Consider the following 72,089-nt stretch of genomic DNA (forward strand, 5'->3'; position numbering starts at 1 on the left):
TAAATACATCGTATTCTTTAATTCTTGTAAATCATGAAAATTGAAATTACATTATTTTCAGGACAAATGACCAAACTAAAATAAACAACAGAAATGTTTACCAGATTACAACAATGAAAAAATTGATACCTGAATGTCTTGTTTCATTATCTATATAAACCGTGGGAGCCAACCACAGTTCCAAACTACACATAAACCGTGGCTGGCAGGCAGGTTTTACTTAAAAGAAAAGCTTAACGTAAACGGTAGTAAGTAGCCACGGTTTATACTTTATGAATGAAAGATAGAAACTGCTGGAAATAGCCACGGTTTATGAAAAAAGAAATGCATGAAACGTGGCTGGTAGCAACGGTTTATGAAGGACCTCCAATGGGCATAAACCCTTGTAACCTAGCACGGTTTATGTAGATGAAAAATCTATATATAGGTAAGTGAGATTCAAGCTAGTGAAGAGATCATTATCACGATGTCAAGTGAGGAAGAGAGTGTTTTTGTCTTAGTGCATTGCTCTGGGAAAATAAAAAAAAAAAGCAAAAAATATGATGTGAAGTTCACTGACAGAGAACCGTTGAGTGTATTTGTTAGTTCATCAAGCACTTTGTCGGATGTGAAGAACAGCATGCAGAAGTTTGGGTATTTGGGAGCAAGTTGGTGAAAAAGATTTTCTACAAGATTTCCATCGCTGTAGTCTCAATATTCTACACCGCTAATAACCCTAGTAGGCTGCAAAAAGATGGATAACGAAATCTCAACACACAACAATACTAACAACTTCCACTAATATCAATAATAATAATAACCATAACAAAAACAGCGAAAATAACACTAACAATAATACTAATACCTCAAACTAAAAAATTAATTCTAACAATAACAAAAATTAGAAATTTAATAAATATAAAAAACTCACGTTGATGATAAGAGGAAAAATTTTCATAATAACTGTTAAAATAATAATATAACATCTAGCATTAATAATAACAACATTAAATATAAAATAATAATAAAAAGGTCATTTAACCAACCTCTTGGTCGATAAATCCAGCCACATGCGCGACGCCATTTAACCGGTACATGCGAGCTTCTTCTTCCATCGGTTCGCCACTCAACTAGTTCAAAATCTCAAACAAACTACTAAACCAAAAAACTATCTTTCTCTCTCACCCACCAACCTTCTCCAAATTTTTTGCAACCTCACAAATGATCCGTCCTCACCAGCCACGGCTTCCCTATTTATACCTACACACTCATAAACCGTGGCTGTCTCTAGTGTTTTATGCACAAACCACTTCTTTTATAAACCGTGGCTGCCTCTTACGATTTATGTTTTGCTCTCTTCACAAGTAAACCGTGGCTGCCTCCCACGGTTTACATTCAAATGTTCTTTAACATAAAATCTGGCTAGCAGGTACGATTTATGTTCATTTAGAAATCGTGCTAAACTCCCACAGTTTCTATATAAAATAAAACAAGACATAAAGATATGAACTTTCCAATTGTTGTAATCTGGTAAAGGTTTCTCCCAATTGTTTTAAAATGGTAAATTACCCTTATTTTCATGCAATTCACTATATACGGATCCATATGCAAATTAATTTCTGTTAAAAACTTTGACTCTTTTTATTTGAAACCCATATTCATGCACTAGCACCAGACCAAATTCATTGCAAATAATATGATGGATTGGATTGCATGGCAAATCGGTTTTTGAGGGGTTTTTTCTTTGGAATTCTTTTATTGTTGTCAAATACGATATTTTTTATTTTAATTGTCACAAATTATCTTAATGAGATCAAAATTTATTTTTTACGTGAGAACAAAAGAGCATCTCTCCCAATGGAAGAAAACTTAAAACAAAATCGTATTTCATAATCTCATAATCTGACTTACATATTCTATGAAATCTCTTTATCTCATTATATAGTTCTAATTTTTAAGTAGATAACAAACTTATTAAACAATACACTAAATGTTTATTGCTTTACTACATTAAAAATAGTCATTAAACATTTAAAGGAATTAAAGCTCACTTAAAAAAACTAAATTGTTGACTGGGATAAAAAGCTTTTAAACAATTTATTAAATCTCATTAGTATTAAAAATACAATGAATAGTCCACTGGTGATTATAATGACTTAAAAATTCTCAAATACTAAAAATAAAAAAAGTATATGGAACCAAAAGGTTACCAGTCAAAAATTAAACAAAACCACATTAATTTATATTAATAATTAATTAATTTTAAATTTTTTAAATTCAAAATTTAAAAAATTTAGCATTGATTAAATAAACCTAATTAAAACCTATAAAAACATTTTTCTGCTCTCTCACATTAACCTACCTACCTCTAACAATCACACACACAGACTCCTCTTTTTCACCGTCAGTCCCTCTCCCCCTTCCCACCGCGACCCACTCCTCTTCTATCACCGACATCTGGCTCGTCGGATTCACCACCGTTGATAAGAACCGCTTCCCTTTCGTGAACCAGATGTGTTATCGGAGTCGCCGTTGCAATTGGAGTTAAACTTGAGCTCGATCCCTAAGGCGGCGGCGATTTCGAGGACGGGAAGACAGCCTGAGAAGCCGTGGAGGCGGTGGCGAGGGAGGAGGAACGTGCACCTCCCGTTTGTTATTTTTTTTTTTGTTAATTTTCAATTTCTTTTTCAATGTTTTTCTCTGTTTTTTTTTTTTTTGCTTTTTCGAAGGGAATAGTAATACTGCATCAGAAAAAAGAAGCCTATTATTCCATACAAGATCCATAGAACTAGCTTTTATTATTATTAAGCGGCAGCAACTGCCCCTGTGGTATGAAAGGAGTAATCTCGTGCCTTGTTTGGGTAGCCAGATTTTGTTTGCTCCTTATTCCTCAAAGCTTTCTTGGAAGAAGAAATGTTCCTTTTCTTTTCTTTCGCTTCATCTCAATTACGGAAATATAAAAAAATATTCATTTAATATAAAAAAACATCCTAATACTTAACAAAAGAAATATCCAGTTATTTTTTAGCAAAAATAATTAAATATCTATAAAATTTAAAAAAAATTATGAACTTCTTAAAAAAATAGAGACATTCACATTTGTAATACAAAAAAATTCGAAAAATATATAAAAGAACATCCATTTAGTATGAAAAAGAAACATTCTGATACTTAGCAGAAGAAACATCCATATATATTAATTCGTAGAGATTTTGGATTCACCTAAAGGTATTTGGCTAGTTTTTGGCTAATACCCTTTTGGTTCCTAGCATTGTTGCTAAAAATAACATAAAAATATAATCAAAAGTATTTTAAAATATGCACTAAATAAGTTATATGAATTTAACGAAAATAACCCAAATTATTTTAAATTTTACGTTTCTTATGCTCATATTAAAATTTAGGTGTATTTTTATCGTTAACAAATTTAAAAAATATTTTTAATATAAGAGAAGTTTTGGTATGTTTTTTAAATTTGTTATTGCAAAGTTTTTGGATTCGTACACCTTTAATAAAAATTAAGTTGAATTTTGTTAATCTTAAATTAAATTTAATTAGTAACTATAATCTTGATTTTATTATTTACCCAAGACGCATTAATTTTATATACAGTCTTGCTGTCGATAAAAATACATGAAAAAATCTAAAAAAATCTGATAAATATACTCATATACATGTTATATCAATTAACTATTGTTTCGTCCTGGATGAGTCGAGGTATATGACTTCTTTGGTGGCTGCTTTGGGTGGACAGTTCAGCAAGTCTTCGAACTTCTGCTTGTAGCTCGACCATTTGGGCCATAAACTCTGCCTGAATGAGCTGGTGAACTCCGTTATCGGTCATGTTGGAAGGTTGAGAAATTCTGTGTAAAAGAGGAAAATAAATTGCAATATAGAAGAAATAGTGGGGTTAGAGTGACTCTCGGGCCCCACGGTGGGCGCCAAATGTTCCGTCTTGGGTGAGTCGAGGTATATGACTCTTTTGGTGGCTGCTTAGTTTCTGGACAGAGCTATACGTCGTCCAGGGAGCAGCGTCAGAAGTGAACCTCGGCACTGTGAAACTCGGCGGCGGGAGCACCTGCAAAAAGCACTCCGACACTCAAGTAAGAATAGGAATTATGAGAGAGTAAGAGAAATAAGCTAGAGCGAGTTATGTAACCTGTTTTCTCCGGGGCTATTTGGTTTGGTTTTATAGATGAGTGAGGTACCCTCTTTTGTTTGTCTGTTACGATATTATTGCTTTGGGTAGTGGGTTTCGTTGTTGTAGATAATGACTAGGAGATACTGTTTTGACTTGTGAACAGTTTAGTTAGTGATCTAATCTCTGATTGTTTACTTTTGGATCTTAAGGTCGGTTTTCGGTTCTTATCTTACTTCTGAGTATAATGGGGTACACATCAACTATTATATTTAAATAAAATTTAAACCAATTAATAATACATAAAGGTAATTATTCGAAACTGAAATCATACACCCTTATTCCAAATTCAAATATAAAAAAATAAAATAAATATAAAAATGTCATCAAAACTGAGACTATAACTACAAATAAATAATAAGGTCTAAACTACTAGTGATAGTCTAAGATGAAGCCATGGTCATCATCAATCCTTGTTGATCCATCATCTCCCTACTATGGTGCTGGTGGTGGCGGCATCTGTGACTGAGAATTAGATGAATGATGAGGTAGAGATGGACGAGGTATGGGTGGCACACCGTTGGACAAAATCATCACCAATATCTGCCATATGAAGAAGTACATGTTAGGAATAGTGCTCTTCCACCGGTTGAGATCTGTTGATTTTCCTCCTGTACCTCTAATGAGTACACATCCACTTCTCCTGCTATTGCTAGTAGCGTGCCTCCACTTCTGCGTATCTTATCCTATGTTGTTGTAGTTTTCTGTTGAGCAGAATAACCTACTCCTCAATGTCCACAAATACATTGGCAATGGACTCAATATGGGAGAAACATGCAGTAGCGGTGGTGGAGATACATCTAACATCGTATACTTTCTCCTGCTTGTGTCCTCCTGCAGTCTGCATAAGCAACTTTCTCGATGGGCGGCGACTCTGGTCCCTGAGTGATTTGGGTCACAAGCTCCTCATGAGTGTTGTCCATGGTCTTCTCAAATAAGTGTTGATTTCATATCGAAAAAGGTTTAGCACTATTTAAATATAAACAATAATATTGAATACCTAAATAGGGTTTAACTAATTTTCAACCGTCTTCTCAGAACGCCTATCAACCCATCAAGAACAATCATCCTTTTTCGTGTGTGTCCTTTTGAATAATTCACTCCGAGTGAGTTTTGCGATCTAGCTCGTCCTCTTGACTATAAAATTAAAGTCATTATGTATCATTTTTATGAGTAATAAAGTAAACTAATATTACACAATTAATTTATACAGAACGTCTTTTTTACCGCCGCCTGGCAGGTAGTGTATCCCCTGGTGTGCGTAAATCTCCAATAGTCAATGACTCGCACCCTAGCCCGACTCACCCCGACAATCCTTTGTGGCTAAGTACTTCTTGAGTTAGGTAAGGATATCGTTCGGGATCTATATACTGTAGGGGTACTCTTGTTATTGTTTTGCAAATCTACACAAATTTATGTTTTGAACTTTTAAAATAAACTCCTTAATTACCTTAAATATAAATTTATTAATAGGAGTACTATGGGACTAATAAGTTTTGTGATTTTTAGCTATCAATTAGTCATTATTAATATTTTTAATAGTGTGAGATTTCATCAAATGATGTGGGATTACTCACTTTTTTTATTGGTTAAGTGCTGGTCAGAATTTAATAAAGTTGCTAGCTCCTAGACTTTTCTGTCAGATTTTGATAAAAGTATTGGCCCTTAAACTTTCTCTTTTTAGATTATATTTATCTATAAACTGTCTGTGGGTAATAGTAAGCATTTAATTAATGATTTTTGAAATAATTTATTACACGTTAAAGTTTATCGATACATTTTCATCAATAATTTATTATAAAATTATGTTAATAAAAATTCTTTCTTGAATAGGTGGGAGGCCAACAGGCAACAGCTGCGGATATCATGGGGATGATGGGTTGCTTTATTATGGACATAGTAGATACTCTATTTAACTCTTAAAATCTTTTGATATTACGATTTTAAATGAGTCAATCAATTTTATGAAATTTTTATTAAATCTAATAATTTTACGATTTAAATTTTATTAAAATTTTTCATTTTATGTACTTAATTTACTTATTTAGTTTTACTTAAAATCTCAATTCTTTTTTTTTTACTTTGATCATGGATGTGACAAAGGAGAAACTTTCGGCCCAATCTATACATCTATGGATATCAGATGGTGCTGGAATTAACTATGTTGCAAGAGTTCTTCACATAATTTCTGCAAGCACTAGCTTTCTCTTTCTCCTTTTCTCATTCTATTTCTATTACACAACAAGATTTTATGTTTTATGTAGGTAAAAATGGGAAGTTGTTGGAACAGTTTGCAAGGATACGAAGAGTCCACGCTTTTCTATCATTATTGTTCATAGCCAAAATGAAGAGTATGTTCTATCACTACATAAATTCTAAAATATGAGGAAGTCATATTTAGAGATTTAGTTATTACCGATGGTATCTTCAATTTGAAAATAGAATATTTTATTAATTTAAATATTTTTGTTATGATAAAAATTTAATTAAAAAATTTAAAATAATTTAGAGACCAAATTAAAAAAATAAATAAATATTTAATAAAATTATAAAAGTTAATAAAATAACTTAATCTATATTAAATTAACAGTGGTATTCTAAATTTCTAATAGATTTACTTGCAAACACAGCAATAGAAAAGGAACATAGAGGGAAGAATTTAGTAAATTAATGCTAACATAAAAAGAGCCATGATAGAATTAATTAAAGGGCATCCTTGTAAATTTATTTGCAAACACAAGAGAATTGAGGTAATATAAGAATTTTGAGGTAGGGATATAATGATACAGGCGCAAAATTTGGGTTCACCCATGAAAATGCGCATTGCATAAACGACCCTACCTTGATAGGAAAATGGATTTTCTCAATTCTTTTTAACAATTAAGAAAATAAAGTATGATCTCGTATAATTTTATTATTAATTTTATAAGTAAAACTAAAAATAAATATAAGAGAAAAAATAATAAATAATTAAAGATCACACTTTACACTTTTAATTTCTTTTAACAATTGAGAGGATCCATTCTCCTTGATAGTCACCACCAATGAAAAATAAAATTGAGACACCTTAGCGTGCCATAAATACAAATTCTTTCCATAATTTTAAAAAAAATGTTGGCAAATATTAAATACTAAATACAAGAAACACAGAAAAACTAGCATCCAAATCCCAATAGACTTATTTTGAGTTTTCTTTTTCTTTTTTTTTTGTAAAAAAAATTTAACATAATAAATAGAGCATAGCACAAAATATAAGAAATAAAAAACAAAATATTCAATCAAGACGAACTTAGACACAAACAAGTAAAAAGATAGATTATATAAAAAAATAAGAATATTCAACCCGACACCGCATTTATTGATCATAAGAGCCAACTCCTTGCCATTTTTCACTAGTCACAAAGAATCTATGCAGTACCTCTTCCACCTCTGTTTGCGTATTCGGAAAGACATTTTTATTTCTACTTAAACAAATATTCTAGATCACTACATAGAATTCAGTCATTCACCTCTTAAGAGCCCTCTTTTTCAATCGAAAGTTGCAACCCTACGTTGAAAGTGTTCTTTTATAGCTCTAGCATAACCTTCGACCTACCAATAAATGCACAACAGTGTCAAGCTCCTTACCACAAAGAACTTGAGTATTATTTCCACTTTCAATCATACTCAATATGCTCAATTGATCTTTAATATTAACTCAATCTACAAGAACAAACTAGACAAACAATTCAATTCACGGAGGTACTAGCCCCTTCCAACTACTGTTAGTATAACTAGATTTTGTCACTATGCTAGACAATATTTATTTTATCCTGTAACACCTGTCCAAAAAGGGTGGTCGTGACCCTAGTGTGCATAAATCCCCTGGTAGTAGATGTTCGACTATCCTGTACCCTAGTCCGAGTCATCCAATAATTCTCTATGGACCAATACTCCTTGAATTAAGTAAGGATATATTGTCTGATATCTAGTTTGTTGTAGTACCCTTGTTGCAAATGTCCAAAATTATCTCCTGAAGAAGCTTGGTGTAATGACTTAGTTATTAGCAAAACGAATTTTCCAGAAGATTAGTAAAAGAAGCATCTCTGGTATATTATTAAGCACCTTGATATTCAATATCATTATGTCATCACTAAGCAAGAACCTCTTTTGAGATAAGTTTGACGACATAGTCACGAAGAACCTAGTTTTGAGCTGTATCAGTTGAGTTTTGATTCTGGTTTCCGTAATTAGTCTTAGTTTGATGAGTCGGACTCGATTCATGAGAGAAGAGTGATAAACCCCAATTTTGTGGTTTATCTTGTGTTAAATTCAAAAGATTTTATCAACCTATCTCGCATTTATTCAATGAAATAGCATGGTTTTATGAATTTTTCCTAATTTGTGCTTAAAAATGAAAACATGCTTTTTAGGCCTTAAAATGGATCATTTTAATTAACTTTAATTCCATTCATTGCCTTGATATGTTTGTTAAGTAATTTCAGATTTAGAAGGCAAAAATTGGATTGAAAAAACGAAGAAAAAGCATACAAAAATGGAGAATTCATGAAGAAATGGGATTTTGGTGATCTGCCCAGTGACGCGTGTACATGGTTCACGCGTGCGCGTGGGAAGAAAATCTACCAGTGACACGTACGCATGACAAGGAGAGTTGCCAGTGACGCGTACGCGTGACAAGCAGCACATGACCAACTTAAAGGCATTGGTGATTTTATACCCATTAATGCTAGCCTACTACTAAGTCAATTAGTAGCTAGGTTGGGACTTATGGGTTGATGTTGGTCAAGCCTATTTGACGTACTTCAAGCATAGAAGTAGACTTGATGGGTTGGTCCCTCATAATTATCAATATATGGTTTGTAGACAAGGATGGTGATCTCAATTTCCATGCCTTAGCCAAGAGTTCTTTTCATTCCCTTTATTACTTAAATGTCATTTACTTTCTTGTTATTTACTTTTCTTGTCAATTACCAAATCAAACCCCCCTTTGTTCCTTCATAACCAATAATTGAGCACTTCATTGCAAATCCTTGTGAGACGACCTGATATTTAAATACTTCGGTTTATTTTTATTGGGGTTTGTATTTGTGACAACCAAATTAAAACTTTGATGGAGAATTATTAGTTGGTTTGGAACTATGCTTACAACGAAGTAATTCTTTTCTATAAGAGAAATTCTAGACTGATAATAATTCTCACACCAAGATTTTGGGGCCGTTGCCGGAGAATTGCAATGGTGTTATATTATTGGCTATTGTATATATGTGAATATTGTGAATATGTTTGCCTTTTTTCCTTTGTTAGTTGTTGCTAGTTTTAGGAGTTTACTTCTATTATTTTTGTTAGCTTTTGTTTTTATTTGCCACTATGAATTCTCATCCTTTTTGCTATGAGTGTGATTACAACTATGTTGTAAGCAATGGGAATTGCAATGACAACATGCATCAAGGATGGAACAATCAAAGATGGGAGGAGTCTCAAGGAATTGATCAACCTTCTTGGCAACAACCTTCCCAAATGTACTGTGAGCAAGAGCCATTCTATGATGCATACCAAGACAATGGATATGGTGGACCTCCTTGTGATTACCAACAACTCCCACCATATGCCTATGAACCCCCTCCTCAATATAGCCCTCAACCACCATACTCACAAGTCCCATACCACTATTCACCTCCATATGATCCTAACCCATATCCACCATACCAATCACCATATGAACCATACCTAGAGCCACCACCATTCCAACACCAATACTCCCAAGAACCACCATTTTCTTATACACCACCTCAAGACTTTCACCAATTTGAACCACCTTCCAACTATGACACTCTTCCTCCAAACAATGAACACTCTCTTCTACCACCACCTTCATTGGACAAATCTCTCCAACCCTTATGCAAGAACAACAAGAACTTCTAACTCGTTGCCAAAGGCAAGGAGAAGTGGTGGCTAGCTTAACCAAAGTAATGAGCCAATTGGCCTCATTGTGCACAACTATCTAGACACCCTTATTGTTAAATACGGGAGATTAATTGAGGAGCACAATGAGAAAGAGAATTTGGAGCTTCAAGGAAAAGAAGAGGAGTTGAGGCAAGAAGTGCAACAAGAAGAGGAAGAAGAGATTGTTGAACAAGAGGAAGGAGTGGTTGAAGATTTAGGAGATGTTGAGTACAAAGAGGAATCTCAAGTTGAAGAGCCTTCTTCTATGGAGTTTGAAAGTGATGTCAAGGAGGATAGTGCACAACCTCCAAGGCATAATGTGATTGAAGAAATAGAAGAAATGGGGCAAGCACCATGTTCCCTTATCTATGATGATTTCACATCAACATGGGATCCTTTTGAGTTTGATGAATCTTTCCCCATTGAACTTGGAATTGATGTTAAGGTAGATTTCACTCAACTTCCAAGATATGATTTGAGTGAAGGGGAAGAGTTAGAGGATATTGGTGAAGAAGAATGTGAACTTAAGGAAGCTTGGCAAGAGGTAGAGCTTGAAGAACTTTGTCAAGCAGTGGAATCCCCTAGAAGAGGATGGACGGTAGTTGAATTCACCTTGTCAAGATCATTGGAAACTCCTCCACCTAAGTTACCATCTAATCCTTCATTTGAGTGGGTAAAACTCATAACTCTTAGCTTTATTATCCCACTCGAATTTAGCTTACTTGAAACGGATGACCAACTTAGGGTGCTTTGTGAAATGAAGCGTAAGAGGAGAATGTTTAGTGGTTGGCGGTGTAAATCTAGGCTCATTATAGTTGAAGCTTCAAGGAGTAGATGCAAGAGTTGGACTGGCGCTCAATTGAAGGGGTCTAGAAGGAGAATTTGGTGCTCCAATGAGAATTCTATGTGCCTACCACTCGGATGAAACAATGATGACCAATTAGAAGACGAGTGTGAAAATAAGATATGGGATTCTGGATCACAACATGGATGCAAATTTTGGGAGCTCATATCTTGTGAAAAACTTCACACAAACTTGGTGAAGTCGGTTGGAAATTCTGACAACCGTTTGAGGAGCAAGCATCCTTGAAAGTTCAAGGATGAGTACAAGCATAAACCAACTTGACAAGGAGCCTCCTAATTGTCCAACTTAAGGACAATAAATAAAAGTGCTAGGTGGACGACACCCCACCATGGTAAAATCTTTCCACTCTCTTGTATATGTAATCAATGAATGAATTGAGTTACCATTGTTAGGTAGTTTTCTTATTTTCTATATCTTTGTACATCTTGCTTTGATTGCTAGGTTGTTTATTAGATTCATGTTTTAATTATAATAGTTGTTTTGAATTGCATTTTACTTGAAGTGCAAGTTTTATTTGTTTTGTCTTTGAAAATTTTTCAAAAACTAAAATATTTTCGTTACATTTGAATTTTGGTTGCTTTAGAATGTTTATAGGTTAGGAGAGTGACCTGTTTTTTGTTTTATACTTCCATCAATCCCTGTGGAATCGACCTCACTCCGGTGAGTTATTACTACTTCATGTGACTCGATATAATTTCCGGTGAGTTAAGTGGAATCTTTTTTCCTCAAAATGCACAGAGGTCAGATCCTAACAGTATCTACTACGCTTTTTTTTCCTCTAAATCAGACTTTGTCAAAACTCTCAGACTTCAGCTAGAATATACCTGAAATCACCATAAAACACAACTCATAGTAGAATCCAAAAATATAAATTTTACACTAAAACCTATGAAAATATAATAAAACTTAAACAAAACATGCTAAAAACTATATAAAAATGATGTCAAAAAGTGTATAAAATATCTGCTCATCAGCATGTCGTACCTTAACAATGAAAAGATAAAAACATGTAACATAAGTGTAAAATCTAAAACCTTACCTAAAAAAATCTAATTAAATTGAAAAAAAATAATACCTTGGTACTATTAGTCTTGTAAATAGTGTCAACCGTCACAAAATCACCGAAATATTTTCATGTAGCTTTACACTAAGCATTGGCCCCAAACATATTTTCTGAGTCTGTGGTTTTCGTCCACATCTATCTCAGAAAAAGTTCGGGTTTAGCTCCTTCATTCGTGAGAAGTGCTTAAGCAACACTTTTAGATTCATCTCATTCCCGACGATGCATAACACTACTAGAAAATAACAGATTATACACAGATTTTTCTGACAGAATTTTATTGTCAAAAGTACCGACAAATTACTAACGAATTTTATGTCGATAAAAAAATTAAAAATTTTCTCAAAACTTACCGAAGTCTATCGATAAAATTAAAATTTTAATTTCAAATTTTTCACTAATGGAAAATCCATTTGTGATCACTTAATACATCTGTCCAAAATTTGAATTAGAACTAACAATTTTGGCACCAACACAATCTGAGAAACGTATTCACACAATCACTATTCAGTAGTCACTCTCTTTCACTATTCTTCCATTCTAAGGTTTAAGCGCGCCCTCTCTCTCTCTCCATTGAAAATGTGACATCCTCCACTGCTGCAGCAGTTGCCGCTCGCGTCACATGAGCTCTCTCTGTCACTGCTCAGTCGGACGAGATCCTTTTATTGTCGTTCTCATCGCATCTGCTCCCTTCGTTACCATCGTTACACGAGCTCTCTCCGTCATCACTCTTGTCTTATGAGCTCTCTCCATCATCGCTCTCATTGCTAAAAGGGAGCCGCATGCGTACGACGCAGCAGCAAGAAAGATCCACGGCGCCAAGGCTAAGACCAATTTTTCAATGGCGACGAAGCTTCTGAACAACAGCAACAACTTTGTTCACATTAACAACAACAGTAATACGTGTAGTCCGAGCCAGAGTAGCACGCTTGATTCATCTTTGCCGCCGCCACCATCGATGTAGTCCCAGCCGTAGCGGACTTTGAAACCATTTTTTCCGCCTTTACTTCTGTCGTCATGGCGTTCCCTGAAGCGCATCCTATTATGTTTTTCGAAATGTCGTGTGGCGGATCATAGAATGTGAGTCGCCAGCAAGAGGTGTCTCATAGGCAGTGCAGTGACTTTGATTCTTCCTCTGTGGTGGACTACGAGAGCATTTGCCATAAAAATCTTGTGTTTACCTACCTTAGATTAGCCAAAAGCATGTTTATGTTAATTTGGACCATGATGACAAATGTTACTATTTTATTGGATAGTCAATTACCAACCACCTATAGCCACTCTTAACCTAGTCACCATGTGGGCAACTGAAGTTAACTAGTTTACTGCTAGAGCCGTCATAACGAGCTGTAATTTGCGAATTAACTTGGATCGCTTGTAAAAATAGACGAATTGAAGCTATAAAATTACAATTTAAAAGTGAGTCAATTTTGCCTGGCTTCGAGTGAGTGGGCACGAGTTAACTTGTCTGACTCTTTTTTTGTTATATCCTTTTTATCTTTTTAAGTATATAAAATTTCTTTTAATATATAAAATCTCTTTCTTGTTAACTAGTTTTTAAAATTTTGGATAATTTACTATAAAAATATATAAATGTATGATAACTTTTTATTTGTATGAGTATCAAGTAAACAAGATTACTAAAATTATAAAATACTTTTTTTTAAATGTCAAATAAGTCAATTTGTCTTGTTAATTCAAATGAGTTAAGTTGGGTTGACATTTTTTTTAGGAAAAATATAGGTAACTAACAATATTTTTGAACAATGTGTGAATAATGTAAATTAATAAAGTTAAAAAGATAAATTTAAATTAGTAGCATTAAAATAGAGTGAAGTGAATACGGATGTTACCTCCTATAATTCCAAATTAGAACCATGTAAATTATTTTGATTGTCTTTTGTAACCAACATATTAATTTCAAAGAATTCTTTTAATGTAGTTCATATTGACATCTAGGGATCACTTGTTTTCCCATCTGTGGCACCACAAATACTTTCTCACTGTGGTGGAAGACAAATCTAGATTTACATGGATTTTTTACATGAAAAATAAATCAGAAGCTGGTGCACTACTAAAGAATTTTGTTGCCTTTGTCAAAACGGAATTTGGCATGATAGTTAAAAATATTATAATGGAAAATGGTCCAAAATTTATCTTAATAGAATTTTATACCTCACATGGCATCATACATTAAAATTACTGTGTTGAGACTCCCAACAAAATAGTGTTGTTGAGAAGAAACATCAACACATTCTAGCAGTGACAAAGGACCTTTTTCTTTCAATTTAGTCTTCTAAAGTGATTTTGGTATTTAGTTACTTTCCATATAATTCATCTTATTAATTATTTTTCATTAGAATTTCTCAAAAATAAATCCGCATATACAATACTCTTTAATACGCTCCCTGAAATTTTAAATTTGAAGGTCAAGCTGCTTGGCATGTGCAAGTACGCTAACTATCAACAGATCAAAATTAGCTCCAAAAGTTAGAAAATCAGTATTTTTAGACTTCAGGAAGGGTGTTAAAGGCTTCATACCTTCATATATCAAAACTAGACAAATTTATTTGTCTTGAAATGTTCAATTTTATGAGGATCACTTTTTTTTTTTTTTTGGGAATCAAAACATGCATATATCACATAATTCACCTAACAGCATCAATGATCATAGGCATGATCCCTTTGCATATAACTTGCACTCATCTCATACCGCAACACTAGAGATCACTCATCCCACTTCACACATTGAACCTCAATACCTTTTGCCTCGCACTCCTGATAGAGAATATCTTTAACACCAAGTTCTGGCTCACTAAACCTATCATCCACCCAACCCTCTAATCGATCCAAACTTTTAGGCAATCTTAAACCCACAAACACCCATCCAACACTTACACAACATGCACTAGAACTAATTACACTTAGGAGGTCTCATCAGACTAAGAAATTGGCAGCTCATTTGAAAGACTATCAGTGTTTCAATTTTACAACCAATAAAGCATGCTCGATCACATCACCAAAGAGGTATCCCATTTGAAAGACTATTAGTGTTAATACTACATTTTTACATGGAGATCTCGAAGAAAATGTACAAAGGTTGAATGTTGCACCGCGGTAAGTGCGTAGGTTGGTGAAGTCTATCTATGGCCTGAAGCAATCTAGTAGGTAATGGAACAACAAGCTCAAAGTTTTTGTCTATATTGATAATCTCGTTTTGGCTGGAGATGATCTTTCAGAGATTAACTTGATCAAACGGATATTAGATGAACATCTCAAAATAGGATATTGACAACTTCAAATTTTTCTTGGGGATGGAAGCTAAGTTGCAAGATTACTTATGGGAATTGCCATTTACCCGCGCAAGTATGTGCTCGACATGCTTGATAGTGCTGGCTTCTCTGATTGCAGGCCTAGCTCTATCTCCATAGATTATTCAGTCAAGTTGAGCAGAGACACTGGTGATCCTTTACCTGATGGCAATGAATTTCAAAAACTTGTTGGGAAGCTATTATACCTCTCCTACACTAGGCCTGATATTAGTTTTGTCGTTGGAAACTTCTACACATCTTCATGTTACTCACATGGCCAAAGGACTTCTCTTTTCCAATAACTCATCAGTGGTTTTTTTATTTAGATTGGGCAGCACGTATCTCCTGATAGCAGAAGATCCATCTCTGCTTATTTTTTTACTTGGGCCCTGCAATTGTTTCATAGAAAAGTAACAAGCAGGTCACTATGTATCGTGCGCTCGCGGTCGCCACATGAGAGGCCATTTGACTCAGTTTCATCATGCATGATCTTGGTGCACCCATTACCAAATCGATTAAAATTTTTTGTTACAATCAATCCGCAATTCATATCGCTTCAAAATTCATGGAGAGCCTCATTCATCTTTTGCCTATTTCAACAATCGAGCAAGTTGATGACTTGTTAACTAAACCATTAGCTCCTTCAACCATCTCTACTCTCTATGGCAAGTTGAGATTGTTAGATATTTATTACCTGATATTAGTGTTTAGAGACTTATTCTGCACTTACTTGTAAAGTAGCTAAGCTTAATAGACTTAGTTAAGTGCATTAACTTATCACAGTTAATTGTAGATATTTTAGTGCAGTTAGTGTTGGCAACCACCTATATAAGGCATTGAGTGTAAAGTTATAAAGGTGACTGAGTTATAACAATTCCATTTTTTCTCTGGATTCTCTCTGAGTCTCAGCACTTCTTCTATTTTATTGCACCTTCAATAATTTTAAAAGTCGATTTTTGGCTTTTCAATTTTCCTAAATAAAAATTGAGAGAAAATTATAATAATTTAAGTATTTATACAACAAAAGAGACTTATAATTATCCATGTTTTAAAACAAAAAAAAATTAGTATAAAAATAGGATTACACATATATAATCATTTATATTTATATGTTTTGTGAGACAAGTTTGTTTGGGGTTAGAATAATGATTAATGACAAAGTACTCCATGAACTTGTATAGTTTAGAATTAGGGCACGTGCTTAGGTGCATCTATGCAAATTGCAAAGTACGATGCACCATGCACTAAAATTATTACAAAAAATGATGAAGATGTGGTAATGTATTAACTTCCCACACGACAAAAAACAATCCCATGCATATAATAAATATAATAAAATTAAACTTATACACTTGGTAAGTTTTAATTTTTTGATGGTCTAGAACTATCTGATCTATATATTTAAATAGAAATATATATATATATATATATATATATATATATATATATATATATATATATATATATTTGTTTATCTTTACTGAAGGTTGTGGTAGGCTTAGAGAAGGGAGGTTAAATCTATGCCTTCCTTTTTAGTTGCTGTTATGATCTTTTTAAACAAAATTACAATTCTGATTCTGTTTGAACTCAGCAGCGAAAATTTATGAGACAATTTATTTTTGTCTCATGAATATCAGAAAATAGAACTTAGCAGAGAAGAGAAAAGCGAACACCAGCATGTATCCTGGTTCGGTTGCCTTGTGCTATGCAACCTACATCCAGTCTCCTCCACAATTACGGAGGAATTTCACTATAGTTAACAGAATTACATACACCAATTTCATACTCAAGTTCTATCCTAACTTAACATTGGCTATGCTAACTCCTAACTAATCACTCTTAGTGCTAACCCAACTAAGAAAGGGATACCAAACTGGTACAAGATACAAGACACTTAGCTAACCTAAAGAAATCTGAAAATAACTCTAGGCTTTTCTCTCAAGTGTTTCACTCAGCCTTTTTCCACTCATGGCTTTTTCTTGAGCTTTCTCACAATGCCTTTTCTCACAAGAAATTACAGAAAGATAAACTTGGAAAAGTACATTACAATTAGTAAAACATGAAGGAGATTGACTTCATCAGCAGCCTCTTTGTTATGTGCAAAACCAGATTCGCAAACCTCAGATGCAGTTCTTCAGTGTTGGCCGAATGCTTCTTTGAAAGAGAGCATTATCCAAGTAGAGGAACTTTACAGAACACAACTCACAAACTCTGGTTTTCTCTCCTTACTTTCTGAATGCCCAGCCAGCTTCATTTATCTCCTTGCAAGTTACTTGGTTCTTCTACCAAGGTCAACACCTTGAGTCTTGAGCTTCACCAACCCACAGGCTCACTTTTCCTTCTTAAACAACAAAGTAGGACCTTTACTTCTGACTTCTCCAACTTGACGAAAGCCAGGAAGGAGTAACCAAATTTGTCTTCCAATGGTCAACCAAATCCGAACCATAGAGATGCAACTTAGTCCCCAAGAATCTCTTGTGACCGTGGATTTGTAGCAGTGAGGAACAGAGATCAACTTTTCCTTGAATGCCATTTTCGGATAGAGCATAAAGATGGGAAGAAAGGATGAAGATCTGATGCATGCAAGATGAGATGGATTACCTTTCTTACACTTGATTTATCTTGGAGTTTCTGCTTTAGCTTCTGTGCTTCAAGCTTCAACTCTCTCTCTCTCTTGCTTCTTTGGTTACTAGCTTAGGGAGGAGTCTTTTTCTCTCTTTCTCTTTCTTACTTTTCTGATGCCATGATTTGACTTGATTAGAGAGGAGATGAACGTTGCTTTGGTAAAAGCAAGTGAGAGGGAATGAGTACTTCAATCTTGTATGAGAAGCTTGGATCAACTTGAATTGATGGACACAGGCTTGGATCGGGTTACTTCTTTTTGCCCGTTTTAATTTTTCAGCCTTGTTTCCTCATGGGCTTTGTTTATTTATTTACTCACCAGCCTTGCTATATTATTTTCATACTAATTTGGGCTGCTGAACTAAGTTTTGGCCTGCAACATATAATAAATAATTAGCAACATATAATTATTGACACTTAACACTAATTATTTATTTTGCCCAAAAATAATGTTTGTCATCACTAATTAATTTAGTTAATTTCTTAACTCAACATTTACTTTTCAATCAAATTTTATCTAAAAAACAGATATTTTATGTTATCTTTTTTCTTTATCTAAATATAAGGTTTTTTGGTTTTAATATCTTTACCAAAAAAAAAAGTTCTTACATTCCTCCTAGAAGTTCTTCTTAATTACTCCAATATAAATAGTAGCAACAAGTTTTCTGAACTTTTTAATTTGTACAATATAATAAAAATAAGTCATTTATAAAATTTTTTTATGATTAAAAAGCATTTTGAAGTGCTCCATCCTCTGTAGAATATATAAAATAAAACTTTTTGTGTGTACCATTTGCTAGACCCCCCACGTTGAAAAGCATTCACAACACAGGTAAATCACAACAATGTAACAATTTAAAATCTTTGCATAGGGTACTGTATCCCTTCTTGATCTTTCACATGCATACACCACCTTATATTAACCTTAGCTTGTACCATGTTTATTAAGACATTATGATTCCACAAAGAATATAAAACAAGGCACAGTTCCTTATTCATGTGATCTGAATAATGACATTTAAAACATGGATTTAACTAACGAGTTAATATGAACTTTACATTTATTTAAATGTATTAGAACTTGAACTTTCTAGTTTTCAATACTAAAGTTTTATCTTTGTAATCATAGAAAACGACTTAAGAATTTAGATTAGAAACCCTAAAAAACCATATGAGATACAAATTATAATAGAATTTGTACGTCTAACTATAAATAGAGATATCAAATAAGCGAGGAGGGGAATTCAAGCTTATTCGTCACAAGCCACAAGCCAACATTAGAAAATGAATTGACCAATATTTTAAACGAGCAAGAAAATAACAAGCAAACATTAGAAAAATGAGTTGACCGATATTTTAAACCAATAAAAAAAGGAATGTTAGGAGAACAATGATTATTTTGAACAACATGAACAACTATTAATCAAATAAAGATACACTTCACTCTAATATAATGCTACTAATTTAAATTTACTCTTTTAACCTTATTAATTCACATTGTTCACACATTGTTCAAAAATGTTATTGGTTACCTATACTTTTCTTTTTTTAAATTTAAATATGAATAAATTATAATTTATCTTATTAAATTTAAATTTTATATTTTTAAAAAGTATTTTATTAAAAAGGTAATTACATTAATTTTATAATTATTGAAGTTTAAATTAATTAAGATTTATTCTATTAGTTTGAAATATTTATTAAAAATATTTTAATAGATAAAATTAAATTAATTTTTGTATTATTATTATTATTTTAATTTGGATCAACTAAAATTATTATATAATTTTGCTATAATAAGATATTTTTCATAATTGATTTTATAATAACTAGAGTTTAAATTCATTAGGATTTTTATAAAATTTTTATGAGATATTTTGAAAAAAATAAAATTATTATTATTATTATTATTATTATTATTATTATTATTATTATTATTATTATTATTATTATTATTATTATTATTATTATCTGTTTTAATTAAAATAAGAATTTGTTACCTTTTCACAGGACATAGTGACGGATCTATAAAATTTTATTAGTGGGAACAAAATATGTATAATATGATAATAATTTTATAATTTATCCTCTAGTTATTTAACTAATAAATTAAAACATTTATATAGTAATTTAAATAATAATATATAATTTAAAATTTTATTCTTTTAAATTTTATATTTTAAAAAGATTTAATAATTCTTTCATCGTTAATACAATTAAATGTTTCATTTTTTATATATGTCACTAAATAATAATTTAAAAATTTATCTTTTATAAGATTACGAAATCGACTATTTATAATATTTATAATTGAATTTTTTAATTGATGTCGTTATTACTAACAAAACTAGAGCTAACTTCAAAAGAAATAACATCAATAGATATTCATATATTTAGGTCTTACTTTTCATTTTAACTGTTCTTTATTGTTCATTAATATTACTCTATTTTAAAATTTAAATTACTAAGGATTCTTATTATTCAATAATATTTAACTATGTATAAAAAAATATACAATAATATAACTAAAATAAAATGCAAAATAATTGAATAAATTAAAAAATATAAAAAAATATAAAGAGAAGACAGAAAGAAGTTACTGAGTCTTACTAGAAGACAGAAAGTCAAGAACGAACAACAAGATAAAAGAATTATAATTTTAGAGAGCATAAAAAAATTATTCTTTTAGTACTTAAATTTAAATTACTGACTTAATTTTTAATTATCTTATTATTATTATTTAATTATTTTTATAATTAATATGATATTATTATAAAATAGTGAGATTTTTTTTCTATACATTATGAAAACAGAGATTGATTTAAAAAAATTAAAGTGGGGTCAAACTTATTTATTGAGGAAAAACAAATAAATTTTTATCATATATACTATATATAACTCTATAAAATTTTAAAAGGACACTTGCCCCCACACTCCCCAATGTAAATCCATCCCTGGCAGCACAAGAGTCGACGGTTCCATAACATTTGGACTATTTAATGATTCTATAACAAAACATATTTTTTAAGTTTTTTAATAACTGTCAAAAAGTTCTTATTTAATTTTAATTACAAATTAATCTTTTATATATGTGATTTAATTATAAAATCTATCCTCTATTTTATAAATTATTATTTTATTATTTATCTATTATATTTATTAACAATTAAAAATAAAAAAAATAATGAAATAAATCTTCCATTAATCATCATAAATATTTTGGCAATCCAAGGCAACTGATTTTTTATCCTTAATCTGTTACATCCATAAACGTTAGTGAAATTGTGTTTCTTGGTAATTCAATCGATTGGATGTACAATGCAATCGATTGGATGTCGCAAGATAGTATGGGTTTTTTTTAGAATTCAATCGATTGGAAGTATAACACAATCGATTGATTTTTACACGACAATATGGGTTCTCAAAATTCAATAGATTGAAATTGGTGCACAATCGATTGAACTGCGCTTAGAATGTGAGTTTTTTCTTATTCAATCAATTGTTCGTGTTATCAATCGATTGAAATCTTCAAAGCAATATGGATTTTCACAATTCAATCGATTAGTTGTGTTACCCAATCGATTGAATTATGCACTGCGTTATATATTACGCCATTCTAAATTTTCCTACTCGTGTTTATAAATTATTATTTTATTATTTATCTATCTTATCTTTGAAAGTCTCTCTTCAATTTTTAAATTTTTATTTTAATTTAGATACTCTAATTTTATCTTTTTTAATACTAAGATTATAAATTGGTGAATGGTATGCAAAATTGTGATCACACTTTTCATAACTCCGTACAACTAACCAGCAAGTTCACTAGGTTGTCCATGTAATACCTTACGTGAGTAAAGGTCGATCCCATGGAGACTGTCGGCTTGAAGCAAGCTATGATCATCTTGTAAATCTCAGTCAGGCGAATTCAAATGGTTATGAGGTTTTGATAATTAAAAGATAAATAAAACATAAAATAAGATAGAGATACTTATGTAATTCATTAGTAGGAATTTCAGATAAGCATATAGAGATGCTTTGTTCCTTTTGAATCCATGCTTTCCTACTGCTTTCATCCAGTCATGCGTACTCCTTTCCATGGCAAGCTGTATGTTGGAGGATCACCATTGTCAATGGCTACCGTCTGTCCTCTCAGTGAAAATGGTCCGGCTACGGTTTACGTATGGCTAATCATCTGTCGGTTCTCACTTGTGTTGGAGTAAGATCTAATGATCCTTTTGCGCACTGTCACTGCGCCCAATAGTCGCGAGTTTGAAGCTCGTCACAGTCATCTCATCCCAGATCCTACTCAGAATACCACAGACAAGGTTTAGACTTTTCGGATCTCAAGAATGCTGCCAATTGATTCTAGCTTATACCATGAAAACTCTGATCTCATGGAATGGAAGGCTCTGTTGTCAGGAGAGGCAACCATGCATCGTGGACCAGGAGGCCAAGAGATATACATTCAAGCTTGTTTTCAGGTAGAATGGAAGTGGTTGTCAGGCATGCATTCATAAGTGAGAATGGTGATGAGTGTTACTTGATCATCACATTCATCATGTTGAAATGAGAATGAATATCTTAGAACAAGAAAAAGCTTGAATTGAATAGAAAATAGTAGTAATTACAATAATTCATGAGGAACAGCAGAGCTCCACACCTTAATCTATGAGGTGTAAAAACTCCACCGTTGAAAATACATAAGTGATGAAGGTCCAGGTATGGCCGAATGGCCAGCCCTCTAAACGTGATCAAGAGATCAACAGTGATACAAAGATAGTCTCAAAAATGATCTAAAGATCTCCCCATATTTTAAAATACAATAGTAAAAGGTCCTATTTATAATGACTAGTAACCTACGGTTTACATAGATAAGTAAATGATGCAGAAATTCACTTCCGGGGCCCACTTGGTGTGTGCTTGGGCTGAGCATTGAAGCTTTCACGTGCATAGGCTTTTCTTGGAGTTAAACGCCAGCTCTGGTGCCAGTTTGGGCATTTAACTCCAACTTTTATGCCAGTTTTGGCGTTTAACGCCAGAAAAGGGTAGAAAATTGGCGTTAAAATGCCAGTTTGCGTTATCAAAACTCAGGCAAATTATGAACTATTATATATTTCTGGAAAGGCCAAGATGTCTACTTTCCAACGCAATTGAGAGCGCGCCACTTGGGCTTCTGTAACTCCAGAAAATCTATTTCGAGTACAGGGAGGTTAGAATCCAACAGCATCTGCAGTCCTTTTTCAGCCTCTGAATCAAATTTTTTCTCAGGTCCCTCAATTTCAGCCAGAAAATACATGAAATCACAGAAAAACACAAACTCATAGTAAAGTCCAGAAATATGATTTTTGCATAAAAACTAATAATTATATACTAAAAACTAACTAAATCATACTAAAAACTACCTAAAAACAATGCCAAAAAGCGTATAAATTATCCGCTCATCAATGAATAATCTATCATTAATTTATTTTTCAATTACTCAATCTTACAATTAAAATTGTTTATCCATCTCCTTGATTATTAATTTTTTATTGTTTTTGCTCATCGTTTATCCATTTACTTAATATCTAATTTTTCTTCATTATTTACCCATCTCTTTAAAAATTAATCTCCACATACAAGCCTTTTCACTATACAAGTCATACAAGTCCTGAAAATCCCTAATCCCTAAAACGCGCCTCTTATGGCACGTATGTTTCACGCGCCTCCTTAACAGATTTTTCAATCAATCATTGCGCAAATATATAACTTCCTTTTTCGAAAGGATTTTATTTCCTTTTTTGAATTCTTTCTGCGTTTTTTTGTCTTCTCTTTTTGATCTCTTTCGTGCATTTTTCTCACCCTTCTCCTTTTCCATTTACGTAAGTTTCTCTCTGTTCTCTTTCTTCATTTTTCTCATTTTCTATTGTTTCTGAAATTAAGCTCTGAAAATATTTTGAAGATAATGGATGATTCAACAGATTATTAGCTGAACCAGACGAAGTGAATTTTGAATTTAAATCCAATGAAGTTCTTGAAGTTTGGTTTAATTCCAGTTAATAATTGAATTTGAATTTAAATCTAGTTAGTAGTTTATGATTGTGTAGTTGAATAATGCATGAACCTTGTCTGTGAAATTTGCTGTTCATTGTGCCTTGTTTGAATTGAATCTAATGTACTAGTTCTGATGAATTTTCTGAATTTTATATCAGGGGTGTAAATCAATAATATTTGGGTGTATTTCAAGAAAGTTTGGGTGTATTTACAGTTTATGACTTTTCATATCATTGAGGGTGAATTGTCTTATTATTTTAGTTGAATTGTTTTAGTTTCTGTTTATTGATGATTCATGATTCTGATTTTTGTTATTTTTTATGATAGTTTTATAGTTATATTTACATTCTATAGTTTATGCTTGTTTTAATATAGTGTATTTTGAGTGTATTTTGCAGCAAATCTGTAGTGTTGATGAGCAGTTTGTATCCAAGGTTTGGATGACTTTTAACACCCTTGAAGATGCTGCAAAATTCTACAAGGATTATACAAAGACTGTAAGTTTTTCTACAAGAGTTCGGAGTACAAGTAAAAAGGAAAACAAAATTAAGAATCAATTGATTACATGTAGCAGAGAGGGAAAATGGAAATTGAAAATATCTCCGACCGAGAAGACAAATCCTTCAGCTGGATTTGAAGTAGGAAAATCGAAAAAAATTTATTGTTTTGAATCCAATCAAGTGATTGAGGTGTGGTTCAATTCAGAAGAAAAATGTAGCATTAGAGGAAATATTTTTCTGTATTTGTAGTAAATTTGGGTGTAACACAAAGATATTTGGGTGTAAAACAAAGATATTTGGGTGTATTTTTATTCTAATAAGTTCTGCATAATTTAAAAATCTTCATCTTCCTCCTCTACATCTTCTACTTCTTTTTTTTTTTCATCATCATCACTATCTTCTTCTTCTTTTTTCTTTTATTCATCTTTTTCTTTTTGTTTTACCTTCTCAAGTTTCTTCTTGTTTTACTCTCTTAACAAGAATAAAAACAAAAAAATCAAACAAAAAAGAAGAAGAAACACATAATGCTGTAAAATTACTTGGAAGATGATAAACTTACATTCATTTAACTAAAACAAAGAAAAAAATATAAAAAAGAAGAAGAAAACAAATGCAGCATTAGAGAAAATATTTTTCTGTACAAAAATGATATTGTACAGTAAAATCATTCACCAATGTATTTATGTATAAATACATATGTTGTTTAATTTATTTTCAATGTATATCTGTATTCCAGTATGTGTTTTATACTGGTGATTGATTTTAGTGTACGCATAGCATAATTCATTTCTGTATTTGCAGCAAATTTGGGTGTAAAACAAAGATATTTGGGTGTAAAACAAAGATATTTGGGTGTATTTTTAAGAATTTTGGGTGTATTTTTATTCTGATAAATTCTGCATAATTCAGAACTCTTCCTCTTCCTCCTCCTCATCTTTTGTTGCTGCTTCTTTTTTTTCATCATCATCACCATCTTCTTCTTCTTTTTTTCTTATTCATCTTTTTCTTTTTATTTTACCTTCTCAAATTTCTTCTTGTTTTACTCTCTTAATACGAATAAAAATAAAAAAATCAAACAAAAAAGAAGAAGAAACACATAATACTGCAAAATTACTTAAAAGAGAATGAACTTACATTCATTTAACTAAAAGAAAGAAAGAAATAAGGAAAAGAAGAAGAAGAAAAAAATGCAGCATTAGAGGAAACATTTTTCTGTACAAAAATGTTATTTGGACACTAAATCAGCCACTAACATCAGCCACCAATGTATTTGTGTGTAAATACATATGTACTTTAATTTATTTTCAATGTATATTTATATTCCAGTATGTATTTTCTACTGGTAGCTGACTTTGTTAGCTGATTTTAGTGTATACGTAGCATAATTTATTTCTGTATTTGCAGCAAATTTGGGTGTAAAATGAAGATATTTGGATGTAACAACAAGATATTTGGGTGTAAAACAAAGATATTTGGGTGTATTTTTATTCTGATAAGTTCTACATAATTCAAAACTCTTCCTCTTCCTCCTCCTCATCTTCTACTGTTTCTTTTTTTTCATCATCATCACCTTCTTCTTCTTTTTTTTTTCTTATTCATCTTTTTCCTTTTGTTTTACCTTCTCAAGTTTCTTCTTGTTTTACTCTCTTAACAAGAATAAAAATCAAAAATCAAAAAAAAAGAAAAAGAAGAAACACATAATACTACAAAATTACTTGGAAGAGGATGAACTTACATTCATTTAACTAAAAGAAAGAAAGAAATAAGGAAAAGAAGAAGAAGAAAAAAAAATACAGCATTAGAGAAAATATTTTTCTGTACAAAAATGATATTTGTACACTAAAATCAGCCACTAAAATTAGCCTCCAATGTATTTGTGTATAAATATATGTGTGCTTTAATTTATTTTCAATGTATTATTTGTATTCCAGTATGTATTTTATATTGGTGGCTGACTTTGGTGGTTGATTTTAATATACATGTAGCATAACTCATTTCTGTCTTTGCAGCAAATTTGGTGTAAAACGAAGATATTTGGTTGCATTTTTATTCTGATAAGTTCTGCATAATTTAGAACTCTTCATCTTCCTCCTCCTCATCTTCTACAATTTTTCTTCATCTTCTTATTTCATATTCTCATAATTTTTTTTAGAGAAAAAAATCAAACAAAGAAAAAAAAATACATAATGTTACAAAATCAAAAGAAGAATGAGAAGAAACACGATGATGAAGATGAAACACGCAAAGAAAAAGGAGGATAAACACAAAGAAAAAAGAGAAGAAGAAGAAAGAAGAGGAGAAGGAGGAGAAATGCGAAGAAAAAATGACAGTTATGATTTTCATCGAGGAAGAAGAGAAAGAGTCATTCTTAATGGTGAGGAAGCGCTTTGAAAACGTGATGCGTGTGTTAACACGCTTTTGTGGGTGAACGTAGCTTCTGCTGAGTTTAGTCCAACTTGTAAGACTTGTAAGTCAAAAAGAATTGTATATGTAACATGATTGTCTCTTTAATATCTAATATTTATTCATTATTATGCGATAAATATATAATGAAGTATGTAATAATAATAATAATAATAATAATAATAATAATAATAATAATAATAATAATAATAATAATACAATGGAACATGTCCATGCATACTAAGTTTAATTGAATAATTCCAGTTCATTGTATAATCATTATTATATCGAATAATGAATAAATATCATAGCACATGGTCTCAATTATCATATAATTTTGCCAATAAATAAATAAATAAAATAGTTATTATCATATTGCTTTTCGATTCAACCTACCCAACCATCAAATTTATATAATTCGATTTATCATGAAATATAAGTTATGTAAATACTATTAAAATTTTAAGTGTTCGTTATGGTGGAATTCACAATAATAAAAGAATATAAGTTATATAAATTCTTTTAGTTTAATAATCTAATAATATATTTTAATTTTACACTTTTAAATATTATTAGTTAACTAGTAGTAAAAAAATAAAAAATTTTATTTATTTTCTAATATTCTATATGTAAATTACTAAAAGATAAAAAAAAACATATTTTTTTATTACACAATCAATTTTATGAATAAAGAATCGAAACGAAGAATTATAAAATTAGATATTTCATTCATTAATTTCGATTTTGTAATCAAAATAATGAATTGTTTTCTAAATGACATAAATTAAAAAAAAAGACTTTCACAACTAATCGATTACTACAATAAAAAAAATTGATTAGATCTTTGTCGATTGCGATTTCTGCAACTGTGATTATCACATAGTAATGAACAAATATTAGATATTAAAGAAATGGATATACAATGAAAAAAATTGGATATTAAATAAATGTGAACAAAAACAATGAAAAATTGATAATTAAAGATATTGATAAATGATTCTAATTGTAGGATTGAGTAATTAAAAAATAAATTGATGATAGAGTATTCATCAATTTATAATCTTATTAAAAAAGATAAGATTAGAGTATCAAAATCAAAATAAAAATTTAAAAATTGAAGATAGAATTTTAAAGATGAGATAGTTAAATAATAAAATAATAATTTATAAACAAGAGGAGGAAAATTTAGAATGGCGTTACATATAACGCAGTGCATAATTCAATAAATTGGGTAACACAACTAATCGATTAAATTGTGAAAATCCATTTACTTTGAATATTTCAATCGATTGGTAACACCAACAATCGATTGAACAAGAAAAAACTCACATTCTAAATGCAGTTCAATCAATTGTGTAACCATTCCAATCGATTAAATTTTGAGAATTCATATTGTCGTGTCAATCGATTGTGTTACACATTCAATTGATTGAATTCTACAAAAATTTATACTACTGTCTTGTATATCCAATCGAATGTGTTGTACGTCTAATTTATTGAATTACAAAGAAATGTAATTTCACTCGTATTTATGGATGTAATGGATTAAAGAGAAAAAAACTAATTGACTTAGATTGCTAAAATATTATGACAATTAATAAAAAATTTATTTTACTATTATTTTTGTTTTTAATTATTAATAACTAGGATAGATAAATAATAAAATAATAATTTATAAAATAAAAAATAAATTTTATAATTAAATAATATATATAAAAAATTAATTTATACTTAAAATTAAATAAAAATTATTTAATCGTTATTAAAAAATTTAAAAAATATATTTTATTGTGAGAACATTAAATAATTCAAATGTTAGGACCATCCAATGATGTGCCCTGTTATACCCAAAATAAATAAATAAATAAATAACATGAGTGTAGATTGTAGTTTTCGAGATACATAGGTAAATACATAGATAAATGAGTGGCTGAGTCTGCTGTGAATAGCAAAATATCCTACGCATTTATTTTTGGGGAGAATTACCATAAACATGACGTGGGTTTGGGCCAATAATATTGAATACCTAAAGACAACAAATACCGCCCTTCTCTTCCCTTTCCTCAAATCCAATACAGAGTCGTCCTCCATACATAACACATCCTCAACTGGATTCGATTCGATTTCCATATCCAAAGCCACAAAAATTAAATAAACAAAACAAAAAAATAATTAGAACCCTAAAATGCAAAATCCCTCCTTTCTTTCATAAGTCTTAACCCCGTAGCCCCCACCACCCTCCTCTCTAGTATGGCCAAAAAGAAACCCATCCCTCAAGAACCACACCAAGACCAAGACCCGCGGCGGACAACACCAGAAATGGAACAAGAAAGTGAAACTAACTCAGCGCAGATTCAGAATCTCAAGAACCTCAATGCCAGGCTCCTCCAAGAAACCACCGACAAGAGGCATCAGTTGGACTCCCTCATTGAAGCCAACAAAGCTTTGCAGTCCAAGCTCGACCGTTACGCTTCCGAAAACGGCGCCGTTAAGGAGACGCTTTCCGTTACGGCGGATAAACAAGCAACCTTGGAAGTAGAGCAACGCGTCCTCCTGGCGTTCGCGGAGACGCAGGCCAGGGAGATGAGTCTCCGCTTTGACGCGGTCGTGGCTGAGCTAAACGACGTCGTCGCTTTGAAGCGAGAGGCGAGCGAGCTTAGTGTTCGGTTGAACGAGGAGAGGGACGGTTTGAGGAGTGAGCTTGAATGTGCTGTTCGCGAGGTTAGGAGTGTGAGAGAGAAGCTTCTGGAAGCTGAGATGAGAGAGAGGACTGTTCGGGAGGAAGCGCAGAAGCTTCGGTTACAACATGAGAGGTTGGTAGAGGAAGGAAATGTGAAAGAGAGGGAAATTGAGGACTTGAAGAAGGAGAGGGATTTGTCTGTGAGGTCACGTGAGAAGGGTGATGCTGTGATTGGGAAATTGAAGGAGGATATTGAACGTGCTGTGAGGGAGAAGAATGAGATTGAGAGAGCGAAGAAGAAGTATGAGTCGAGGATCGATGTTCTTGAATTGGAGATTAAGGAATTGAACGAGTCTTTGAAGGGTTTGAAAGGGGAAGAGGCTTCGATGCGGGGGAGGATTAGGGAGCTGGAAGAGGGCCTTGGCGTGGCAGCGACTAAGGAAAAGGAGATGGAGATGGAAGTGAGGGCATTGGTGAATGAGAAAGAAGAATTGGAGAAGAGAATTGAGGCGTTGAATGAGAGTAAAGATGGTGTTGAGAAGGTTCTAGGCACAGTTCGGAAGGAGTTGGAGGCAAAGCAGCGAGAGATTGATGTGGTGATTAGAGTGAGGGACGAAATTGAGCAAGTGAAGGCTCAGCGGCAGGATGAAATTGTGGAGATGCAGGGAGAAGTGGTTAGACTGAGGGATGCTTTGGAGAAGCTGAAAGAGTCATGTAAAGAGTCTGAAGAGAGAAACCAAGTGTTGTTATCCGAAGTTGAACGCTATAGAGGCTCCTTTGATGGAGTGGTGCTTGAGAAGGATAACATCAGAAAGTCATTTTTTGAGGAGAAGAGCAAAGTGGAGAATTTGCTGTTGCAAGTTGCTGGGATGGAGGAAAGACTCCAGCAAACTGAGACCGAGTTGGATCAGATGAGAACAGAACGAGAGAAGCTAATAGAGAAGAACAAGATGATAGAAGGCCATGTAGATGCATTGTCAAAGGAAAGGAACGCATTGCAGAAGAACCTTGTCGAGGCTCAAAGAGTGTCGGATGATTTGAGAGCTAAAATTGAACTTTCCTGTGTTAATTCAAACTTGGCCTTGGCATTGTTGAAGAACACTGCTGCACTTGTGTGTCAAAGCAAGGATGGTTTGATAGAGGAAGTAGTATCTGATGGGAAGAAGATAGAGGAAGATGTTCAACCATTCGTCGAAGAGCTTGACGCAATAAGGAAGGCATTCAAGAACAAGGATGAGATGGTAGATGACATGAAACAACAGCTGGAATCGCTGCATAAGTCTGTGTCCGAGGCACATAAGAATAGGAACTTGTGGACTGTGATATCCTCTGCAACTACAATTTTCGCTGCGGTGTTTGCCGCGTATGCTGCTAGAGGACGCTGATCGGTTGCACCTCTTTCCTCTTCTTAGATGAGCCATTTTGGTAACAGGATCAAGGCTTACCCTCTATACTACGACATAAGAACTAGCTAATCTGTAGTGAATAAGATCTGGCTAATCTGTAGTGAGTTAAAGAACATGTTGGAATATATGCCTGATATTCATAATGAAATGAGCAATGTGCTATTTTGGTGTTAATAACAGTTTGTTATTTTATTCTGCATGTTCCAAGAATCAATGCTGAGACAACTTTGTTCCGGAAATTTTCTTTTAAAGAGGAAGAGATTTTGTCCTCCACAAATGATCTTTCATAGAGAAAAATGCAATTATCAGGTATTTATTAAATTGAAAAATAAAAAATTAAATGGGAGAAAAGGAAAAGATGTTGTTGACCGACTCTTTCAATTATTTCTTGACTTTTTGTAGTTGATAATATCATGCTAGGAGTTGGCATTATTTTTGGTGAAAAAAAAAATCATAAGTTGTGGGTACAAAAAGCATGACTAGAACTTGTGTATTGGATTTTGGCCTTGCTTTAATTTGTTTGCGGAGAAAATACTAAGGTAAATCAATCCGTAAGATTTATTGGTGCATGCAGCATGCTTATTTGTGAGTTATGACAAATGATTGACCAATTGGACAGTTAAGTTGCATAGGCAACAATGAGCGCATAAACTGTTTAAATAATGAAATATCCTTGCCCGTCTCCATTATGTTTTTAAATATGAAGTTAACTATAAAGGAACAAAAATAATGGGTGACGCCAAATACAACGTTAATACCATTCTGCAATTTCTCTACATGATATCATGATTTAAGATGTTGAGCTTACTGTCAAAAAATAAAAAATGTTGAGCTTGATGAATAAAAACTAGAAAGCATGATTCTATAAGAGCGTAAAAGACCACGTCATATTTCTCCAACCACATGAATGTCAAACCACAACAAAACATCAGACGAAGTTATGCCTAACAAATAGATGTACATAAGACAGCATCTTCAATAACTAATCAAAATACATAACACTAGCAAATGGGGAAACACGTGCCCCTCTTTTCTTTTTCTTTTTTTTTTCAATGTTTCTTGGGATGTTTTACCCTCTCAATAGCAGTAGCACTACCTCATCTTTCTTAGTCAAGACCACTATTTGTATACGTATGTTGCTGTCCCCTTGTTGAATGTCAGAAGATTGAGAATCTCTAAACAGCACCACTATCATTATACTATTAACTTTTTTAACATTCCATTCTCCCTCTTAACATCATAATCAAAATCACGACCTCCCAAGGAGATCAGGAGGAACGGCAGCAGGATCAAGTTCAAAAGAACCTCTAGGAACACCTTCCCTTTCACTACCAGTCATCTTGCATGAAGGAATTTGATGCGAGAACCGATATAACTCATTAGGTGGAATGGAAAATGTGTTCTTTCCATTCTCATTTTTCTGAAAGACGCTGATAAATCCTTGAACTTTACTGAGAAAAGCAACTTCAGTGCCAACATTTTCAGTGAAATCTGATAGGATTTCCACAAAATCGAATTTATAATTTGAATGATCTTCTGGATTTGAACTCCATTTGATATCCCAATCCATGAAAATTGCCCAGGTTTCTCCCTTCTTGGGATATATCAGATAAGAACCTCTGGCACTTCCTTTCAAACAGCCTATTTGGTGAGAAAACATACAAGCATCTGTAGTATTCTGAGAACCACAAAGTCTGAACTTACCACAAGCAACAGGCAAATCTGCATTATGCCAATCAATCTCACTTTCATTACCTGGGTCAGGTTCTAACCAAGTAATCACAAGCTTGAAAGGGGAGAACACTTTCTTTATGAGAGCATAAAATCTTGGCATAGCATCAGCAGGATCATAAATAGCCCAGAATTGATTAACAGCAAAACATTCCTCGGCCTTGTGCTTCTCAAAATTATTGAATTCTGCATCAGGACAAATAATGTACTCCACATCAGACGGGCCATTTGAATTAAATGGAGAGCAGTGGTCCTCTTTTGAGGTTCTAAGACCAGGATCTGCATTGGACATCTCCTTTTGAATATGAGAGTGCCCAATTTTGCTTTTGTTCTGTGAAAATGCTTCTTCAGGTGGATCACAAACTTCACTTCTCACCTTTCCATTCTGATCGGTTACCCCAGCAGCAGAACTAGCAGGATTACTGTTATTGGACAACCCTCCACCTGCAGGCTCTTCCTTTTTGACAAATCCATTGGTGTCAAAAGATTCATTGTGCTGTTGTTTTTTGGAAGAGCTCTCCAAATCATCATCATCATCGGTTTCAACATATGAAACATGCACCCTTTGCCTAGAAGATCTCCTAGCATTAAGTGTAGAAGGATCAACACCATTCTCCTGAACGTTTGCATCTGCTTTGCCTTTGCCATTGCAATAGTTGAAATTTTCTCTTCGATCTGGTGCTGACTGTCTCACTCTCTTACTTCCAACATTTGTTGGGTGCTGTGATTCAGTTGTTTTGGTCCCTTTAGATGCAGAAACATTGCGCTTTGGTTGCCCTCTAGCCGCAGAGCCATCATTACTCTTTCTACCTTTATGATGCCCACCAACTCCATTAGCAGCACATTTCTTCATAGACACTGGCACAGAGTTCTCTGCATTTCCTCCACCATTACTTTTTGAAGCAGGTTTTGGGGCACCCTTCTTTCGAGCTTCCTTATGGATAGTAAATGCTGCCCCCGTATACCCTGGTGAGACATTCTGGTTCTCCAAAGCATGAAAGGTATTGAAACATTTATAACAATGTAAGGTTGTGTTCAAAATGTTTTTGTAGTATGGGCACTTAGTACTACAATGTGGGCAAGATGCCCAAAATAACTGTGGTTCGGGCTGATGATGGCCATTACCAAAGGTGGGGTTTGGAAAATAACTGTTCTGATAATTTGTTGCATTTTGAACATTTCTTGCAGTGAATGCAGGTTTCACAGAGACCTGATATTTCATGTCATACACAGAACGTTTTGCTTGGTCACCCAACACTCTGTTGGCTTCCCCAATCAACTTGAAAGCAGCTTCTGCACCAGGAAATTTGTTCTTATCAGGATGAAGGAGTAGCGCAAGCTTCCGATACTGCTTCTTTATGGTTGCTTCATCGGCCAATTGTTCTGTCTGAAGAATAGCATACCAGTCCATGTCAGTTCCACCAGTAAGTTTGTTCTGTGCTGCATTGTGAACCTCGCAAATGGTAAGGATCTGAGCAATGTTTTCAACATCAGTATACATTTTCTTTGCCTTCAGAGCAAACTTGAGCGCCCCTTGAAAGTCACCCTGTTGCATTTTACTTTCAGCAACTTCCTTAGCCCTCAATGCCTCATCCCTGTTACACTCCATGGCTGCAAATTGGTATCAGTATCCAATCAGCCTAGCACTCTCAATCTCACAGTAAAATGTAGAAATTCCGACTTCTTGTAATTGCTGCTTACATTCCACAAGCAGCACAATATTTTAACCTGATTAACACAAGCAAAACAAGATAAAATTATGCCAAACCACCAATACAAAGCATTAGCATGATTCATGCATGCAAACACGCACACAAGAATACTATACATTCTGAAACAAGCAATTAGGTAAAGGCAAACAAGTGAAAGATATATTTTTATATATAATTTCTTTTAATCAAAAGCAGTCAAAACAACAAGATATGTTGATATAATCTATAATCTATCATAATTCATTTTAAAACCCAAATTAGGCTAATCCCAATGCACAATCGAGTTAAACACCCAAATGAATTTAGAGTGCATGACAAGTTGACAACAGTTCAAATTTCAAATTCGGTTATTACGATTCTAATGATAACAAAATGCCCAGGTTTCAAGAATAAGAGAAAGAAGACAAACCCTAAATTCTAGGAACATGATAGTATAACATAACATCTACCATTGTATCCATAATCTATTGAATAACTAGCAAACTCAAATTGCATCTCATTTTGAACTGAAACGTTTTTTTTCAAGGGAAAAAGCTAGGGCATACATTTTCATAAACAATGAAGCCTGGGATTTTGGTCTGAACCCTAGTACCTATTTCAAAGTGCAAGTAAACAAACCAGAAATTACTTACATTACACAGGGGAAAAAAGTAAAAGACAGAAGTTCCATATACACAGATACAAGTTACGCATTCAGTATTAAACATTAGACTGAAAAAGAGTGAGAAATGAAAAAGCTTCTGAATACATGTTAGAAATAGAAAAAAGCAGGCGCGTATGAAATGAAAGCTTGAGTTAACAGAGAAGGAGCATAGAAACATAACCAAAAAGCAAAGCAAAGAAAACCCTAACGCTTTGTGATCAACGTATAGCGACACGAGTAGAAGAGAATGGAACAAACCTAACAGTAGCTTCACTGCATAACAGGGTGAGAGAGAGAGAGAGAGAGAGAGAGGGCGCACGAACGAGTAGTGTAAGAAGAGTGGTCACTGTGTGTGTGTGAGTGGGAAAAAGAGAGGGCGGTATTAAAGCGGGAAATGAAAAACAGATGCAAAATTTTGGGAGGCAAAATTTTAAAACGGAAGAGGGAAGACGACTAGACGGCGGTAAGAAGCAAGGCCAGAAAAGCTCCAATCATGCTAGGTACCAATTAGGGTATCCGTCAGTATTAGTTGCGCTGCAATTTTTCGAAGCTGCGCAACTAATAAAAATATCTAAAATCAAATAAAAACAAACATTTAAAATAAAAAATATTTAAAATTAAATAAAAATAAATATTTAAAATTATTTAAAATTTAACAAAAAAAATATTTAAAATATAATTAAAAGTTTAAAATTTAACCACAATAAAAGAATTTTTAATTATGATCAAAAAATATATTATTTTCGAATATTTTTTATATTTAAATTTCAAATATATAAAATTTAAAAATTTTAAATTTTATTTTTTGAAAATGTACAATAAAAAATAAAAAATTATAAAAAAATATTATTTTAGATATTTTTATATCTAAATTTTATATGTTTCAATTTTAGACATATCAAATATTTTTATAAGAATATATAATTAAAATTAAATAAAAATAAAATATTAAAAACGAAGATATCATTTCAAATTTTAGAAGATTTAAATATTTTTTCTAAAAATTATCCATCATTGTTATCATTGCATTCGCAAGCGTCTTGTCGTCTATCATCCCTCCCTTTGTCACACCGTTTAAAAGAAACATCCAAAAAATTTTTAAAAAAATATTTAAAATTATTAAAAAAAACATCTAAAACTTAACCAAAAAAATTTCAAAATATTAAAAAAAATTCACAGACAAACAAAATAAAAAATCTAAAATTATTGAAAAAGTAACATTTCAAACTTAATAAAAAAATATCTAAAACCTAATAAAAAATATTTAAAATTATTTTAAAAATATTAAAAATTTAACAAAATGAAACATTTAAAATTATTAAAAAACTATTCACAATATAAGAAAAAGAAATATAAAAAATAAAAAAATTCAAAATCTAAAAAAATATGTAAAATATATGAAATAAAAATATTCAAAAATTAAAAAATATCTTTAAAATTTAAGAAAAAAATCTAAAATTATTAAAAAAATTATTTAAAATACATATAAAAAAAACATAAAAGTTGCTTTAAAGACGAAGAGAAAGGAGGACAAAGAATAGTATCAGGGAATGATACAAAATGCTGCAACTTCTATATTTTTTAAGTGCCACATATTTTTTAAAATTTTAAAATCAAAATTTATTAAAAAATTCTCTGTTATATTAATAAGCTCCCTGCATATAAAGTTTGTTTTTTTTGTATTTTACTTAAAAAAAAAAGGGTGAGTTCTTGGTGCCGAACGAAGGATTATGTTTTGAATTTGCCGAAATGCTTCATTGGGAGTAAAGGCAAGTGTAGTCATGTGGGTCCAACAAAGATAAAGAGATTTAACGGAGTTAGTTGTTGGAGTTTGTGTCATTATCATCATCAAATGGGACAATCGAATGACTAATGGGACATAAAAGTACGTGACATTAACATGACTGAAATGATTTAATATTTATTTAACTAGTATTCTAATTAAAAAAATTGTTTAAGAGCCGATAAAATTTATTATTTATTATTATTATTTTAAGAGAAAAAATAAATAAATTTTTAATTTTTTTATCACAAATATTTAAGTTTTAAATATTTTTAAAATCAAGATAAATCGATCATTTTGTTCACTTGAGTCTGTCGAAAAAATTAAATGTGGTTTTCGTTGTTCTGACTTGGCCGATATACGGATGTACACGTGGAAGAGTTTTTAAAATGGAACAAATTAGATCTAAAGATCGATATGTCCAGATTTTGAGAATTTCAGAAACTTAAATATATTTTCAAATTCTCAAAAATTTAAATATCCATAATTCAAAAGATTAAGGATCTATTTATCCTTTTTTCTTCTTTTAATTATTAAGTTAATTATTTTAGTTTAATAATGTAATAATATATTTTTAATTCACATTTTTAAACATTAATAATTAATTATTAGTCAAAACTCATAAATTTTAATAACCTTCTAATATTTTTCTATTAATTTAAAATATTATTTAAGTTTCATCTTATTAAATAATTAAATATATTTTTATAACTGTTTTTAGAAAATAGACAAGAAACTAACATTAAAATATTATTTTCATCCTAATGTTATATATTGGAGCCAAATTCTAATTGGTCTCTAGCGTTCTAAATATCATACTTTTGTTCTAAAAATTTTTAAACAAGTTTAATATTATTTTATTGTTAAATTTGATATAAATAATTAATAGAATAACTGACGTAAACGCTAACAATATTATTGTTAAATTATATTTTCTTTATGTATGAGAAAAATATAAACAAAACCTTCTTATAACACTTTTTTGTATCAATTCTTTCTTGTTAAAAAATCTAAAATCTTATCAATAAATTATCAACGCTTCAAAATAAAAAAAAAAAAACTTACATTAATGATTGATAATAGATTGATTTTACTTATGTATCAAAATCAAATATTATTGGCTATTTAATATGTTAATTGTTTTTGTCCAATTTAATTGTGAGACAACATCGAACATACTTAAAATTTTTTGAGAATAAAATAAAAAATATTAGATAGTAAATTAGGACTTGGTCCATTATCCAAACGTTGAAGATCAAAATTAACTTTACTTTTTTATTTATCTACTAATATAATATTAAATATATTATTTTAAATATATTAATTATTTAATTAAGTTTTTAAAATTAATAAATATAATTTATAAATATAATTTAAATTTTTTGGTGAGATAAATTTGAGGCCTATAAATAAACGGGACTGCTACACAACCATGTAACCATGTAATCAAGTTGGCCCAAGTCCAAATAGAGTCATACGCATTAATGACGAGTGAAAATACGCGCTCGAAAACCTTTCATTACTTCGCGCTCATTATAAAAAAAGTTACTTCTTCCTCAACATGAAACCGCTCATTCTCTTCGACTCTCTCTCAAAATCACTCAAACTTCAGTCACGTTCTCTGCGAAAACCACTGTTGGAGAAGAATCACGAGAAGATTTAGCAAGGAACAACCAAAAATGAACGAAAACAGCAACAGAGATTCGCCTTCCTCCTCCTCTTCATTCTTCTCCTTCTTTTTCGCGTTCCTTCTTCTTCCCGTGTTTTCTCCTTATCTTCATTCATTTGTTGTTATTGTTGCTGTATTTTTTTGTCTTTTCCTCTTTCTCTCCCTTGTGAAGAAGCAGTAGCAAGTGAGGAGGAAGAGTTTTAAATTGTTCAGAACAAAAATAAACCGAAATGGCCAATTCTCCTTAACCAAATATCATTCATGTGCTAAATAAAACGTCAGAAGCATTTAATCATCAAAAAAAATATACTATGATAGTAAATTCACTGCCCTCTCTAGCCTTTATTGTAAATTAACATCTGAAAATTTAGATAGTAAATAGCATATACTATGATTGGCTGTTTGTAATTAATAATATTTTGTTTAACTTGTTTAAAAATAAAAAAATACTTACTTCAAATGTATATGTGAATATTAATTTAAATGTTAATGTTAATATTTATATTTGATTCAAGATAGATTATTCATCTGAGATGTTAATTTATATATCTATTGGAACTGTCTAACTGCTGTTTTATTCCAAGTTTTCAGTGATTGCAATCACTATATTTACCAATACATTACGAATTCCAAAAGAATACAGTGAACTAAAATTAATACACTGGGCGAACCGAAAGTTGGAAACACACTGAACCCCTAAATCCTGAACTCTAAATCCTAAACCCTAAACACTAAAACTAGAACCTTAAACATTGAACCTTGAACCCATAAACCCTAAAATCATAAAACCCTAAAACCCTAAACCCTAAACCCTAAACCCCTGAACCCTAACCTCTAAAACCCTAAACACTGAACCCTAAACCCTAAACCCTCAAGCCTCAACCCTCAACACGGTGAACTGAAATTAATACACTGGACAAACCAAAAATTAGAAACACACTGCACCCATAAATCTTGAACCCTAAACCCTAAATTCTAAACCCTGAACCTGAACCTGGACAACTAAACCCTAAATTCTAAACACTAAACCCAGAACCTTGAACATTAAATCCTGAAACTATAAACCCTAAATCCCTAAAACCCTAACCCTAAACCCTAAACATTAAACCCCTGAACCCTAAATCCTGAACCCTGAACTCTAACCTCTAAACATTATATTCGCCTAATTATTTTTAGACTCATTTTGCATACCGAATCGAACACATGCACATGGTGAATCAACTCTGTAGTAATTACTGAACCGAAAAATTACTCACATTTACTCACAATTATTCACAGTGACTCACGCTCACAGTTATATATTATCAATTCAATTCAGATATAGATCACCTTAGTTCATTCAATTCACTTCAAATAAAATTAGCAATTTCATTCCATTGAATTCGATTCAAAATTCAATAATCCAAACCTCATCAAATTGATGCATTTCGGAAGAATTATCTAAATCACACTCATTCAACTGATTTAAAGTTGATTCATTCATTGTTTCAATTCAGAAGTGCAGATCGAAGAAGAAAACGAAGAAGAAAATGAACGACAAAGCTAAATACGCTGAAATCAATCCAGATCCATAATTCAGAGAAGAAAAACGCGAATAGAGGAGAACAACAAATTTAATTAGGTTGAAGAAGAAGAAGGAGAACAGGAAGAAGAACAAGAAGAAATACGCGAAAAAAATTTACGTTATATAAAAAGATTTACGTTGAAAAAGATTGATCACGCAAAATAAAGATTACATTTATACTTCATATGAAGCGCGTGTAAAACAAACGAGTGTGTAAGTGAAAAAAAAAACGTATAGAGTAAAAATTACTTGGATACCATCTATGTAATTTTTATACGGATGTAATTTTTATATGGATGTAGAGCTTTTTCGATAAATAAATTCTATTGTTAATATGCTGAACTCAATTTTCGTAAATCAATCGTAATCAAACTTAAATTTGACCTACATTGACTCAATTCCTCTTGCTTCTAATCTTATTTCTACCATGCATAAAAGTAAATATATAGTGATTGAATAATAAATAAACAAATGTTTATATAATTAAAATATTATAGTTGCACTTTTATTATCTCCTGATCTTATTTTAGTTAATTGTTACAGCTAATTGAAAAATATAAAATAAAAAATTAATTATAAAATTATTAAATTATTGTTAACATAGAAACAAACATAAAATATAAAATGATTATTTTAAAATGAACAACATCGATTATACCAAAATTTAATAATTAATTATTTATTAAATATATCAAATAATTGTAGGTAAAAAGTAAAAATATAAAATACTTTATATATATTATATTTAAAATGCAAAAATAAATAACTTTATTAAATAAAACTTTTTAAATTTATATTTATTAGCTAGTACGAATTTACATGATAGTTAAATAAATAAAATTTTAGTATATTTTAATTAGTAATCATCATATTTTAAAGAAAGAATATATATATATATATATATATATATATATATATAGTGCTTGAAAGTACCACATGCTCCATAAGGTCATAACCACATGCATTTTCAATTTCCGAGTGAGACAAATTTCAGTCTCCAACAATTACATGATGTAAATTAACTCCGTTAAAATACTGACGATTTTGGCAGATTCGGCCACATACAATCCTAAAAATTCGCCAAAAAAAAAATTGTTATGTGATATTAAAATAGTCGTTAAATTAATTTTTATATATTTTACATATTTTAAATAAATTATTTGTATTTTAATATATTATTACATTTATTTAAATAATTAATTTAATAATTTTTAATAAAAGATTATATATTTATCATTTTATATAAAAATATAAATATTTATTATTTACATATTATTTCTCATTTTCGTAGCATGTATAAATGAAATTGAAAATGTGTATTTTCTATTTTAATTTTTACAATTATTCCCAGCAAAATTATGATAGAAAAAGTTTTAATGAATTTAGTTAGTATGAATTAGGGTAACTATTTTCAGGAACTTATTAAGAATTTTTGTTTTTTATTTTTTTAATATATATGAAATGCATCTAATGAAAATAAAACTTTTATATAAGATATGAAAATGTATTTATGGATATTAGATTGATTTAAACCGTTGAGATTACATATACTTAATAAATGGTATATAAACAATATATTTATAGTCATTAAATTTAAGTTAAAATATATTTGTAGTCATTATATTTATTATTTTTAATTCTCATTAAAATATAATTATTTTGTAGGGACCTATTTGTCCCTAAAAATTTAACTATTTTATGATTGAGTGATACTCTAAATTGATCCATGAAAAAATTTTAAATTGAACAACTTAGTTTTCAACAAATTTTAATTACTAAATTAGTCCTTAAAATTTTATCTCATTAGAAAAATCAATCTCTAAATCATATTCCAAATCATATTATTCGTTTATACGGAGGACGATATGAAAAATTTTTAAAAATCTTAAGCACTATTATATTTTTATTAAATAACAATCTAGATTGATTTATCCAATTTTTAATCAAAATTTGATATGAGAATTGCTTTGTCAAACATAAAAGATTAGAGACTAATTTAGTAATTAATTTAGTGATTAAAATTTATTATAGATTAAATTATTTAACTAAATTTTTTAAAAATAGATTTGGGATATTGCTCTTTTATTGTCAAACTAAATTCAAGAACTAATTTGTTTATAGTTGCAATAAATTAGTATGACATTTTAAAATGTTTTGGGGTATTTAGTCCTTCCAAGTATGGTCAGAAACTAAAATGAATATTGAATCAGAAAACTTAAATTTAAACATTTTCTACAAATCAGACCAAATTCAAGCTAGACTACTTGCAAGCTGCCTAGTCAATTTCGGTCCATAAGAAAGACACAACATCCAAAAGAAAAATATAACCTAAATTAGAGCTAATAATATTATTTTTGATAAACTAGTCTTTATTAACAAATATTGACAAATCTTAGTTATAAAATAATTTAATGTAGAAGTCTACATGGGTTCGGATAAGGTGTTTAGTTAGATTCAATTTAATCCTATTTTTAATTAGGTCGTTTTTAATGTCTAAACCTGATGATTATAAATAAATTAACCCAAACTAAAAATATATTTTAGTATTATCTTAATCTAAGTAATATTATGTAACTAACTAATACTAGGTTGAACACTTTTATCATTATCAATTAACTATTTAACACAAATTAATTTTAAAAAACTAATCTAATTTTTTTATCTACAGTAATTAAAACAATATAACTAAATAAAAAGTTATTGCAAAAAAATATACTTACTTGTTGATGGAGATGAAATTGAAAATGATGATTATGAAGATGAGGTGCTAGAGAGTGAGAGAAGTGAGCTTCAGTTTTGAGTTCAGAAGAGAGAAGAAAGAGTTGTTGAGTATGTTGTGTTAAGGAAGAGAGAGAATGAGAGTTGAGAGTGAGAGGAAGAGAGAGAATAGGAATATTGAAGAAGAAGAAATCACTGAGTTATGGATTAAGAGATTACAGATACGTGTCGTACATGCACACAATACAGACAATCAGGGACAGATATAAAGAGGATGAGTCAAAATTTTGGCCCCTTTTTTTTTTAAAATTAATAGTGATAAGTTATTAAATATAATTTAATTTTTTAATAAATTTATTTAGTATTTAATCTGATAAAAATAAAAATTTAATTTAATTTAAATATTAATGATTTTTAATATCTAAAAAATAAGTAATAATATTTAAAAAATTTAAAAAATATTATATTTTATTAATATTTTTTAATTAAATAAATTTTTTAAATTTTATAAAGTGGGTTTTTTTTGTGATTGTTTTTTTTATTTATTTGGTATTAAAGATGAATTTATTGCTAATTATCTAAGTTCCATTATAATTAGAGCAAGTAAAATAAATAAATAAAATAATGATAAAATTATATTATAATCTATTTTATTTTGGAGTTTGAAATCGACTCGTCATAATAAAACTAATCGCTTTAAAATATTATTTTAAAAAAACTCGCATTAGTGTATAAATTAGAGTCGTTACATATGTGTTAACAAAATTAGGGTTATGGTTCATAAAAAGGGATAAGGGATAATATAATAATTAAAAACCAAATTTAACCCAACAAAATTATTTTTAAGAATACTAGTTAATTATCAACTTATAAATTATTTTCAAACAGATACTCTAATTTAAAATTAAAGATAAATCAATTAATTTTCTATAATAAAAAGCACAATTTAATAAGATAACTAATTTATAATTAATTTTTTTGAAAATAATAAGTGTTAGACAGTTATCATAAAAACAATGCAATTAATTTATAAGACTTACATAATCACTAAAAATATATTTTTCACATCAAGATCGATTATAACAATTTCTTAGAATAAAAGTAAGTTTTAAGAAAAGCCACTACCTCAATAACCAACTGCAATAACATAAATGTGACAATAGCAGCAGTACTAGCAGTTCCGATGACTCCCCGCAATAGCGACAGCCACAAACGTAGCATGAAATTACGGTAACTCAACCCTACGACTTTAACCCTCAAAATTCTTAACAAAATATAATAGAACACTAACGGCTAGGATTCTAAAATAAGAATACTTATTGTAATCTAAGAAGGAACGAATGAATGGAGCAACGACAGCTTTGGTAGTGACTTCTGACAACGTCAACGCTGTTTCCGACGACAGAGAACTCCTTATTTTCTCTCACATTCGTGCTCCTCTCCACGACGGACCCTGGCGACGGCGGCGGAACAGCTCAATGGCGGCAGGAGCATCTCGCTCCAACAATGACGTATATATCTCTCTCTCTTCTTCACACACAGCAGCAATGATGGAGCCTTTGGCTACGGCGATGGCAATGACTTCTTCTTCTATTCATCGCATCTCTCAACGATTCCTCTCTTCTGCTCATGCTCGACGGTGGCAACGGTGGCAGTGACAATCACCAGCGCCGTCTCCTTCTTCTCCTTTCCTTTCTTCTTCTTCTTACTTGAGCACTCCCTTTTCTCTTTTCCTTTTTTCATCCGTGTGTGAGCGTGGGGTGAGAGGATGGCGGCTGAGAAAGGAGTGAGATGTGGGTGTGTGTTATAGGGTGGGTAAAATTAGGGTTAGAATTTTTAAAAACTAAATATAATTATTTTTGAGAATACTATTTATTTATCAACTTACAAATTATTTTCAAATAGCAGCTACTCTAATTTTTAAATTGGAGATAATGTAATTAATATTCTTAGTTCATAAGAATTAAATTTAAATACTTTTAATAAAATAATTTCTATAATAAAAGCTCAATTTAATGAGATAAAACATAATAATTTATAATTAAATTATCCAAAAATAAGGAGTGTTATATTTCCAACCCAAGCTAAGAAGGAAAAAATATACTCTATGATTAAGAGAGGCATTTTATCAAATACCTAGAGTGCATAAATATAGAATTTCATAAATTGCAAGAATTAGTAGAAATTACTACTACTAATTGCAAAACAGCAAAAACTAACATATTAAATAGGCAACAATAAAACATAAAATATCAAATTCAGTGATGAAAACCATAAATTTAACAAGAGTTCATAAACTAAAATAGCATAATAGAAAAAATAACAAAAAATTCTAAAAAACTAAGGTAGCAAATTAAGAATTTATAAACTAAAAACTACAAGGTTAAATTATACATTTAGTCCCTACACTTTCAGTAAAATTGTAAATTGGTCTCCACAGTTTAAAAATTTGTAATTGGATCTCTGAAGTAAATTAAAATTTGTAATTGGGTCCCCACTAACGTTTAGTGTGAATAGAGACGTTAAATGTTGTTATTTTACCAGAATGCCCTTATCTCTCACAACGTTCTAAAGAGTCACAGTGAAAGAGAAGATAACGATCTCTCACAGCACTCCTCTAGTATCTGTGTCCCTTTGTTAGGGTTGAAGGTTTTTTTCGAACTGTGATGGACTCAACCCAATTGTCCAAAGGAAGCTCAACATCTAGGAGTATGAACAAGAGAAGACATCGATGCTTCTATGGGGAAGAGATGGTGGTGCTCTCTTCATCGTCTATGAACAACCCAGGTAGGAGATTTGTTGCTTGTTGTAAATTACCAAAGTGTAATTTTTTTGAGTAGATTGATAGAGATGAAGAGGTGATGGAAAAGGGGAGGAGGACTCACTACTTTTGTGGAGATCTGCTGACACTCCGAACCTCCACTACTGTGATGAACCCAAATAGAAGATTTATATCCTGTCCTAGTAGAAGATGCAAGTTTTTTGAATGGATTGATGAAAAAGACATGGCTGGGGCTCAATCTCAATGTACCCAACACAGAAATCAAACAGAGGGATGCTCAAAACATGGTGGAGATTTTGTAAGGTTGAATGAATCTATGAATGCTGTACTACTAAAGGCACAAGAAAGAAAGATAGATAGATTAAATATAGAGATAGGATGCATGGAAGTAAGGGTAGGAAGATTGCATTCTGATTTTACATTACTCCAACAATAAATTGGCAGAGTGGAGAGTGACATGAAGAAGCAGAAACAATTGCAAAAGATGATATTGAGTTATGTGTTGGTTGTAATATTTGCAGTGTATTGGTTTAACTAAGTTTGATGAGATAGGAGAAAAAAGTGGATATGCAGTGTATTTGAATAGTGTTTAGTGCTGAATGTAATCATCTTTTTTTTTATCAATGACAAGTGATTCTGAAAAATTATTTGCATTCATTTGGTCCCATAGCAGAAAGCTCTAGTAGACATAATATAGTGTAAAGTAGTTAACATTCATTTTAATTAATAGTCAAAGTGGTCCCTCCAAAACAGCTAGCCACATGCCCAATATAACAAAAGCAACAAAACAAAACAAAAGTGGTTCATAAGCCACTGACAATATATGGACATAGGATATAATAAAGTTCACAGCCACAACCAAAAAACTAATACCACTAAGTCCTAATTACTTAAAAAAACTAATCTGCTGTTAGGTCTATGGTTTCAGTTGGTCCAGCTTTTGCTTTCCTCACACCTATCTTAAATCTTTCACTGCGTCTTACACCAAAAATTTGTCTTAGGCAGTGGTGGAGTCGTGGACCTTGTTGGAGCTGGTGCAGGTTGTGATGGATCTGCTGGAAGAGGCACTGGTGGAGCTGTGGAATTTCTTGGGTCTGGTGGAGGTAGTGGTGGAGCTGGTGTAGTCACTGGTAGAGTTGGTGCAGTCACTGGTGGAGGCAGTGGTGGATCTAGTGCAGCCACTGGTGGAAGTAGTGGTGGAGTCGGTGCAGTCACTGGTGGAGTAGTTGTAGCTGATGCAGGTGGTGCAGGCTGAGAAACAACAGCAGCAGGAATAGCAGATGTAGATTTTCTAGGTCTGGATCCTCCTCTGCCACGTCCCATTTCCTTTCCTCTTTGGCTAACAGTAATAGATCTAGTGGTGGAAGTTTTAGCAGGAGTAGGAGCAGGGGCACTACCATGAGGAGCAGGTGCAGGAGCATTACCATGAGGAGCAACAGTTTTAGATCCAGGGTTGTTTCTTGAAGACAAGAACACACAAGCTTAGTGATAGAGTACAAAACTACCAAAATATGAGGAAGCCAAGATATAAATGCATATACCTGTTATGTCTGGATTGGGACAATGTCTCCTATTGTGTCCATATTGACCACAGTTGCTGCAGGTAACTGATGTTCCACTCCTCCTTAGTTTTGTTTGTGATCTATCCTAGGTCTTACTCTCCTAGGTCTTCCAGGCTTGACTCTAAAAATTGGAGGTCTAATTGTCTCAAGTTCGACCTTGGCCACATATTTTTACCATTAATTGGATTGAGTGTTGTCCCATAGCATGCCAGATATGCTGCTGGTGTGTAATAGTTATTGCAGTAGTCCTCAGGATTGTCTCCTTTCATGAATATTGCAGAACAAGTATGCATACAAGGCATGCTAGCCAGCCCATAAAACCTACAACTACATGAACCGGATAGCAAATCTACAACAAACCTCTCTTGAATCATCCTATTTTTATGTGAAACCTCATACTTTAAATCCCAGCCCACCTAGGTTGCCATTCCATGGATCTTCTACATATGATGTCTAACCTCTTTCTAGGTTTGGACAGTATTTTTTCCATGAACTTAGCTCTCTTTTTCTTCTTCTCAGCAAACCTCCCCATCCAATAACATCTAATCCACTCAAACATGGTCAAAATGGGCTTGTTGCGACTTGCAAGCTTCCAAAATTCGTCCATTAAAGGCCTCAGATATATTGTTCATTAGCATATCACTTTTGGTATATGAAGTGAAGTGAGATTTTGTCCATATCTTAAGATCCAGGGCTGCCAACTTGTCATAACACTCTTTATTTACCTCTTTCAAACGATCCATCTTTCTATTCCACTCCTCAACATAAGTTGCTTTAGCAGTAAAAAGTATCAAGTCCCTTAAAACAGTTCCCCCACTGAAAGCCTTCTTACAGTTGGCATAGAGATGTCGAAGGCAAAACCGATGCTCCACTCCCGGAAGCATTTCATGAAATACTTGAAGTAGCCCCTGCCAAGTGATCAATGATCAGCTGAAGTAAGAATGAAATTCACAGAAAATTATAAAAATGAGTTCATAGAAAACTAAAATTAATATCTTGTCTTTTGCTGGTCTGACATAGATACCCATTTCTTATTTGTGAAGTCTCCAATGTCTTGAAGTAGCAACTCCAAGAACCAGGCTCATGAATCCTTAGTCTTTGCTTCTACTGCTACAACTGCTAGGGAAAAATAGTTATCATTAGGATCTCTCCCACAGCAACCAACAATTGTTGTCCATGATCACCCTTCAAATGGCAATCATCGAGTCCAATAATAGGCCTACAAGCAGCCAGAAATCCTTTCTTCACAGCATCGAGACACATGTACATTCGTACAAATCTTGGTAGGATTGTTGGACAGGGTCTCTCCAACTTCAGCTTCAATGTCGATCCTGGATTTGCTCTTAAGACCTCTGCACAGTAGTCTCTGATCCTCTCATATTGCTGCACTGCCTTCCCATGCACCACTTCCCTTACCTTTCTTCTTGCCCAGTAAGCCTTTCACATAGATATATTTGCCATGTATTTATCTTGAATTGTTTGAATTATAGTCCCCAGCTTCATATCTTCTCCTCTACTTATGTTATTAGTAATTTTCTTAGCAATCCAATTGCTGGACGCAAGACGGCCACTGTAGTTCCTCCCACAAGTGTGCTTACTTTTCAATGTCTTCAGCCTAACACGGCCAGATTTTTCTACTTTACTTGCAAATGCCATCCATGGACATTCTCCGCCTAAACCCTTGCATTTGACTCTACATCTAACCTGATCGTTCTTGACATATCTAATGTCCCTCCCATTCAACAATGCATGTTCCTTAATAGCCTCCTTAAACTCAGCAATAGATTTAAACTCAATCCCCAGCCGAAACTCATAATCAACACTCATGTCAGCTTCATTATATCTAGGATACCTCTTTCTTCTTATGGGCTCATTAGAATCTCCATCATAACTGTCCAATGACTCTGTATTATAACCCGAAGAAATATCTCCAACATCAATTTCTGCTCCATCTTCAGTCACCCCTCCTGTGTTATTTTCAACACCAACTCCCAAATCAACATTATTATCATCTGTTCCTAATGAGCCACTGTTACCTCCGAAGGCATTTGGATGCTGACCTTGTTGGTTTTCTTTTTCAATATTAAAGCCAAAATGATCCTCATGATCACCATCGGCAGCACTGTCATCAAATCTGTTATCCTCACTTGAAGACTTTGATTGACTTACCACTTCTACTTCAACTAAATCATTACCACTGTACTCACCATTAGAGGGTATATAGTCCTCATCATTTGAGGTTATCTCAACCCCATTTCCTTATCTACATCCACTAACCGTATACACATGGCAGTGTTTAATCTCTTGTTCTATTACATACTTACCCATTCTCATTGCATCTCCATCAGACTTCAACTCCCTAAGACCATCCTTCAATGCAACTCCAGGTTTATTCCACCAGAATTTAGCATTGCCTGTGTATCCAACTTCTTTCAGCGCTGCAACAATTTCTTGTAACGACCACTCATCTAAATCAAACTGCAACCGTTCCACTACTGTCCCACCAAGGTATTCTTTCCCTCCTTTCATGCTAACCATCCGACCACCATGGTAGAGATCAAGGGTAAACACAAAATCTTCCATGACTACCAAAAAAACAAACAATAATAGATTCATCAGAGAAACTCTAACTACATTAGATACTCTAACCTCCACTGAAAAAAAAATCAAACCATAACATTCAACTCACAGCTGTGAAGGGACTGAGGGTTATGAACTTTTACCTGATTTAGTGTTGCTCTCTTGCACACTTCACTCTTCAGCTGCCAACAATGTCAAGCAGAAAGTAATTCCACACAGTCCGAACCACACTCGACGATCAATTCCAACGATGGAAGAGAAGCATAAGCAGAGACAAATTCTAATGGAGATGAAGCGTAACGATAATGAAGGATCTCAGTGGGATTTTTAGTCATTACAAAAATTTGAAACTAAGAAATAACGAGTCTTTTCTTAGTCCAGCTTCTGCATGTGCAACTCACATGCTCAAGGGCAAATATGCTGTCGAATATTCTGTTAAATCAAACGGAGTTTGAACGGTAGGGACCCAATTACAAATTTTAATTTACTTCAGGGACCCAATTACAAACTTTTAACCTGTAGGGACCAATTTGTAATTTTACTGAAAGTGTAGAGACTAACTGTGTAATTTAACCAAACTACAATTAAACAAAACTAAAACCTAAAACTAAAAAGAAATTCATAAGAAGTCGTTGAATTCTAGAGAGAAGTTGGAGCTTCTCTCTAAAATTCAAGGTCTAAAATCCTAACAAAAGAAAAATGAAGAGTGTGTATGAAATGTGTGTTTAAATCCCCTTCATGAATGACTTCAAATATGGCCCTCAAATAAATGGTCTGAAATGGGCCAAAATGACCTCTTAAATCGCGACTCACGTGTCATTTTAAATGAGACACGCGACTAGACTTGTGCCTGTGCACAAATGAGTGCTTGTATACAGCACTGGATTTCTTTCTCTTTCATTTCTTCGTGAAATCTTTGCTTTCACATGCTTTCACCAATTTTTTCTAGCCATTTTTATCTTTTAAACCTTAAACAACTTGAACAAATATATCAAGGTATAGAATAAAATAAAAATGAAAGTTAAGTTGATCAATTCCACTCTTTCCAATCCAAAAATCATCATAAAATATGAATTTATCAATCACTAAACAAGACTAAAAATTAATATTTAAAACACTTACGGGTATAATAATAACTTTAGAATAAAGTAAAATATAAAAATGGTTAATTAACTTAGTAAAAGGTAAAAGACTCTATTTGAAAAAATATGAAGATATAGTAGTAAATTAGTAATCCTAGAAGTAAAAGTGCCACTATAAACTTAAGGAGAAAAGCTAAAGAGAAAGTTAGTATAAAAAGACAAAATAGAAATCTTGTAAAAAGACTAAAGATAAAATAGTCTCTTAATAAAAGAAAATACACAATTGTAATGTTGAAAGATTGAGGACAAAAGAGTTCCACACTAAGAATGAAACAGGGTTTATAAGAAGAAAGGGTTAGAAACTTTAAGATTTTAGAATGTACGCCCTTCAGATTATATGTTTGGCAAGGGTAGCGGTTGCATCTCTCTTGCCCACTACTTGATTGAGATTGATGGTGGGGACATCCATCAAATGCATATTGTTTCTCCAACTTTTAGCATACTATGATGTTAAGCTTTGTGATGATTGTCAGTTGCCAAATGTACATGGCTTTGTCCATTAGGCACATATGTAGAACGTACGCAGTTGAAAAAAATCATATTTGGGCTTAGTCCCGAGTAACGTCGGACTATGGATAATTAACCGACGCGTGAGCTTATGGCCTACCTAGGACAGATATGCATCATACTGTTTACATATCGTGCATTTTCTTTATAGTTGTATTTTGTGATTGTGAATTATCTCTTAGACTTAGGCTACTATATTCTGTGATTCTGTGATTGCTAGTCTGCTATATTTACCTGTATTTGTACTTGCATGCCAACGTAACTACATGAATTCTTAGATTTAGGCTGCAGAACCCCTTAGTTTCTCGCTTAGTACCTTGTTGGAAACCGTAAATTCTCACCCTCTTATTTTTTCTCGTCCCGTAGATGGGGCTGGCGTGATCTTTTTTGAGTTCGCAACATTTCGACAGTATGTGGATGCGAGTAGCAGCAACATTACTAGCGTGCTAGAGTAACTCCACTTACTTCAGCACAACATTCCGTGTTCCTTTAACTATCATTGATCTATGACTAGTAGTAGCAGTCTTTACCTTAACTTTGTATAGACTTTTTAGAGGGCTAGTCTCTTTTGTAATATCTATATAAGTTAGACGAGTCTCAAAGTAGAGTGGTTTTTGTAGAGACGGGGCCTGTTAATGTAAATAATAGAGTCTGTAAATATCTATATAAATAAGCGGTTTATGTTGTAACACCCTAACTTTTAGCACGTTATGATCGTATCAAAAGTAAGGCGTTACTAACTCGTTTTTCTTTTTAACTATTTAATATTGAGCCTTTAGTCCGATGTCGCGTTTCAGTTTTATAGAAAATTCCAAAATAATATTTTTAGTAATACTAGACTCTCGTAAATTATTTACAATTATTCAATAAGTTTTTTAGGCATTCTTAAATTAAAACATTTAACTTTAAAAATAATCCTTACCTCTGTATGAAATTAAAATCAACGAAAGCTCTAGAAAAAATTTTTGACCGAGCTGCTGAAAAGAAAAGCGTCATAAATCGTTTATGTCTCTTAAAACTTCAATTGGCTTAACTCAAAAGAAAGGAGAGTTACGTTACCATCAACTTCTACCGAACAAAAATAACACCAACATGTAGAAAAAAAAAATACAAACATTTTTACCAGATTAAATTTTTTATTGGAGTTACGAATCATAAAAAATTAAAACCGAAAAATCAACGGAAGTCACTGTTCTCTCTCTTTCTCTCGGTCACTTCCTTTTCTCTTTTCTTCATATTAGTTCGGTGAAAAAATATCCAAATGAAGCAAGATGATGATTATTGTGATTATAGAATAAAATGGGGCATGTGTCATATATATATATATATATATATATAGGTGCCTTCTATGGTACCTATTATCTTATTATACCTATGGTGATTACAAAGAAGTTTACCAATTAATTGTGGACATTTGGTAACTGAAAGCGTATCACTAAAAGTGTTGCTTAAAGAGAAAGTGTTACCCTTAATCGTTAACTTGGCTCTGATACCAAATTTTTAATTTGGATTTTTCTTTTAATTTCTTTTTCGAAACTTCTATTTGTATAGGTGCTTTATAAAAAGTATTGACCATAATTTTTCAATCTTGTTTTAGTTTATAATATTCTTTTTTGCATGGATTATTGTATATAAAATCTTTTATCTGTTTGTCTTTTTCTTTAATATAATTTTTCAAATCTTCAATAACTTCTTTTATTTCTTCACTTTCTCCTGTTTCTAAATATCTGTTTAATTTTTCAATTTCATTCTCTATTTTTTCTTTTAACAGCCTTAATTCTTTTAAATCATAATATGGTGTTCCAGGCATTTATAAATTTTTTTAAGTTTAGCTCCAACTTGTTTATATTTGTTCTTATTTCTATCCTTTTTATTATAAGGTCATTAATTTCGAATTGAAGATTATTTAATTCTCTTTTATATTCCTTTATTTTACTTTTTAATTTTTTCGCCCTTTTTCTTTTTATTTTATTTTCTGGTCTTTCAATATTTGTATACTTCATTAGTTATCTTAGAATTTCTGCAAATTCTATCATCGATTCATCATTATTTTCTAGAGATTCTATTAATTTTTCTAACTCTTCAACTTCTCCTTTCAATTTGTCATAGATTATTTTTAGAGTTTCAAATGCTCTTTGATTTATTTCAGAAAACTGTAAATAATTCAACCGATTTTTTTCTTTCAAAGAGCTCTTGTTTCTTGTCTTGATAGGTTACATATATTTTCTCTTTATTTATTGTCATAACTTAGTGTTTAGGGTTTCATTTAATTTTTTGACTTTTTTTGTTAATTCTTTTATTTCAGAATTTTCTTCTTTAATCTTTAACTTAGATAAACTTAAAGGGCTATTAATTTTGGATTCTCTTATTTGAAAATTCGATGAAACTAATTTTCCTGATGGTTCTTTTAGTAAAAGAACTGGGTTTTCAATAGCTTTATATTTTGGTATTTCTGTTTTTACAATTTTCTGAAATAATTCATCGACATAAATTCTTTCTCTGTTTTTAAATATTATACTATGATGGCTATTTGTTAAAGCATAATTTATTGCATATGTAATTGAAAATGGTTCATCGTCTTGTTTCATTAGATTCTTTCTGTGAAATTTATAAGCCAAACTTATAGATCTTCCAAGATTTTCAGTTGATAAAGGTATAGCATATCCAAGATGGGCATTGAATTTAACATTTACGTTTGCCAAGTTTCTATGAACAATTCCAATTATTTGATCTATTGGATCATCAGTAATTCTTTTGTCACAGATTGCTAAGCTTATTGGTGAATTAATTCCTTTCATATATGTAGATTTGATTAAGACTTGTATAGTACTAATATGAATCCATCCAATTTTAGATCTTTTTTGTTGATCCTTAATTTTCTCAATCTGTTTACTCAATTCTTCATCATTTATCAGAGCTATTTCAAGTTCTCCATTAGCAGATTTTATCTTTATAGGGGCTTCAAGTTGAATTTTTCCATAGTATATTATATTTTTTCTATTAAAAACTTCTTTTAAAAGATTTTGTTTATTAAAATTTTCATTTGATTTGAGCTTTAATTCTGTTTTTAGAACAGCCTGTTTTTCATTATCTAATAAGGCAGATAGTCTATAATAATCAGATTCTTCCGTTAATTCTAAACTTTCTAAATAATTCATAACTATGAGATTAAGATAAAGGCATACCTTTCTGGAGAAAAACTTCCTTTATTTAGAATATTTTACATAAGATGTTTTTATCTCCAGATGGGAGATTGTAGATACTAACTCCATAGGGGAGTTTAGAATTGGTTTTTCCTAAGGGAATTCTTCTTCAAACTATAGAATCGCCTCGGCCGCTTCCTCCTTGCTCTCCTAGCATATGAGTACTCTTAGCCTTTTGCTTTCTATTGTTTGATGCCTTCTACAATTGCCTAAGCAACCTATTTATAATGGTTGGGTCTGATGGACAATTCTCATCCTTACTCTTCTTATGACGTCATTGCTTACGTCATTGTTTATTATCTTGCACCAGCTACATTGTTGGTGCTCTATGACCTAAGCGCTTACATCACTATGCAATAATATTGAGAGATGCTTCAGATGTGCTGTCCTCCTCTTTCATCATGTGACCTTCAGATGCGTTGTCTTCTTCCTTTATCATGTGGGTTGATTCTGTTTTATTATTGTTTTCTTCAGATAACTCTGAGACACATAGCTGACACTTGTGGTCTTCTCTGCCTTTTATCAAATAGCAGAGATTCCTCTTTATCCCTTCGGGGAGCTTTTCTATGAGTCCAGATAAGTTGTAGAATGCTGATTCAAATTCCACTAAGAGTCTCATCTCTCTTTCTTCAATTTCATTCCTTTTACTGGACACAAGCAAAGTATTTCTGCTTTTATAATTGATTCTTGTGTGAGATTCCCTTGTTATCTTTTGAGTTCTTTCGAAGACCCTTGCTAGTGTGCTGGCTAGTCTTCCTTCATGACTGTAGATTGTTACATCTTGAACTTGATCAATTGGTTGAAAATTTCCTGGGAAGACGGACATGAAGATCACTTGATGTGCTGGAACCAAGCATTCTTCTTCTTCATTAAAAATAGGTTGACTATTCGTAAATTTTAGGGATATATCCCTTGGATTTACGTTGTCAATCATATTTTTAAATCTTTTTACTGCATCAATAAATCCTGCAGGAAACTCACTAATAATTTTCAAATCATTAAAAATTAAGATTGTATCAATTAATCCATACTGGAAAAACTGATAGATGTCAGATGGGGAAGCCTCTGGAAATATAACCAGCTTTGTTAGCTGTTCTTTGGCAATAGGATAATATCCCAAGATCGCCCTCTTTTCTGTAGTCCAATTCAAGACTATGTTAAGGGTTTCTCTGAGATTTGATCTACAAACCCTTTTCTTTTCCTTGATTTCAGCCCTTGTAGGAATGTTTCTTATTATCCCTGTTCTCTGGGTTTGAATTGGAGCTTTATCTGCTCTTTTTAGGGTTTGTTCTGGATGAAGAGCTTCATATTCTCTAAAAGATTCCTTTGCCTCTTCCAGTGTTAAAAACCTCCTTTGTGAATTATCCTTGATTGCTGTGTAAATGGTGCTGCTTTTTCCCAGGCATCATATACTCCTTTCATGGGGCCATTATAAATTACATAATATTTTTTATCTTGGGTGGATTTTTTGATAATTTCAGCAATTGTTTTATTTTCTAGAATTTTTTCCTCACCTGATTTGTCCACCACGCTTAGCTGGCTGAACTCTGATGGTTTTGGTTGTTGTGTTGATTTCATTGCTTCGATGGCCTTCTTGAGGGATTGGATCTGTGTCCTTATTTGCTGACAATGCTTGCATTTTTCGAGTTCTTGTTCGTATTTTTGAATTTCTTGATTTAATGCGTTGTAGACGAACTCCATTCTCTTGTTAATGTATCTGCAATAACATTTTTGTCACCCTTAATATATTCAATTTTTATTGGATATTGTAACAAAAATAATTGCCATCTTACCAATCGTCCATGATTATAATCAACTTTCAAATTATATCGTATAAAACCTGTTAAATAACTTGAATCTGTCCTTAATGTAAATTCTTTGGGTAGTAAATCAATTTTCCATTTCTTAAGAGATTTAATTGCTGCTAGAGTTTCCCTTTCATGAGTAGTATATCTCTGTTCTGTTGGAGTAAAAGTCCCTGAAATATACCTGCAAAGTAATTCCTTTGGGGGATATTTAGAATCTAGTGATTCTTTTTCTTGTTCCAAACTTTTTATAGCTTTATTAGCTTTTAGACATCCTGACCAGGTTATGTCTGAAGCATCTGTTTCTACTATTAAGTAGTCACTTTCTTCTGGAATATAAAGTTCTGGAAGTTTTTCACATAATTCTTTAATTCTTTGAATTTGTATGCTATCTTTTTCATCCCATTTCCATACTTTTTTTGTACTTATTTTTGGAAATAAGCTTTTAGTGTATTCCGTTATATTCTTTAAAAATCCCTGATCAGAAATATAATTTATAAACCCTAAAAATCTTTGTAATTGTTTTCTATCTTCTATTTTATTAGGAAATAAATTTACCTTTTCTAGAACATTTGGTTGAAGTTTTAGCTTTCCTTGAGTAGATAGAATTAATCCAAGGAACTCTATTTCTTGTTTTGCTATTCTTGCTTTCTTTTTACTAAGAACTAATCCTTTTTCTTTGCATCTTTCTAAAACTATTAATAATTTTTGAAGATGATCTTCTTTATCCTGTTTTGTAAAAATTAGTATATCATCAATGTATACTAAAACAAATTCATTTAACTCTTTTAGATTTTCTTCCATAAATCTTTGATAAATACCTGGGGCTTGCTTTAATCCGAATGGTAATACATTCCATTCATAAAGCAACACACTTGTTGATTCCTTTGTTGGGCAAGTAAAAGCAGTTAATTTCTTTGTTTCTTCGTCTAAACGAAGTTGCCAATATCCTGATTTTGCATCAAGAGATGAAAACCAAGTTGCTCCTTTGATTTTTTCTAAAATAGAATCTTTTCTTGGAAGTTTATGAGAATCACCAATAGTTGCTTCATTCATTTTCTTGTAGTTTATTACCATTCTTCGTTTTCCCCTTTTAATTTCATTATTGTTTTCAACGTAAAAAGTTGGAGCCACATGAGGACTTTTACTTAATCTTATAATTCCTTTTTCCAAAAGGTCTTTACACTCTAATGAGAACTCTTCTCTATCTCTCGCGGAATAAGAAATTTTATTTGGAACATTTATCTCTTTTGTGGGATCTTTTAATTTAATGCTTACTAATTCGTTATTTGTATTTTTAATATCTAAAGGATTTTCAGCACAAATTTCATCCAAGAGTTCTTCTATCTTTATTTCAAGATTATTTTTTGGAATATTTATCTGAAAGTATAGATTTAAATAACATGTTTCTAATATAGAAAATATTTTAAACTTTAAGATCTTATCTATAGTAGTAGTTGGTATTTTTATACGTTTTGATTTTTGATTTATTAAAGAATCGTGTGGAGCTTTTAAAACTATATATGTTAATTCTTGAATGAATGGATGATATAGCTTTAAAAAGTTATTTCCTATGATAAAATCCATTCCAAAATCTAACATATATATAGATGGAACAATGAACCTATAATTTTGAATAAAAATTTCAACCATCTCTACTTTTTGGTCAATTTTATGTATTGATTTGTCAGCTATTCTAACTTTTAATGGTTTCTTTAATTTTTTCCAATCAAGTTTTATACTTGAACTAGCAAAGCATTGTGTTGCCCCAGAATCTATGAAAGCATTTAAAAACTTTTCTGTTATTTTTATAGTAATAAATGTAGCATTATTACTCAGTCTCTGAGTCTGTTTCCGAGACATATTCAAAAATATAGTCTAAGTTATCATCAGATTCTTCTAATGGTTCCATGAAACAAGACTTAGCAATTTCTATTTGTTTAGTAAGATCCTTTTTATCCTTCTTTTTCGGGCATTCATTTGCGTAGTGTCCTTCTTCTTCGCAATACCAACATTTACAATTTTCTTTTTTATTCGGGCAATAGTTATTTCTTTGTCTTTTATTTTTATTGTTATTTTCTTTTCTAAAATATCTCTTTTTTCTCCAGTTTGGATAGTATTTTCTTCTTCTAAATTGATATTTTCTTTTTCTTTGAAGATTTTTATTAAGACCATATTTTTGAGGTATCTCCTCATTATCCTGACAGCAAATTCTGATTATATTTGCAAATCTTTTTTGAGTTGCTTCTTGCATACAACGTTCTTTTATTTCCTCTCTTATAGCAGAGGTTGCTCCACCAAAATTATTTTCAATTGTTCCTCTATTTATTTCTCTTATAAATCTTCCCATTATAAATTCATTAGCAGGATATGGAAGTTTTGTTATGTACATACTAAGATAATGATTTTTATCTTCTTCTTTTAATTTGTAATAATGTATTCTATATTCACATATATAGGACTCCACATTACATAAATCATATATCTGAATATTAGCTAAATAGTTTTTTGCTTCTTGATATTCTTTATTATAGACTTCTTGTCTATGATCTATAATATTTTTTCCAAAAAATTCTTTATATAGAATCATCATTATATATAATATCTTATCATAAGCTGTTGTTTTTGTTTCTAATTCTTCTATTATTTGGTTTTCTATTGATGTCATATAATCTCTTATAGTTCCTTTAGTATGAAACCCTATGTAATTCCAAATGTCCCTTCCAGACAATTCACCAAGTTTTGGATTAGTAAAGGCTTCTAATAAGAAGGAATTCAACCAGTTTTCGAAAATTTCTTTTTCGTTCCTTTTGCAGTCTAAATCGAGCATTCTTTCTCCTTCCACTTCCTGGATTTTAGGAACGTATTTTGATGGTATTTTTGCATATTTTGAATCTTTATTTATAAACCATTTTTTAAAAGCATAATTATCAAAACCTGTTTCCCATTTAAATTGAGATTGATTATCCTTAGATGTTCCAACTTCATTTTTTACTTGTATTGGAATAGCTGGTTCTTCGTCACTTGAATAATCTAGGATGTGTTCTTCATTTTCTATATTTTCAGAATTTACTAATTCTTCCTCTATTTGAAAACCATGTTCCATAATATTATTTTCTTGAGCCATTTTTAATTGTTTAAAAAGCATTGTAACTTCTTCTAATTTTTCTTCAATATTCATAATTTTAGTGGTGGTTTTACTTTTAAATCTGTTATGTTAATTATGTTTTGAAATTTTTCTTCCTTGGAATTCTCTTTTTCTTTATTTCTTTGAAATTTTATGGATGTTAATATTTCTTCAAGCATATCTACTATAGAATTTAATTGTGGGTTAAAAGTATGATATAGATGTGGGGAATCATTTCCATGGTAACATTTTTTAGAAATTCCGTGTGAAAAATAAGTTTTTTCAGGTTTTTGAAATCCTTCAATAAAACTTATAGTAAAATAAAGATTTTGAGAAAAATCATTTTGTATTGATTTTAAGAATTCGGTGTCATTACAGTTGACATTAGTTAAAATCATTAATTTTTGATCTATTAATTTTGATAACTTAATTATTTCTTCTCTTAAATCTTCTAATTTACTTTTTTCCATTAGGTGACGCTTTTTTTTGTGAAAGGTTACACTTCTAAGTTAAAAGTGTAACCTTAGCCACCACTAATTACCATAAACATAACTACGAGAAACTTGGCTATATATATATATATATATAAAAGCCACTTGGCTTTCTTCCTTTTCGTTTTTCCCTTAATGGCTTCGGCCAAAAAAAACTAAATGATGATGATGATCACAATAATAATAACAAAAAATTTAAATTTTATTTATCAAAATAATTTTTAATAAATAATTCAAACTAATAAAATAAATCATAATTAAATTAAACTTTAATAACTATAAAATTTTATTTAATTATTTTTAGTAAAATAATTTTTTTAAAAATAAAATCTCAATAAATATAATAATTTATAAATAATTAATTATTTAATTTTAAAAAATTTAGGATCTTCCATCCTATTTCACTTATAAAAATTTTTGTTCTTGAAAATTGGTACAAAATAAGAGAGATTTATATTAAATAGACTTTTTAAATATAATTAAGAAAGAGGCAAAAAAAAAAAGATCTCAGTATACATATATATATAGTTTCAATTACTTGTATTTTCGGATGGTACAAAGGTATAAGAGTAGAAGTGCGCAGAGCAAAAGTTACGAAGCAAGCTTGAGACAAAATATGTCATGACTCAAGCATGTGATGACAAGGCAAGGCATATAAGAGTTATAAAACAGGTTGGGGTTAAAACGATGTGATTAACGTTCGCATACTAATCTCGTATCAGTTTTAGAGTTGTAACTTTTCAACTTCAACTTCTAACGTTTCCCAAACCCCATGATATGCGATACCCATTAGTTCTATTTTGCCTACAATAATCCGTTAACTTTTTCCTACACATAACCATCAACATTAAGTTGGCCAGACTTAATATCAGCAGATATGCAACGGTAAGTAACATCATTAATCAATAGATAGTTATGTGCATAAAGTTCTAATTCTCATCATTCAGACAAGACCTATAACATGACAGACACTCAGAGTATGCAATGAAGCACAGTCAGTCCATTTCCAAGGCTCTAATCAGAATGAACTGCTCTGATACCAAAACGTAACACACTAACTTTTAGCACGTCATGATCGTATGAAAAGTAAGGCGTTACTAACTTGTTTACCTTTTTAACTATTTAATATTGAGCATTTAGTTCGATGTCGCGTTTTAATTTTATAGAAAATTCCAAAAAATTGTTTTTAGTAATACTAGATTCTCGTAAATTATTTGCAATTATTCAATAAACTTTTATGCATTTTTAAATTAAAACATTTAACTTTAAAAACAAACTTTCTATTTCTGTATGAAATCAAAATCAACGAAAGTTTTAGAAAAATTTTTTGACCGAGCTACTGAAGAGAAAAGCGTTATAAATCATCTATGTCTAAAATTCTAATTGGCTGAATTTAAAGAGAAAGAGTACTACGTCATTATCAACTTTTATCAGACAAAATTAAAATAACATCAACATATAAAAAAGAGATACAAACATTTTTAGAGATTTTTGTTTTTCGTGTCGGAGAGAGAAGGGTGTATTTCCCAATGATGTGAGAAGAGAAGTGTTTAACTTCATTATGGGAGCTACAAATCGGAGGCACCGAGTTGTTTTATTTTTTTCCAAACAATCACAAATCGGACGGTCCGATTTGTGATTTCGAAAATAAAAAAATTTTAATGTTAAAATTGGACCGTTCGATTTCTATTTTAAAAAAAAAAAAAAAAAACAAAACGGACCATGCAATTTGTAGTTTTTTTTATCAAACTCCGATTTGTTATTTACTTTTTTCTTCAAATAAATCGAACCGTCCGATTTAAATAAAATACCGTATAAAAAAAATACCTAATCTTCTCATAATAATGTATTACACATATATTTATACAATATAAAAAAAATTAACCACATTTTTATCGGATTAAATTTTTTATTAGAATTACATATCGCAAGAGATCGAAAACTAAAGATCAACGGAAGTCACGGTTCTCTCTCTTTCTCTCGGTCACTTCCTTCTCTCTTTTCTTCATATTGTGATTAAAGAATAAAAATATCCAAATGAAGCAAGATGATGATGACTATTGTGATTAAAGAATAAAATAAATGGGGGCATGTGTCATGTTCATACGTATATATATTATATGTATGTATTCATATAAGCCACTTGGCTTTCTTTCTTTTCGTTTTTCCCTTAATGGTTTCGGCCAAGGAAACCAAATAATAATAATAATAATAATAATTTTAATAATAAATTTAAATTTTATCAAAATAATTTTTAATAAATAATTTAAACTAATAAAATAAATTATAATTAAATTAAATTTTAATAATCATAAAATTTTATTTAATTATTTTTAATAAAATAATTTTTTTAAAAATAAATTCTCAATAAATATAATAATTTATAAATAATTAATTATTTAATTTTTTAAAATTTAGAATCTTACATATGTAATGTTAAAGGTGTACTAAACTGAGTCTACGGACAAATATATAATATTACTATACATGTATATATTTATATATATGTTTTGATTGCTAATTTATATCTTATCTGGCTAATACATGATTTCAATAAGTAATACAAGTTCATATTTAATTGTTTAGTGTATCTAGTTTAGGGTCCTTAAAATAAGTCGTATAATAATATCTGACAATTAGTATTAGTCATAACGTGTTAGAAGTCAAATCTTTATAGCAAATTAACTTAGTCTAAATTTTTTGGGTTAATTTTAAAAGAAAATAGTAGCTTTATGAAGAAATATTTTTTTTAATATAACTGTGAAGATTGTGGCAGTTATAAACCCTTGTTATACTTTTAAAAGAATTGCATGCTAAATTACAACTATTCAAAACTTTTAAAAGCCATGTTTCCAAAAATAGTGGTGGTTAAAGACTGCTATAAATAATTTGTATATTTTTAGCAGCAGTTATACTTATAGTTGTTGAAAATTGTTGCAAAAATTTATTCTCGATACCCTAAACTATTTCGATTAGCAAATTGCTAGAATATTATTTTGCGACAGTTTAAAACCGCAACAAATTCTAAAATAAACTACCACAATTCGGCACATGTGTTGTAGTGGACCCAGCCTAAATGTCTAGTTAGATATCTTATACGAAAGCAAAAATATATTTTATAAATCATACTTTGTACTTTGTAGTTATTGTTGGGAATAAGTAGTATGACCACAATCCAATTAATCATGTGTCAAATAATTTGTTATTATTATTATATTAAAATGTTAATATAATAAGGTCCTTAAATAAATTTCGAGATTTATCATTGTGATAATGATCATAATATTGAGAGATAAATATTTTATAATTTAATCTAAATTGTTCTTGGTCATAGGATTATTAAAAAAGGACATTAATAATCCGAAAAGATTAATAGATATATAATGGTCTTCATTGGATGAAGATTAATAGATCTCATTTTTAAATTATATATATAGATGGTGTATATAGAGATATGACCATTGAACTGACTCACTTTGAGAATTCCTAACGGTTATAATTACCGTATATTTGTCAATAGGATATTCTCAAGATGAACATAGTAATAGAATTTTCTTTGACCTGCGACTGTCATAGTAATTATCAATGTATTTATTATACTTTGATTCCAAACACCTAATATCCTAGGGTGCTAGTTGAATGGATATTGGGTATGATTTAAATACTTGTAGACTTAATGATTAGTTAATAAGGAATCCATCAACTCTCGGTAAAGAGTTTGAGTTCTATGAGTATAATGGCTGAGATGAATAAAACCTTGGCCAAGGGGATTGAATGAATGAAGAAATGAGTTTTTTAAGTCATTAACAGTTCATTATAATAATGGTAACAAATTAGAGTTTGACAATTAAACCATACTCTAAGGGTTAACCAAGAGTTGGAAAGATGGAAGGAATTATATTTTGTTCTTCTAAGATTCTTAGTAAAAATATATTACTTTATACTATCAGGTCGTTGAGGAGTGTTGCTATATGCCAACCTTGATTAGTAAATTTAGTATGAGTAATTTACTATCCACTTAGTATTGAACTTATGGGGTCACACACTAACGAGTGTTTTAATCTTTGCTATAGAATTATTTAATTATTATTTTGATTTGATCAAATAAATAATTATATTAATTCAAATGGAATATTATCATATTCTTTTCTAGCACCAAGAATATAATAATAGTATGCTAATTGAGAATATTAAATGAGATTTGAAAATAATTAGTTATTTTATTTCTAAATTTGGATGAGATCTAACTGATTTTGTTTCAAATTGAGTTATGATATGATTCATAAATTTGAAGGATTCAGATTTAGAATTTCAAGATATGATTTAAAATTGAATTGAGATTAAAATTGAAAATCAGTAACAAATCTCATACTATATATATATGTATGCCAAGAGTACAGGAAATATGAGAGAGAATAAAATACAAGAGTTTTCTTCCTTTATCTCTACACACATAAACGTATGTGAGCCTAATTTTTGGAGAAGAATTTTGTGGCGTGCAACGAGTTACAAGAGATTTCTCAATTTAGATTAGATATCCATTGGTCAAGGAGTTGACAACAAAGGTTGGTCTCGGTGTGGATACGTATAGTACTTTCGTACCATCAAAGGAGAAAGTGATTTTTATTAGCGTACACAGGTATTTAGATATGATCTATATATTGTATATTATTAGAATAAAGTTTAAGCATAAAATAAATCTTTAAAAATTATTTTATTTTCTTCTACTGCGTGTTATGAACACATGCTAATCTTTCAGTTATGTGCATTCATGCATGTGTTTTTCACTACTATGATTTGTCATATATAGAATTGAATTATAGATTATCAATATAATATAATTAAAATATAAATAAAAGTATACAATTACAGTAGTCATGAAAATTTAATATTCATAAAAAAATTGATTATACTGACGTTATGAAAAGAATTTGATGATTATTCGATTTACTTATGAAAGTTTGATTATCTTGTTAGTTGATAAAAATATATAAATAACATGTATATTATATATAGACAAATATAGACTTATTTAGGTGCTTTTACGGTGTTCATATATTATTTTTAAATCTTATTATCTTATTAATTATCAAACAAACAAGTAGATAAATTTTTACTTGAATCATATAATTAGTTCTTCATACCAATCACTGATGCAAGTTAATAATCATCAAACCAGACAAGAAAGAAAACAAAGAGCCATAAAAAAAAAAACTTTATAGCATTTGCATGAAATTACTAAAGAGAAATACATCACAGTGGTAAATTTTAGGGCATGTATACATAAGTTGTAAAACACACTATCCTTTTATTTATTTTCCATGCAAAACACGACTAAATATGGTTTATATGTTGATATTTAGTTTAATTTATTGTCTCCTCGTCAATGTCGCCATACCATGGTTTACCACCATTATTTGTCATGCTAGAAGCCTTTGCTGGAAACATATGGAATAAAGTCGCATCAATTTTTGAAGGCCTCGTCATAATTTTGCGATGCCTTATTACTCTTCCATCTTCAAAGTTCTCTGGATCATCAATTCATTTGTTATAATAATTAGAAGGTTGAAAATGTAAACATCTTGTGATGAGGAGATTAATAAAAAAAAAATTTCTAGTTGGTTCAAGTATTAAAAAGTACATATTTTAAATGTCCTAAAAATCAATTTATCAACCAATCAAGTCAAAATAACTAATATATATGCGAGACTGTTTAGAGAACAAGAAATTAAAATTACTTTTTGAAAATCAAAGAATTTAAACAATCCTTTTCTTCAGAAACAAAAGGTTTGCATTAATAACATTTTGAGTCTTGTTACACAAGGTGGATCCAAAAATTCGGTAGAAGAGCTGAAAATTAAAAAATTGTATAATTTAATATATTTGGTACCATATGTAATTAATATCAGTGTTTCCTTTTAGTTAAGAAAATTGTTAATAGGTGTCTGGTCAAATATAGAAGTTATCTTGGTTCTTATAAAATTTTTCTTTTGGTTTTAGGTTCCGTAAAATATGAAAAAGATTTATTTTGGTTTTTGTTATTAATTAATTTTCTTTACTAAGTGTGTTGATGTGACAAGTAAGTTCTGTTTTTTTTTTGTTAGAGCATGGCATGAAATAATATAAAGAAAAAACTATTTTAAAGGATTGGTTGAGAGATTTAATTATTAAAAAAAATTAATATCAAAATTATTAAAAAAGTTAATTTCTGTAATATTTAGAGACAAAAAATAAATATTTTTTTGTAAAAAAAATAAATATACTCTTATGTTATTTTCTTATAAATATATATTTTTTAATTGTCTATTATACTCAAATTTCTATCGATATATTTTTATAGTTTAATTACTTGATCTCTATAATTTTATCAAATTTTTAATTAGGTTCCTATTTTTTTATTTGGATTCCAACACTACTTTTAATTTTATAATTAGGTCTTTTCTAGTATTAAAAATATTAGAATTAACCGAATATTACTTTGCAACTTACAAGTATTCATAACTAAAAACTTAACTAGATATTTGACTCTATATATTTTGGGAGAAATATTCTGTTAATTTTAATATTTTTGATATGAAAAAGATCTAATTACAAAATTAAAATAAAGTAATGTAGGAACCCAATTAAAAAAAAAAGTATAAAAATCTAATTAAAAATTTAGTGAAACTATAAGAATCAACAAAATAATTAAACCTATTCTTATCTATAACAAAAAAAAAAAATTGTTACTTCAAATATAAATATAATTAATTGATTAGTGACTAAAAATTGGTATGCTTATTTAGAAACTTGTAAAAACCAACAGCAGGGAGAACCCATGCAACATGTATGTAGCATGCTCCCACGACCTTACTTGAACATGATTTGTTCGATATGTTCTAAAGCCCCTCCCTCATTTTAATTATTGGTTATATAAATAATTTTTGTTATATAAAAAATTGTTACTTCAAATATAAATAATTTTTGTTATATGCATTTAAATTATATTCATGAATAATAAAATAGGTAAAACACACTCATTTTAATGAATTTACTTAATATATTATTGGTTTAACATCATGAGAAAAATAGAGAAGATGACTACAGAACCAAAATGATGTACATGAATGGTTGGTAGCCAGGATAGTAATAGAGAAGATGCTAGTTCGCCTTACCAAAGTCTTCCCATCCTAAGGGTTGGTAGCCAGGATACAAAGAGTTTCTTTCACCAGCTTTTGGTGGTGCAAACATAGAATTGGTAAATGGTAAAGGAACTGTTATTTGTCCAAAACGAGGATGACCAAACCGAAATATAAGTTCATCATGTTGATAGTCCCTTGGAAAATAATGAGCATCTGAAGAGATACGACGATAATTACTTGGCTCATCATAAGTCTTGATATTATGTGTTGGAACTATCTCCTCAACTGGATAAAAGGAAAGATATATATATATATATATATATATATATATATATATATATATATATATATATATATATATATATGTCAGAATAACTGCAATAAATTTCAAAATAAAAAAATTGATAGCTATAAATCACAAAATCTGATAGTCTCTAAATAATAATAATAATAATAATAATAATAATAATAATTGGAATTGATACTCAATTTATTCTTAAAATTTAAATTTTAAGTTATCTAAATTAAATTTTTAAATTTATAATCATAATTCGTGTTAATTTCTAAATTTATGACATGTTGATTTGACATATTAATTTGTGATGCTAAATAATATAAAACGACATCGTTTTATATTGATGCCTAATTTTCAACAACATAATTTTACACTAAAAGTAAAATATATTTAACCATTTGCTACTGAGAAAGAGATGTATTTTGTGTGAAACAATGTCATTTTGTTAAACATCGAGTGTCAATAATATAAAATCACATCATTTTATTTTATCCAACTTGATAAATTAACTTGCCAAATTGGTACGGAGATGAGTTCAAAGGCTAAGACAAATTACTATTGTAAATTTGAGATTTAATTTAGGTCAATTAAAATTTTATAAAAAATTTAAGCTTCACCTCAAATTTTAAAGACCAAATTAAGTATTAATCTATTTTTATTAATTTACATTTAAAAATACATTGGACTATTGTAAAGTCTTATTTTTAAAGTACCTAATGGTGCAGAAAACTAATATAAAAATAATGACATATATACCTGCATCTCTACTAGAGTCATGCCTCTTCTCTGTGTCTAAATCGTCATGAAATGATGTTGGATATTTGAAGTTGTTTCCATTACTGTTCTTATTATAAGCTTGCTCGTTACCTACATACATATAGTGCAATCAATAAGTAAAAATATGGCTTGTGGATGTGAAAGGTAAATTTACCATATATTATGTAAAAGGAAGAAATAAAAGTTCATCACGAAAACTATATTTCTAAGAGAGAATTCCACCTTTAGATGTTTCATGAGTCATGACATGATCAATAGATAGGAGGAAAGTAAAAAGAACAGCAAAAGAAAAATATGACACTGAATTCCTCATATAATCACCCCTTGCCATTACAATAGTAGGTGAATGTGTGGAAAACGTTCACGCAATGTTCTTATATATAAATATCTCCTTAGTGTATGTATGTGATAGCAAATCAGACAGAAAAAGCAACAAAGAAGATACCCTTATTATTTAAGATGTTTAGCCACTTTTTCTACAACCATAGAAAGCCAAGAGTCAAGTATAATAAAAGTGTTATTATTTCATTATGTTACATATATTTGTTTTTTCTTAGATTCGGTCCAATTAGATATATGTAAGATCCTTGTAGCTTCAACTATGACACTGTTGTATTTAGATTCTCTTAGTTAGTTGTTGCCTTTTAGTTTTGTAGGATATATAAAAGGGAGCTACTCAAATGAAGATGTAAAAAACATCTTTTTATGAAGATCCTTTGTATAAAAGTGTGATTTATTGATTTGGCCACACTTCAAATAGAAAGAACACTTTTTTAACATATCAAAATCTAACCCTACAATCTATCATCCAAAGGTCAAAAAGAAAAATTATCACATAAAGACAATTATAATATCTTCATTGGAGTACCCACCTATATAAAATTATAAACTTTGTAAAATATTCTCTTAAATTTGTTTTATAATAGAATAAAGGTTCATCAGCTTTTTATGGTGTCTAAAGGTTCATCATTAAGAATAAACAGTGTAGCCACTGTAATAACACCTAACAAAATTATATAATTATATATATTTACGGTGATTGCTATTTAAAAGGTGATAGTTAATTTATAAAAAAATAAAAAATTAATATTTAATTTAAGAAATATAAAAATAAATAATTTTTAAAAAGGTAACTACCAAAATCATACCTGATTTTTAAAAATGCTAACAAAAATAACTTTTATTTTTAATAATGACAAAAATATTTTTAAAATATTATAAAATGCCACAAAAATAACTAAAATAATATATTTTTTATAAGTGGCAAACAAATTTTATATTAAAAAAACTGCTTATGTATTTAATCTAATTTTTATGAAAATATTTAGATAACTATTTAGAAAATATATACAAACAATTCAATAAAAAATTGACCTCTAAAATTTTTTGCATGTATTAAAAATATTCTTAGTCAATGATGAAAAAATCGTAAAACAAAATCTTCTTACCATAAAATTACTAAATTTTAAAGATAAAAATATCTTTTTTTTTTTAAAATTAATTTTTAAAAATATATATTTAATGTTAAGTGCTTTTGTCGTGTTATAAAATATTTTGAGAACACTTTTGTTGTTAATAAAAGCGGTGTAACAATCCAAATTTTTAGTAACGAACTTTTCGAACTTCATATCTTAAGCATTCATGAAATTTGAGTGATACGGTTAGACTCAGTTTAACGGGCTAATTTCAAATATACAAAAAAATAAATAATAATATTTTAAGATAATAATATTTTACTATAATAATATTTTGAGATAATAATATTTTTATATTAATATTTTACTATATTAATATTTTATTATAATAATATTTTATTATAATTACATGTGATATAATATATCTAGCTAACTTTAATAATTTTCTTCCTAATGTCACCTTTATAACTCCCAAGACACATACAATCAGCCACCTCCACCATTTTCAACGAAATTCCAAGGAAGAAAAAGAGAGAATTTCAAGCTTCCACCACCATGTTCTTCAAGCTTCTTGTTCGGCCATCTTCCTCCCTAAAACTTCATTAAAATTTTAAATCGATTAAAGTATTTCTTTCATTATTCTCCTCTTCACTTTCATACCAATTTTCATAAGATATGATGATATAGGATGGTTGTTCATCTCTTAAAGTTTCGGTCATGGCTAATTATGGAGAAAACTTGATATTTTTTATATTCTTGTTTAAGAACTCCTATCTAGAAGCCTTGAGAAGCAAGAAACCATTAATTTCAGCTTGAGAAAGGTGAAAAAATCTTTCTTTACTTGATGGTGAAGATTCGTCCTTCATGTGATTTTTCTTGAACTAAGTTAAATTTAATTGAAAACTAGGCAAGAAAGTAAGCTAGGAAATTCCAAGAGAGAACCGGTAAATAGTTAAGGGACATAAAATTAATTAAAGTAAAAAATGATGATATAATGGTAAATAGTATAAAAGTTTAGAGACATAAGGTGATTACAGTAATAGATCTAGAAAGATAATTTAAAACCTAGAATCTACGGATTCTCTTTATAAAAGATCTAGGATGAGGTAAAAGAAGTGACAAAAAAATAACTAAGATATGAAAAGAAGAAAGAAGAAAAGTAAATAAAGAATAACAAAATGGAAATAAAGAACTGACAGAAAGATCAATAACAAAAAAAGAGATAAGAGAAAAGAGAATTGAGTAAAGAAAATAGAGAACTGATTGCTAGATATTGAAAAAGGATACCAAAAGTCGTAAAAAAGATTTGAATGATAAATGTTGGCTTGGCAAGGATGAGAGTTCCGTCCCGCTTGCTCAATGCACGGATTGTTAATTGTTTAAAGCCGGAAAAACTCACGAACTGATTGATGATTGAATTTGGGAATACCCACGAATTTTGTTGATTATCGAAATTGGAAAACCCATGAACTGTTTGATCATCAAATACAGGAAAATCCATGAACTGATTGAGTATTGATCTCGAGGACATCCACAAATGGTAAAATTACTGTCTCCCCTTGTGCGTATATTATGGCGTCAAGCTTTGCGACGACTACTGGTTGTCATGAACTGGTGGTATTCTTAATCACATCGACACATATGCACAAATAGTACACAAAGGAAAACCATATCTGAGACTGGTTCTTAGGTAATGTCAGGTTTCTGGGTGTAAACCGACACATGAGCTTATGGCCTGTATAGGATAGACATGCATCATACTTATTTGCAGCATAATCTCTGTGATCTTGTGTTGTGCTTGAATTCTCTGCTGTATGCTGTGTGGCTTGTTTGTATTATGATTTGTGACTTATCTACGATTGTCTGTTGTTACTTAGTTCAGTTTAGTTTATAATCTTAGTGGATATAGTTTGATTAAGTTAGGTTAGATTCAAATATTAGGTTTTGAATTATTGAAGTGTTTGAAATTCTCTAATTTTATTATTTTCTGCGTCGATGACTATTTTACTGAGAAATTATTGCTAAGATTGTTTGCTAATTATTTAATTTTAGTTTAATTTTCTACGTTGAATGCTAGTCAGTATTTTTAAGTTTCAATGAATATGATTAACTTTGTTGCTAAAAGTTTCTGAAAATTGATTTTTGTCCCGTAAATTTAGGTTGATTTAGTGGGCTGGCTTGTGTTTTTAAGTTTCAATGAATATGATTAACTTTATTGTTGAAAGTTCCTGTTAATCGATTCCTATTTAGTGGATTTATGTTAATTTGGTTGCCTAGTTAGTGTTTTTAAGTTTTAATATTATGATTAACTTTATTACTGAAAGTTCTTGAAAATTGATTCCTATTTAGTGGATTCAGGTTGAAATAGTTGCCTGGTTAATGTTTTAAGTTTCAATGATTATGATTAACTTTATTGTTGAAAGTTTCTGAAAAATGATTCTTGTCTAGTGAATTTAGGTTAT

General features: G+C 30.6%; 3 protein-coding genes across 4 annotated transcripts; 1 reads left to right on the forward strand and 2 right to left on the reverse strand.

Moving 5' to 3' along the window:
• Positions 1–29,164: 29,164 nt before the first annotated feature.
• LOC112709109 (uncharacterized) lies at positions 29,165–30,979 on the forward strand. The gene has a single exon (XM_025761007.1). The coding sequence runs from the start codon at positions 29,165–29,167 to the stop codon at positions 30,977–30,979; it is 1,815 nt and encodes a 604-aa protein (XP_025616792.1).
• Positions 30,980–31,856: 877 nt separating this feature from the next.
• LOC112710886 (uncharacterized) lies at positions 31,857–42,977 on the reverse strand. Of its 2 annotated transcripts, none has more exons than XM_025763334.3 (2): positions 42,823–42,977; positions 31,857–34,459 (listed from the first exon to the last, which is right to left on the reverse strand). In XM_025763334.3, exon 2 carries the CDS (start codon positions 34,338–34,340, stop codon positions 32,250–32,252), a length of 2,091 nt encoding a protein of 696 aa, XP_025619119.1. In that variant the 5' UTR covers positions 34,341–34,459; positions 42,823–42,977; the 3' UTR covers positions 31,857–32,249. The 2 variants fall into 2 exon arrangements, with proteins under 2 accessions (XP_025619119.1, XP_025619118.1); XM_025763333.3 differs by lacking the exon at positions 42,823–42,977 and adding an exon at positions 35,345–35,642.
• A 22,244-nt stretch (positions 42,978–65,221) lies between these two features.
• Positions 65,222–68,626, reverse strand: LOC112710887 (uncharacterized). Its single transcript, XM_025763335.3, has 4 exons — positions 68,435–68,626; positions 68,192–68,302; positions 67,174–67,425; positions 65,222–65,547 (listed from the first exon to the last, which is right to left on the reverse strand). Exons 1-4 carry the CDS (start codon positions 68,541–68,543, stop codon positions 65,384–65,386), a joined length of 636 nt encoding a protein of 211 aa, XP_025619120.1. The 5' UTR covers positions 68,544–68,626; the 3' UTR covers positions 65,222–65,383.
• Between the last annotated feature and the right edge of the window lie 3,463 nt (positions 68,627–72,089).

Source organism: Arachis hypogaea, chromosome 9 (assembly GCF_003086295.3).
Source record: "Arachis hypogaea cultivar Tifrunner chromosome 9, arahy.Tifrunner.gnm2.J5K5, whole genome shotgun sequence".
Taxonomy (NCBI): Eukaryota; Viridiplantae; Streptophyta; class Magnoliopsida; order Fabales; family Fabaceae; genus Arachis; species Arachis hypogaea.

What these genes read in the sequence shown, in the direction of transcription:
- LOC112710887 (XM_025763335.3), bottom strand. Translation starts at nt 68,543, where the DNA reads ATGGCAAGGGGTGATTATATGAGGAATTCAGTGTCATATTTTTCTTTT. An exon ending in GACTCATGAAACATCTAAAG is followed by an intron (nt 68,303 to 68,434) that starts GTGGAATTCTCT and finishes ATATGTATGTAG; the next exon opens with GTAACGAGCAAGCTTATAAT. An exon ending in TGACTCTAGTAGAGATGCAG is followed by an intron (nt 67,426 to 68,191) that starts GTATATATGTCA and finishes CCTTTTATCCAG; the next exon opens with TTGAGGAGATAGTTCCAACA.
- LOC112710886 (XM_025763334.3), bottom strand. Translation starts at nt 34,340, where the DNA reads ATGGAGTGTAACAGGGATGAGGCATTGAGGGCTAAGGAAGTTGCTGAA.
- LOC112709109 (XM_025761007.1), top strand. Translation starts at nt 29,165, where the DNA reads ATGGCCAAAAAGAAACCCATCCCTCAAGAACCACACCAAGACCAAGAC.